Below are 70,711 nucleotides of genomic sequence, written 5' to 3' on the forward strand. Positions count from 1 at the left end.
ATTACAAGCTTTCCATTTTTGATAAATTTGAGCTTCTGATGAAATGTGGAGGTAATAGCTCCCACCTCATGGATCCATGGCCTTCCCAATAAACAACTGTAGGCCGGGTGGATATCCATTACTTGGAAAGTAGTCTGAAAATCACTCGGACCTATTCTAACTGGAAGGTCCATTTCACCAATAACTATTTTGTGTGAACCGTCAAAAGCCTTGACGATTACACCGTTATACCTCATAAGCGCTCCTTGATCTGATAGCTTTGACAATGTTGACTTTGGCAACACATTTAACGAAGACCCGGTGTCAACAAGCACATTGGACAAAGCATCATATTTGCAATTCATCGAGATATGCAAAGCCAAATTATGATTCCTACCCTCCTTAGGGAGTTCTTCATCACAAAATCTGAGATTGTTGCAAGAAGTGATGTTAGCCACAATATGATCGAATTGACCCACCGTAACATCATGTTCCACGAACGCTTGCTCTAGAACTCTTTGCAGTGCTTCTCTGTGCGCTTATGAATTCATAAGCAGAGATAGTACTGAAATTTTTAAGGGGGTTTGGAGCAGCTCCTCCATCACATTAAATTCATTCTTTTTTATCAACACAAGTACCTCATCATCATCGTTAGCCTTCAAATCGCTGGATTCACCAGACTTACCCTTTGAAGCACCAATTGGATCTACAGCAGGCACTTCCACCTTCTTACCAACAACTAATTCTTCTTTATCCTTTGGGAACACCGGCCCAAACACTCGACCAGTGCGGGTCACCTTGGTAACATCAGGAATGCTCACTACAGAGCTAGTCGTAGGCAATGGGACCTCTTGAAAATCTTTAATCATTGTAGAATTATACTGATACGGTACAACTTTATCAAATGAATACGGGACTGGGCCCGCTAACCGTATAACTAACGATGATACTGATCTATTGTTGACATTATTACGGTTGTTGTTGTCGTACTGAATTACCAATCGCTCTGGTTGTTTGAAAATGGGCACTATGAAATTTACATCGTCATCCACATGACGAGATTGAACAATTTGGATCATGACTTCATCCATCAGTCGTTGGATGTCCCTTTTCATAACTTCGCAACCCCTCGGGTTAATACTACAGATAACACAATTGTCATGGTCATGTTCACAATCACTTACCAAACAAATATCCTTATGCATCTGCACCAAGGATCTTCGGATAAAACGCACATCAAAAACCTTAAACTCGCCAGGATAACCATCCACCATATTCACAGAAGAATTCCCATGAGCGAGCAATGGATTTGCTTTCACATTCGGCGCGCGGTCCTCAAAGGATACCATTCTAGTATTCATCAGCTTTTGAACCTCATACTTGAGTGGATAGCAGTTCTCTATATCATGTTCGGGTGCTCCTTGATGAAAAGCACAACAGAGCTCAGGCTTATACCACCATAGAAGTGGTTCTGGAATTTGTGGCGGGTTTCTTGGTTGAAGTAGGCTCTTGAGAACCAACGATAGATACAGTTCTGCATATGACATAGGAATTGGGTCAAAAGAGACCTTTTTCCTCTCGAAATTTTGTTGATGATGATTGTTGTTGGTATTGTTGTTGTAGGTGTTTGCTCGTTGTTGCGATAGTTATTGTTGACGTTGTGGTTGTTGAACTGGTACTGATTGATTATTAGAAAATACTGGAATGACTGAAGATACTTGATGATGGTGTTGACGATATGGTTGATTCCTTCTGATCTGAGGCCTCCTCTGCCTCCCACTAGAAATCACATTGGCTTCGTTGTCCTTTTTCTTCCCAAAATTGCTACCATATCTCTTACTTGACGATGCTTCATCTTTCGACAAACGTCCTTCTCGGAATCCTTCATCAAGCCTCACCCCTATGTTTACCATTTCGGTGAAGTCATTGGGGGAACTAGCAATCATTCGTTCATAATAAAATGAACTTGGAGTTTTTAGAAAGATCTTTGTCATCTCTTTTTCCTCCAAGGGATGAGTAATCTGGGCAGCCAATAACCTCCATCTTTGCGCATACTCTTTAAATGTCTCCTTATCTCTCGGAGAAATAGACCTCAGTTGGTCTCTATCAGGCGCCATGTCCATGTTATACTTATACTGCTTGACAAAAGCTTTTCCCAAGTCATTGAAAGTGTGAATGCTTGCACTATCCAATCCCATGTACCATCTAAGCACAACACCGGTCAAACTGTCTTGGAAGTAGTGAATCAACAGTTGATCGTTATCAGTCTGGGTAGACATCTTGTGAGCATACATCACTAGATGACTGAGTGGACAAGTGTTCCCTTTCTACTTTTCAAAGTCAGGCACTTTAAACTTCACCGAGATCTTGACGTTGGGCACTAAACACAACTCAGCGGCACTTTTCCCTAACAAATCCTTACCTCTTAGTGTCTTCAATTCTTTGTGTAGCTCAAGAAACTGATCTTTCATTTCATCCATTTTCTCGTAGACATCCGGACCCTCAGACGGCTCAGAGTGATAAATGGTGTCCTCTACATGAGGTAAGGTGTGCACAACGGAAGGTGGCACAGACATGACCGGGCTAGATGCCGACATGGAAGCAAAAGTAGGCGCAAACCCTTCAGGCATAAAGTTGGGTGGAATTCCCCACGGGAATCCGGAAGGCATAGTGGGCGCGAAATAGGCGGTAGCAGCAGGCATGGTAGAGGTAGCCACCTTTAAAATAACAGTCCTTTGATGAGGAGTTGCAGGTGTTGGAGAAGCTTGGCTCTGAGCATCCAACACTGACTCCATCATAGCAGTCATGCGGGCGATCTCGTCCTTCAGCTCTCTGTTCTCTTTCTCCAAATGTTCCATTATCTTTAGATGATTGGCGTGGGTATTGTACCGATGAGTCAGCTTGGCTGAAGCACAGAAGAAACACCAATGAGACATCTGGCAAAAGAGAAACCTGCTTATGCAAATGATGCATGAAATGCAATGCTTGTTTATTTATTTTTATTTTCAAGGAACTTACTATATCATTTGCAAATATATATATATATATATATATATATATATATATATATATATATATATATATATATATATATATTATATATATATATATATATATATATATATATATATATATATATATATATGTATATATATATATATATATATATATATATATATATATATATATCAATAATTACAACAATCTTATATGACCAAATATCTCTTTTTATTTATATAATTGGAAGGATTGCACTGAGTACAATTTTAGAAACCAAATGAAAAATACAAGAAAAAAGGAGACTAGTCATCCTAAGGATCCCTAACAACAATGTCAGAAGATCTGGCTGAAGGCGCGTACTTCCTTCGAATTTCGGTCTCAAAAGAAGTCTTCATCTGAGTCTTCTCGAGGACAAGGTGATCAACAATCTTCTTCCAAGCAACGAAAGGCTGAGGCATGCTAGAAGATGAAACCTTCGGCTCTCTCTGTCTCTTTGTGACTCGGTCTTCAAGTAGCTCAATGAGTGCATCTTTGTCCTTAGACTCCAATTGCAACTCTTCATGCTTCTTGCTTAAAGCATGGAAACGCTCTTCCCACATATCTCTCTCTTGCTTCACCTTGGCGAGCGCGTCTTCCAACTCCTCTACATCTTGGTTAGGGAGAGTTAATGTCTCAACTACAACCATAGACATAGGTCTTTCACAAGGATAAGACATCTTCAACTCCAAAGCTCTCTTCTTCACCTAAAGAGTGTAGGCTTCCAAAGCTACACAATTGCACAGACCAAGCTCGGATCTTCCTTTCCTATGCACATTATGCCAAGCATGCACAATCTTTTGCTTCAAATGTTGGGGATCTTTACCCTCTTGATAGAAAAGACCTTCAAACAAAGTGTTATTAGGTTTGTCTCTCAAGGGGAACCTAAGTTGATGACGAGCCAAAGCAGGATTGTAGTTAATTCCTCCTTGTGTACCAATGAGAGGTACATTGGAGAATTCACCACAACTATCAACAATGTCAGAACTGCTCAAAGAGGGATCATACCAAACTATATCATCATTAGTGAGAGACATAAGTCTCTGAGACCACCGTAGACATTGTTTGTTATCCACAAAAGCAGGTGTCTGAGGCAAGTGCGAAATAAACCACTTGTACAGAAGAGGAATGTAATAGACAATAGTTCCACCACCCTTGGAATTCCTTAGATGCAAAGATAAATACATATCACCCAACAAAGTAGGCACAAGCTTCCCAATCATGAAAAGTCTAATGGCGTTAACATCAACAAAACCGTCAATGTTAGGGAACAAAGCTAATCCATAGATGAGCAACACAAAGATAGCTTCAAAAGCATCCACACTACCGGCTTGAGAAAAGGCAATAGCTTCCTTGATGAGGAAATCAGATGGAAACCCAAACAATCCTCCTTTCTTCACCCAATGAGCCTATATCTCAGACTTCTTCAAGTGAAGAGCTTCAACAATAAGATGAGATCGGGGAATCTCTTCCAATCCACTAAAAGGTACCTTGCTAGAAACAGGTATTCCCAAGATATGGGCATACTCCTCCAACGTAGGCACAAGCTGATAATCAGGAAAAATGAAGCAATTATAGAGAGGATCATAGAACTTCACTAACGCACTCAAAATTCCTTCAACCACATCAGCAGACAAGATAGATAGAAGCTTCCCATGACGTTGTTTGAAGTCCAAGGGATCTAATGTAAGAACAAAGGTGGTTCTACAATATATCTCTAAGATTTTGATGATGACAAAGGATGAAACAAAAATGGTACTCTAATGATACATCAGATAGAAAATTACATCAGATATAAAATATTAGATGATCAGATGCCACTCAGAAAGGATGTGTCCAGAAGGTTCTGATTCTGATCAACGCAGATACCAGCGCAACATTAAGAAGTCAAAAGCTCCGATAAAAGACTACTAAATCCAGACTCTGATACTAAAGAAGTCTATAGCATTGAGAAGCTCTGATGGGATTATACATAATCATCCTCTGAAGACAAACTCTGATATATCAAGACTCTGACGTAGACTCACCAGTCCAGAACGCGTAACCTAAAAGAATCTTAATATGGAAAGAAAGTATTTCAAGAAGGGAATAATGAGGCGTGCAAAACTGTTTTAGAAAGAAACAAGGAGAGTAATGACATTAATCATTCTTCAATGACCAAGATTCTATCATCACTCCAATGGTCCTTCACAATGACTATATAAAGGACAAAATACTTCACAAGAGAAGACACCTGAGACACACAAGAAATCTCATTTATCCTCTCTCATTTTTCACGAGCTACTGCTCTTACGTGAAAAGCTATTGTTCTTATAATTCTATAATATTTGCTTTTTGTTTGAAGCATTTTACATTACAATTTATACTCTTGCTTGAACTACTTCCTCAAGTGACTCTGCACAGTCTGAATACTTGAGAGGGCTAAGAGATTATTCTCTTAGACGTTTGGTTGTGTAATCTTTCAAGATTAGTGGACTAAGTCCTTTTTGAAGGCGAAATCACCTTGGCCGGGTGGACTGGAGTAGCTTTGAATTTCAAGCGAACAGGTATAAAATTCTGTGTCATTTCCTTTTTATTTTGTTTGTGTCTGATTTTTGAAAAAAAAAATTTTATTTCCAAAATAATTCAAACCCCCTTTCTTGTTTTTCTCAACCTTCAATTGGTATCAGAGCTTCGGCTCTGTTATTGATTTTCTAATCAAACACTTAACAATATAGAGAGATCCAGCGTGAGAAAAACTATGGCGAACACCAATGAAAGAGATAGTTACAATGCTAAACCTCCAATATTTGATGGAGAAAAATTTGATTATTGGAAAGACAGAATTGAAGGTTTCTTTCTGGGCTACGATGCTGATCTATGAGATATTGTCACAATTGGCTACACACCACCTGTGACAGACGCTGGCGTTGCTATTCCCAGAAGCAGAATGTCAGATGATCAGAAGCATGAATTCAAAAACCATCACAAGCCAGAACGATACTACTCAATGCTATTTCCTACAATGAATATGAAAAGATCACCAACAGGGAAACAACTAAAGAAATACTTGACTCCCTAAGGATGACTCGCGAAGGAAATTCTCAAGTCAAAGAAACAAAGGCTCTGGCTCTAATCCAGAAATATGAAGCCTTCAAAATGGAGGATGATGAAGCTATAGAGGTAATGTTTTCTAGATTTCAAACTTTAATCGCAGTACTCAAAATGCTGGATAAAGGATACACAACTGCGGATCATGTCAAAAAGATTGTTAGAAGCTTGCCAAAGAAATGGAGACCCATGGTCACAACTTTAAAGTTATCAAAAGATCTAAACAATATCAGCCTTGAGGAACTCGTCAGTTCACTCAGAAGCCACGAGATAGAACTGGAGGAGGATGAACCTCAAAAGAAGATCAAGTCTGTAGCACTAAAGTCCATATCCGAAAGACGCAAACCAGATAGAAACAAAGCCTTCCAGGCAGAAGAAGAAAATGATGACTCTAAGAAGGAAGAAGAATTATCCCTTTTAACCAGAAGAGTAAAACAACTCTGGAGAAAAAGGAATAATAACTTCAGAATACCAAGACCCAAGGGGGATCGATCAGAATCAACTTCCAGAGGTAAGTCAAACAAAGATATAACATTCTATGAATGTAAGGAAACATGTCATTACAGAATTGAATATCCCAAGTTGAATAAAGAAGGCTCTAGAAGAGAGAATTTCAAGAAAAATTCATTCAGAACTAAAAAGGGACTGATGGCCACCTGGGACGATAGTGGATCTGATTCCTCAGAATCAAACTCTAAAGAACAAGCAAATGTTGCACTCATGGCTACCACCTCTTGAAATACATCAGATGGAGAATCTGAATTTGAAGAGGTATTTTCTGATCTTTCTCGCTCTGACCTTGAATCATGCCTTTCTGAAACTCTAAACTCATATTAGAAACTTAAACAAAAATTTAAAGTTGTAAAAGAGGTTCTTGAAGAAACCATCGGAGAATGTGGTAAACTTGAGATGACAGTTTCAGAACTAAAAGATGAAAACCGAACTTTGATATTAGAAAGAGACTCCACAAATAAATAATGTTTAAAACTTGAAGAATCGTTATCTCAAGCTCCACAAACTTCAAACACAGTAATTTATGAATATGAAAAATCTTTTCAAAAGTTTCTGAAAAATGGGATAGAGAGAAGCAGAATGACATCCATGATTTATGGAGTAAGTCATAATAATAAAAGAGGAATAGGGTATGACCCCAAGGAAGATAAATCTTCCACAAATGACAAACCTAAATCTCCATTTTCTTATCACTACACACATACACAAGCACAACGTTTTGATAATGCTATAAAACCCAAAGTTCTAAGAAACTCTGGGAAAACTAATCATAAAGGACCCAAAAGATTTTGGGTACCAAGGGATAAGATTGTTTATGTTGCAGATATCTTATGCAGCAGAGTTAAGACACCAGACATGGTACCTAGACACTGGATGCTTGTGACACATGACGGGAAGAAAGTATATGTTCCAAAGCCTGGAACTTAAAGATGTTGGCTTCGTAGGTTTCGGAGGAAATCAGAAAGGAAGGATCAGAGGCTGCGAAACTATTGGTAATGGAACTCTTCCCTCTATATCTGATGTTCTATATGTAGAAAGATTAATGCATAACATGTTATCAATAAGTCAATTAAGTGATAACGGCTATGATGTAAGAGGAAAAACAATATTTACAAAATAAATCTTTCAGACTTAAAAGAACAAAATGTAAAATGTCTGATGTTTGTTCATGAAGAGCAATGGGTATGGCATAGACGCTTGGGCCACATTAGCATGAGAAAACTCTCTCGGCTAAATAAACTCGAGTTAGTCAGAGGTCTACCCAAGATGAAGTATTCTTCAGATGATCTATGTGAGGCATGTCGGAAAGGGAAATTTTCCAAAACATCTTTTAAAAAGAAAAATATTGTTTCAACCTCTAAGCCTCTGGAACTTCTTCACATTGACCTGTTTGGACCTGTTAAAACAACATCAGTCAATGGAAAGAAATATGGACTAGTTATTGTTGATGATTTTAGTCGCTGGACATGGGTAAAACTCATAAAGCACAAGAATGAGTCTCACTCTGTATTCACTAGCTTCTGTTCCAAAGTGCAAAACGAATTTGACTCCAAAATCATCAGAGTCAGAAGTGATCATGGTGGAGAATTTGAAAATAAATTTTTTGAAGAACTATTCGATTCTAATGGAATATCCCATTATTTCTCCTGTCCTAAAACTCCACATCAAAATGGGGTTGTAGAAAGGAAGAATAGGACACTCCAAGAGATGGCCAGAACCATGATCAATGAAACAAATTTGGCTTAGCACTTTTGGGATGAAGCACTCAATACAACGTGTTATATTCAGAATAGAATCTCTATAAGACCTATTCTGGAGAAGACTCCCTATGAACTATGTAAGGGAAGAAAACCCAACATTTCTTATTTTCATCCTTTTGGATGCTCTTGCTTTATTCTGAATACTAAAGAACATCTGAACAAGTTTGATTCAAAAGCACAAAAAGGTATTATGTTAGGATACTCATAACGCTCTAAAGGCTACAGAGCATACAACACAGAAACCAAAATTATGGAAGAATCAATTCAGTTAAATTTGATGATAACCTTGACCCTGAAAAGTCAAAGCTAGTTGAGAAACTTGCAGATCTGGAGATTACTCTTGCAGGTTCTGACGAAAAGACCCAAGCACTAGAAGTACTTGATAAAAAAAGTCTAGATTCAACTAAAGCCTCAACTGTCCAAAAGAAATCAAGAAGCCTCCCCAATATCTATGAAGAATTGATTCTAGGAAACAAGGATGAACCTGTCCGAACTAGGTCAACATTCAAGATACCTGAAGAAATCCCTCTAGGACTAGTATCTCTGATTCAGCCTACTTCTTGTGATGAGGCACTTCAAGATAACAATTGGGTTCTAGCTATGAAATAAGAGCTAGATCAATTCTCAAAGAATGACGTATGGGATCTTATTCCAAAGCCTAAAGGAACTCACATTATTGGAACCAGATGGGTGTTCAGAAACAAACTAAACGAAAAAGGAGAAGTTATCAGAAATAAAGCTCGACTGGTGGCACAAGGGTACAGTCAACAAGAAGGAATTGGCTATAACGAAACCTTTGCCCCAGTCGCCATGTTAGAATCTATTCGTTTACTTGTTTCATTTGCTGTAAATCATTCTATCAAACTATATCAAATGGATGTCAAAAGTGCATTTCATAATGGTTATATATCAGAAGAAGTGTATGTCAATCAACCTCCAGGTTTTGAAAACTCCAAATGTCCAGAACATGTTTTTAAACTTAAAAAATCATTATATGATTTAAAACAAGCTCATAGAGCTTGGTATGAAAGACTAAACAATTTTCTTCTGGAACATGACTTTATTAGAGGAAAAGTTGACTCTACACTCTTCTGCAAAAACATTAGTAATGACCTCATGATATGCCAGATATATGTTGATGACATTATTTTTGGTTCAGCTAACCCTTATGTATGTCAAGAATTCTCTGAGCTAATGCAGGCATAATTTGAAATGAGCTTAATGCAAGAACTAAAGTTCTTTCTAGGAATTCAAATCAATCAAGCTTCAGAAGCTACCTACGTTCATCAAAGTAAATACATAAAATACATTTTGAAGAAATTCTAAATGCCAGAATGCAAACCTGCTAAGACACATATGCATCCAACTTGCATTCTGGAAAAAGAAGAAGTTAGCCAGAAGGTTTGTCAAAAGCTCTATCGTGGTATGATAGGCTCTCTTCTCTATTTGACTTCTACACGTTCGGATATTCTGTTTAGTGTATGTCTCTATGCCATATTCCAATCAGATCCTAGAGAATCTCATTTAACAGCTGTTAAAAGAATATTCAGGTATCTGAAAGAAACCCCTAACATGGGCCTGATGTATGAGAAAACATCAGGAATTGACTTTCTGGTTACTGTGACGTAGATTACGCAGGGGACAGAATGGAACACAAAAGTACATCTGGGAACTGTCACTTCTTGGGAAAGAATCTGATATCTGTCGCAACCCGAAAAATACGGTATGTGCGAAAAAACAACCGGCGAGAAAGAAATGACAGAAGAGTCGCCACCGTGCGTTATTTATCCCAAAGGAGGGAAAGGAAACGCTCGAAGTAAACCTGGAGAAAGGAAAGGAAAAGACAAAGTCTCGCAACCAAATCTTGGGTTCGGGAGTCGATTATGCGAAGGGAAGGTATTAGCACCCCTACGCATCCGTAGTACTCTATGGGATCCACTCTTGTTGTTCTTGTCTAAAGGGTGTATGTTTATCTAATGTACTATTTACTAAAAGGGTCAAGAGAAAAATGACTCGCACGGATATCGCATCCACTGCATACGTATCTCATCTGGAATGAGAATCAGAGTCTTCGTAGCTCGGGTACCTAAGGGGTAAGGATAAGTGTGCTCGCTAAGACATTGCGTCTTATGCCTACGTATCTCATCGGGAATGAGAATCAGAGCAAAACGTAGTTCAGCTAACTACGGGAATAAGGGTCTCGATTGCAACTAGGGCAAGAGAAAGGGAATGTCTCGATCGCAACGAGGGCGAGAGAAAGGATCGCAACAAGGGCGAAAGCAAACAAGGATTAGTTGTTAGTTGTTAGTCAAACTCGGCAAGACATCGCATCTTGTGCCTACGTATCTCATCTGAACATGAGAATCAGAGTTGCCGTAGTTCGGCTCACGCACGCCGAAACAAACAACACACAAGCAGGCAAACATGGAGCCTGAATGCCAATCACTGGACTTACATCAGCATCCGAACCAAAACACACACAAAAAGGCAAACGTGGAGCCCGAACGCCAATCACTGGACTTACATCGGCATCCGAACCAAAACACACACAAAAAGGCAAACGTGGAGCCCGAACGCCAATCACTGGACTTACATCGGCATCCGAACCAAAACACACGCACACTGGAACTCGAATGCCACTCGATGGACTTACATCAGCTTCCAAGCACACAACAACCAAACAAGTTAATAGGGAGTCAGGAACTCGAGCCTATAACTGTCAAGCACACACACAAAAAGAAAGAAAAGTGTGCCCGGAGAGATCTCGCACGATCTCCTGCCTACGTACCTCATCTGGTATGAGAATCAGGGCAACGTAGTTCCCCTGGCGAGGGAAAAAGGACTAGCCTAACCAGATAACAGAAGGAGACACAGCTAGGGAGACTACGACTCGAGCCTAGATGTTATCATGCAAAATCACCCCTAAGTTAAGGTTTCTAGCTAACTTGCACAGGAAGCAAGCCTATCCTAAACATGACTTGCACAGGAAGCAAGCCACATCTAACCTAACTTGCACAGGAAGCAAGCTAAAGCAAACCTATCTTGCACAGGAAGCAAGTCAAACAAACACACAAACACAAGTAGCACACACTATATGCAAGCAATGGGCTCAATCAAGGTTAGGTTTTAGTCGAGGGGTCATATCAACCTCAACAAACAAACCAATGTGACTGGGTAGTGTTAGCTCTTAACCTTGCCATTGAGGGGCTAAGGTGAAGCAGATGAAAGGTGAGTGAAGATAGGACTTCACAGCTCTTATCCCTGGCCTGGGAGAGCTTAAGACAAGAATGTGTGGGTTCAGAAAGGGGGAACCCTTCTACACATTTGAAACTGACTCAACTGTACAATTGTACAAGATCTTGGGTTTGTATCTGCAATGCATCAACACAGTGGTGTGAGCAAAGCAGATGACACACAGAATAGCAGGGGATAGGTTGCATATCCCTTGGGTTCTGCCAATTGCCTCTTCACTTAGGAGGTCTTTGACTCTATACAAGGACAAATGTAAACAGTCACAAACATTGCCTCTTAAGGAGGACTTCAGACAGTTGCCTGGCCAAGTAACAGGCCAGGTCTTCCAGACTACATGAAGTAAAGAAGTTATACCTCAATGCAAATTGCTATTAAGCAAAGCAAAGCAAAGTTCACAAGGAACTAAAAGCCACTAAAGGTTCCTGAAACCAATCAGACAAAATCAGTACACGACTCAAAGTTAAAGCAGAAAGAGATAGAGATCAACAGTCACACAATCAGTTAAATGTGCAATGCACAAGGCTCAAGGCATGTGAGCCAAGCAACCTATAAGACAAACAAGTTAGTACTGATAATCAATCAAGCATCAATCAATTTGTATTGATCTCTCTAAGGCAACTGCTTCTCATCCTGAAAAAATGAACTCAAACATGAGCAACAGGACCACTAGGACAAGCCTAGGGTCAAAAAGGGATAAGAAAGTCAAAACAGCAAGTGGCAAGTGTCCAAAATCAAATTCAAACAATCAAGAAACAAACTCAATTGGTTCCACAATCATATCATTCATCATCATCATTTCATGAACAAATTAGGTCAAAGCATGGCATATGGAAGCTCATAGAAGTCAACAGCAAGACTTAAGTCAAAACCAATTATAAACATTTCAGAAAATCATCAAATAATTCATGATCAATCAAAATCCATAACATGACATGCATATCAAATTTCAGCTCATTTGAATCAAGGGAAGTTGGTCAATGAAAATCAGAAAGGCAAGACAAGTTTAAGCATGCTCAAAGAAGTCAACCAAACATGTATCAACTTGAAAAAATCATAAATAAGTGATAACATATGAGAAATGAATGGGATCAACACCATGACAAAGCTTAAGATGTCTACTAATCACATATCAAATTTCATGTTCATCCAATAAAGTATGAGAATTTCACAAATGAAATGGGAACATGTGTCACAAAAAGTCAACATATGACTAAACAGGGGAGAAAATCTCAAACAATTAGGAAATGCCACAAATAATTCCAAGAAAATTCACATGTAAACCAGACATCCATAAGTAGGTTCATGCAAAAATTCAAGCCAATTTGAGGTCAAGAGGCATGGTATTGAAAATCATCAAGTTGCACATCAATGGTGTGACACAAATTGTGACACCCTACTTTAAAAAATCATAACTCAACAACCAGAGATGATAAATTCATAATCTCTATACCAAAATCACCATGGATGTGTCTAGTTTATGCACAAAAAAATTCAAGGGCAAAGGTTAAAGCATCATCATTTCACAAATGATTTGGTAAAAAGTACAAAATATGGTCACATGTCACAAACCCTAGCATCATTTAAAAACCAACCATCCAAAAATTCAGGAAAAAATATGATAATAAACTAGAGATCCAGATGAATACAATGCAAAAATTCCCATGAATATTGGACAAACAATGAAGGAGCTATGATTTTTGTAAGTTGATGCATCCAAGTGAAATAATTATTGAAAACAAACATGATTTAATGGTTTAATTGGGCACGATGGCAGTTTAGTAAATATTGGAGCCGGTTAATGGAACGCGGCGTATTGCACATGGGGAGGAAATGTTGTGATTGGCCAGGCTAATGGAATAGTACCCAGCTCATGCAAATCACGTGGAACAAAAATCTGGAAAAATGCAGACTAGGGTTTAACGCATACAGTGTCATCTTCCTCACTTCCAAAATCATGGAAAAATTTATTTGCCCAGAACATGAAATCAAACATGACATTCGAATCAGCAAACAACCCTCATCAACATTCTAACATTCAAATTCATGGAATTGAGCTAACATATGAGAACTAAGCAAAAACAAGTTTGGACATGAAACTTTAAAATCAGATTATTCACTCAATATGCAACCAAACTTAATGACTCAAAGCTCATAATGACCAGCAAGAAAGGATCTACATAAGGCATAGCATGGTTTTACAAATAGTGAGAGTCGAAAATTTACCAAACGTGAAGAACAGTTGAGATTCTGATGTTGTTTGGCTATGCTTCTTCGAAACAGGTGCTCAACAAGTTTCCAGGAAGTGAATGGGAAGAGAATTTGAAGTCCAGGAAGCACGATTCAACTTGAAATTGGATCTGCCATTGGAGGGAGCTTAGCAAAACAGTCCATGAAAGTGGCTGCACAGTTAAGATTCGAGGCAAGCAAATGGTCCAAAGATGTTGGTAGACCAAGGAACAAAGGACCAAAACTCGAGCTCTTTGGAGTTTTTAGCAGAAAAATCAAATGAAGGAAAAATGGTGATTTTGAGAGCACAAGAGTTTTCTGTTAGAATGTGTGGCTGCTAGGGTTTCTTTGAGCAGAAAAAGTGATATATGTATGTTGTTTTAAGTTGCTAAGCATGATTAAGCAAGGTGGTAATTGGAATTTGGAAAAATGAAGGTGTTTTGCTAATTTGTCAATTTTCACTCAAATGGCAAGGTCTGTGGTTACAGTTGCGAAAGTGGCCTTGTACACACTCCAAATATGATTTCTTAGCAATTTCAATTGGCAAAATATATTGGAAAGGCTTAAATTGCAAAATCACTTTTTCACCTCACTTGAAATAATTCGTCACTTCAAAAAGTGCCATTTTGATTGGTGAGTTTTTGGTAAATTGTGATGACATATTTGGAAAGAGGGCATCAAATGTGACTTGTAGCAAAAAACCCCACCCAATTTGGCCAAATGGTTTGGAAGATATGCCACTTTGAAGTTCAAAAATTTTTGAGAATGATTTGATCATAACTTGCCAACCATTCATGGGAATTGAGTGTTCTTGGACTTTTTGAAAATGGGAGAACAAGATCTTCAACTTTCATGTTGGGCAAAAATTCATTTGAAGCTTGTATCATGATGTAATTTTGAGGATCAAGACTTTCCATTTTTGGCAAATTCCAATTACAGGTCAACTTTCTATTTTTGGAAATTTCTTGTTTGACTTCAAATTCTTCCATGATGATGTTTGACATGTTATATGAGGCCTATATGGACATGAATGAACCCCTTCAAACCATTTCCCACCTTGAAATTCATAAAATCAGGCACAGTTGACCACAGTTGACCATGGTTGACTTTTTAGGGTTTCTGGTGAACTGAGCCATGACTGATGACTTCTGGGCACCCAATCTTTGACCAAAACACTTCAAAAGGACCCCTAGGTCATGTGAACATGTTGGACCAACCCTAGGGCCTTGCCTCAAAGGAAAATGCACTGACTTGCTTGATTGACTGATCTCCTGACCAGTTTGACCTAATTCTTCTGAATGGCTTGCACTTGGGCAAAAGGGACAATGCAATGTTATGCAGTGGACTATGTTAATGTTCTGACCTAATATGAGAATGTATGAAATGTAGGGTGCAAATTTGAGGTGCTACAGCTGCCCCTATTCAATCAGCTGGGAACCCGAATGGATGAGAGCAACGACTGTCAGACTTTCAGGGTAAACAGGGATTGAATACCAAGAACCGTAGAAATTTGCACTCTACTGGGAAAATAATTAACAACTCCCGTCAGGATCGGCGAAGAAACAGTCTTGAAAGAAAAATCCGTCTGGAACGAAAAAAGAAATCGGCCTGAATACCGAAACAGAAACGTCGACCTGGGTACCAAAATAAATGGTAACGCAGGGATAACCATGGCCTGAGCGCCGCTCGTCAGTCTGAATACTGAGCCTCGGAATATGAGAGATTTGATGTCGATCTGAAACATCGGAAATTGGCCTGGACGCCACATTCGGTCTGGATACCGCCTCGGTCTGAACACCGGAAAATTGGCCTAAATGCCATAAGTACATCGACCTGATCGTCGGAAACTTCTTCGATCTGAAAATCGGAAATTGGCCTGAACGCCACTTCGGTCTGGATACCGGGAAAACTGGCCTGAATGCCACTTCGGTCTGGATACCGGGAACTCTGGCCTGAATGCCATTTCGGTCTGGATACCGGGAACTCTGGCCTGAATGCCACTTTGGTCTGAATACCGTCTCGGTCTGAACACCGGAAAATTGGCCTGAATGCCATAAGTACATCGACCTGATCGTCGGAAACTTCTTCGATCTGGAAATCAGAAATTGGCCTGAACGCCACTTCGGTCTGAATACCGCCTCGGTCTGAACACCGGAAAACTGGTCTGAATACCACCTCGGTCTGAATACCGGAATACTGGTCTGAATACCACCTCGGTCTGAATACCGGAAAACTGGTCTGAATACCATAAGTTCTTCGACCTGATTGTCGGAAACTTCTTCGATCTGAAAATCGGGAACTGGCCTGAACGCCACTTTGGTCTGGATATCGGGAAAACTGGCCTGAATGCCACTTCGGTCTGGATACCGGGAACTGGCCTGAACGCCACTTCGGTCTGGATACCGGGAAAACTGGCCTGAATGCCACTTCGGTCTGGATACCGGGAACTGGCCTGAACGCCACTTCGGTCTGGATACCGGGAACTGGCCTGAACGCCACTTTGGTCTGAATACCGTCTCGGTCTGAACACCGGAAAATTGGCCTGAATGCCATAAGTACATCGACCTGATCGTCGGAAACTTCTTCGATCTGGAAATCGGAAATTGGCCTGAACGCCACTTCGGTCTGAATACCGCCTCGGTCTGAACACCGGAAAACTGGTCTGAATACCACCTCGGTCTGAATACCGGAATACTGGTCTGAATACCACCTCGGTCTGAATACCGGAAAACTGGTCTGAATACCATAAGTTCTTCGACCTGATTGTCGGAAACTTCTTCGATCTGAAAATCGGGAACTGGCCTGAACGCCACTTTGGTCTGGATACCGGGAAAACTGGCCTGAATGCCACTTCGGTCTGGATACCGGGAACTGGCCTGAACGCCACTTCGGTCTGGATACCGGGAACTGGCCTGAACGCCACTTCGGTCTGGATACCGGGAAAACTGGCCTGAATGCCACTTCGGTCTGGATACCGGGAACTGGCCTGAACGCCACTTCGGTCTGGATACCGGGAACTGGCCTGAACGCCACTTTGGTCTGAATACCGTCTCGGTCTGAACACCGGAAAATTGGCCTGAATGCCATAAGTACATCGACCTGATCGTCGGAAACTTCTTCGATCTGGAAATCGGAAATTGGCCTGAACGCCACTTCGGTCTGAATACCGCCTCGGTCTGAACACCGGAAAACTGGTCTGAATACCACCTCGGTCTGAATACCGGAATACTGGTCTGAATACCACCTCGGTCTGAATACCACCTCGGTCTGAATACCGGAAAACTGGTCTGAATACCATAAGTTCTTCGACCTGATTGTCGGAAACTTCTTCGATCTGAAAATCGGGAACTCGCCTGAACGCCACTTTGGTCTGGATACCGGGAAAACTGGCCTGAATGCCACTTCGGTCTGGATACCGGGAAATGGCCTGAACGCCACTTCGGTCTGGATACCGGGAACTGGCCTGAACGCCACTTCGGTCTGGATACCGTGAACTGGCCTGAATGCCACTTCGGTCTGGATACCGGGAAAACTGGTCTGAATACCATAAGTTCTTCGTCCTGATTGTTGAGAACTTCTTCGATCTGGAAATCGGAAACTGGCCTGAATGCCACTTCGGTCTGGATACCAGGAAAACTGGCCTGAATGCCACTTCGGTCTGGATACCGGGAAAACTGTCCTGAATGCCACTTCGGTCTGGATACCGCCTCGGTCTGAACACCGGAAAATTCTTCATGTCTATCAGCATCGGCGAAAATAACAAAACAGTGATAAATGAGCCGGTACGCATGCCAAAGACCCATGCTGGGGATAACAATCGAAAGATTGACCAAAGAGTGCATGAGATATATTATCTATAGCCGTCAAAACGTAGATAATACACTCGCATGGAAGATTATCCATAACCGGGTTGCAGGTTGTTAAATGAATAATCGACCGAAAAGAAAGGCATCAGGGTACCAGGACTAGGCATGCAAAAGATGACCAATCAAAAGAGGATAAAGTTGCTAACTCGGAGCAAATACCCAAAAGAAAGGGGAAGACCCAATGGGGACAATACTGCTTGATCAAGGCAAGTATCCAAAGGGGACAAGACTACCAATACCATAAAGAGGGGATTACATCTACCGGTTTGTAGGTAGAAAACCACGGAAAAGTAACCAGTCATCAATAGGATGAGCACAAAGGGTTAACTCCAACAAGGGGAGGAAAGTGGGATTTTACGACTACCAGCTAGTAGGTAGAAAACCACGACGATAGGACTTACAACTACCGGTTTGCAGGTAGAAGCCAACAAACAGAATGAACCACAAAGGTTACCTCTGCTAGGGGGTGAAAGTGGGATTTTACAACTACCGGCTCGTAGGTAGAAAACCACGACGATAGGACTTACAACTACCGGTTTGTAGGTAGAGGCCCCAAATTCCGCTGAGGATGAGATGAATGAGTGCCGGTTAGTGAGCGACTATTCATTTATGCCCCAGGGAAACACGGGAGACAGCCAACAGGAAGCCAATTTAGGATCGATCCAAAAAGGCAGACTGAAACAGGACTCATCCTAATGAGGAAAGAACTCAATAGGGAAAACTCATCCCGTTAGGGAGGGAACAGAAACAACCATCATCCACGAGGATATAACTAAGTGGGGAGCGCAGAAAGAAATGGTAGACACTTTCTGCTTAAGGGGTAGACTCTACATGGAGAGATCAGACACACCCACTTCTGCTAAAGGAATGGACCCAAGCTTGCAAGATGTTGCGAACTTCGAGGAGTAACACTGCTGGGGATACCCACTCAACTAAGGAATCACTTGTTGGGAAAACACCAACCTCTCAACCATGCTGAGGAACCCAACTCTGAAGCCGATCCAATGGCGCGATGCTAAACTCTTTCCAACAACCCAATCTCGGCTGGTCACCACGGCCTAGGGCTAATGGACATGTTTGCAATGTTGATGCATGAGTTTTTTTTGTTTTACACAATGCCCCATGATCATGGAAATGCTATGCACTAATGATGCAATATGCTATGCTTATCTAAATGATGAATGCATAAACACACGTCTCCTCCAGAGACAAACACCGGGGAACTCTAGGAACTGTGCTGAGGATCTTATAATCACGTCAACTTCCACCCTGCTGGGGAAAGACAAGCCTTGCTGAGGATGCACTCCATCGAACCCGAACTGCTTGGAGATTACCCTGCTAGGGGAGGCAACCCATTCTTATCTCTACTGGGGATGATTTTCTCCGAACCCGATCCGCTTGGGGACCTCGCTGAGGGAAAACCATCAACACAAACCCTACTGGGAAGGCAGTAACCTTTAGGCTCGCTGAGGAGACACTGATCTCAAATCTGTTAGGGAGGTAACCCTCTCACATCCACTGGGGAAATACAGCTTATTGGACACGGAACACCTGTCGAGTCGCCGAACAGTGGCATCCATCGTCCACCCACAGTGTCGGCTCTCCCTCTTTTACGAACTCCCAGACGCTTCTGGACTTTCTGCTCCATCATCTTGTATTCCCAGTCTCGTCCGTACTCTACGGAGATCGAACTCCTGGTATTCATACAAACTTTCCAATCATCAGACTTTGAAGAGTCTTCTTGATTAACTTTCCAGGACTGTCGTCGTAATCCTGTCACGGGCTTTTCACCGTTCAACTATCTCTTGCCCCTGATCAGGCTCTGCAGCAGGGATCGTTAGATAAAAGCGTGCCCCAGGTATGCCCCAGGTGTTCCGATATTTCAACGCCTAAGTCACTCAAACTTCCGAATAAGATTTCCAGATTTCAACCTCATAAGCATGCATCGGAAGGGACCTCTATGTTTCAAAATGCAACTATTCTTATCAAAACGAATGGATGTTTTCGTAATCAAAACGGTAATGAAAACAAAAACAAAATTATTTGACTGAACACGCACTTTATTGACTGGAATAAAAGATGGCTCACAACCGAGCAACACACAGGAAGCAAACCCTGGAAAGAGGTGATTGCACATAAAAGGAAAAAATCTATCCTAATGGCAACGTGAAACTGTGATCTTATCGGGTTCCAACTCAGTTACACCTCATATGTCCTCGCACTTTCTGTCTTCTGAACAAGACGCTTCCGATCGATCTCTGTCGGGGATTATCCAAGTCATATCTCAAGCACAAACGATCATGTCAGACGCAGTTGTTCGTTTCAATCCCTCTTTTGCCTGGGCCGCCCTTTCGGGTTTCAGTCCACCGGGATACCCTTTTTTGCCCAAGTCGCCCTTGTGGGGTTTTTGACTTGCCGGGTGTACAGTTTTTTTCTTTTATTATCCCTAACTTTTGCCCGAACCTTTTCTCTCTTTTTTTTGGTTCGCCGGGATGCCCTTTTTTGCCTGGACTCTTTTATTCTTTTTGTCCAGCGGGTCTCTTTTTCACGAAGTATCTTTTAACTGCGTCCGCATTCACAGGGGATGGAAAATCCTCATCATCCGTGGTCGTCAGCGACAAGGCTCTGTCAGAGGAAACCCCTTTTTTTGACCACGAACGGACATTCATAATTGTTTATCCACTTGCCCCACGATCGTCTTGAGAAGGAAGGATCCTTTTCAACACCACATCTCTTCCATGCTACCCACGAGGTCGCACTTCTCGGTCAACAACACGCTTCATTTACTGGGTACAACTGCCCCATGACAAGTAACTGTCAGCCTCTTTTCCCAACCAGGCTCAACGCGTTATACCGAGTTCTCATCCACTCGCCCTTTTCTAACTTATCATCCATCCGGACTCTTTACAATGAAATCTAGCCTCCAGCAGGTAATATCACTTCTATCCTATACCGCATGAGGAAGGCGTTGCCCCAGTAGATGCACGTACCAAAGTATGACACTCAGGATACCAACTTCGTACTCAGCCACTATCATTGGTGCGTTCACATGTTATCGGGGAAGCACTAGCTCACTCTCTTTAAACTCTCCCCATCAGACATCAAAACCCGTTCGGATTCGGGGTCAGGCCCCTCCTCCGGGATCGGTCACTCTCAATCTTTCGATTCGAGTACCTCGAGATGTCCTCATCAGGGACTTCAGACTTCCTTGGTTGACAATCATCAATGGGCTGTTGGGCGAGATAACCATACAATACCCTCCTCTTGGTTGCTTTCTAGGAGGTATACTGAATATCGTATTCAGTCGACATCACTTGCCCTCTCACAACCCGTCCGTTCGATGCTAGCTCCTCAAGCACATACTTGATCAGATCCATTTTGGACATCCACAAGGTGGTATGAACCAGCATACACTGTCTCAATGGGCGAGCAGCCTATGCCAAAGTACATCAAGTTTTCTCGAGCAGTGAGTGTATTGTTTCACAGTCGATAAACTTTTTGCTTAGGTAAATTGCGTGCTCTTTTCGACAAGACTAGTCATACTGATTCAATACGCACCTCATAGACCCCTTAAGGGCTGTCAGGTACCAGATTAGCAGTCGTTTCTTCCCCAGAAGGTATCAGAATCAAAGGTTCCTGCTACTCCTTCTTTTTTCTTTTTCTTTTTTTTTTTTTTTTTTTTGTTTTTTTTTTTTGCAGGATCAACCTTGATTCCTCTTTCGTTCGCAACATGCCTCGGCAACTTGCTGGACAGCACTCCATAAGTGCGCTAATTCGAACTCAACAGTATGAGTTATCTCTACCTGTCAAACAACTTGATCCACCGGATGCCCCTCCTCTGCTTGGGACTTTGCCATCATGTCATCAACATGGCATTTGCTTTCACGATGAATCATATCACGAAACAAAGTCACCCTAGACTTCTGATACTTGGCACCGGCCTTCTCGATACTGAGCGACATCACCTTATAACCAGAAGGTGCCCCTTGTGTGATGGACATGGTTTACGTCATATCATCTGGCAACAGTTCAATCTGGTCTCGGCCAAGAAGCCATCCATGAAGATAAACTGAGCATTATAATCAATCCAATACCTCGTTGTGACGTACCGGGAATTCATCTTTCAGATTAGCTCAGCTCACATCTCGACAGTCCACACACATTCTCATCTTTCAGCACCGGTTTCCGCTTCCCTGGAGGACAGTCTTCTCTCCATGGTAACTCGTGCCTCCACAACATTGGTATCCTTCCTTGGTGTATCTAGATACAACCAGGCGCACATATACCATCCTGTTCTTGACTTGCCTCTGAAGCGGCCTCAATATTCGCTTTCTGACCTCGGCGGTGCTTGGAGCAACAATTCTGAGCACTCCTCATGCGGTTGAATCACCTTCTCCTCTGGTTTCAACGACCCGGCTAATTCCAACAGATCACAATCTTCCTCGCCTCCTCCTTCGGCATGATAGGTCGAATTGTCGAAGTCATACAAAGGGGTAACCAAATTGTTATCGATGAGATCAGGAGGGTAATCACTTTTGAGGTTGGAACGAGACAAGTTCAAAAGAAAAACGGAAAACATTGCCATTTTTTATTTTTATTTTTTTTTTAAATTGTAAAAAAAATGAAAAACAGGGAACACCGCTTTTAATCACAAAAACATCCATTTATTACCGATGCAAAACGTTGCAAAATGAAACACATGAGATGGCCCTTACAATGGACCAGTACGTTTCGGGCAAAACGTATGGCTTTCATGCAAACAACAATTAAAACACAGAAATACTACACTTCCGGATGAGTGACAGTGATGCTTTTGGAGGCCTTCCAGTTGCCTGGTACGCACGACTTTATCCACAGCTCGAGCTCGCGGTCGCTGTCGATCTCTTCACTCACTGAACAAGCATGATCAGAATCCAACATTCCTGCGCTGACAAAGATGTATGGTGGACGACGTCCTCTGTTTGGTCTAGACGACTCTTGATCTGGATAACCAATCCCGAACATGTCTGCCTTTACCACTATGTCGATGATCCTGCCCCAACCTCGGGCCTCTTTGTTCTTCACCACTTCCAGAGCTTGTTTATAAGAAGAAATGGACAGCTTCTTCTCTTTCTCAGCAACAAAGGCATTCTCCACCGGGACGGTCTCAACGGCCAGACTGGGCGCTTTACATCTTACATCGTCCATTTCTACTTTCTTCATCTTTTGGGTCATGTCCTTCATCAATACGCACCCCTCTGTGGTGACGGTCGCACAACAAAAATCAACAACAGGGAACGCTCCATCCTTCACCAAAGGTTTTGAGACCACGGACATTGGAACCTTTAACTGATTCTCCTCAGTCGCCCTTATTCCTTTCTTGTCTTTTTTCACCATCTTCACCTTGACCGGACCCTGCCATTGTACGGGGTCGGCCTCGCCATCCATTATCTGTGCCAAGCTGATGGTCTTGGAGTCCACCATGTCCTGGACGACATGCTTGAAAGCTTTACAACCCTCAACACTGTGCCCGGGTGCCTCAGAATGGAATTCACAACTGGCATTCTCATCATAGTGTGCAGGCCTCTTCTGTTGTGCTATGGGAATCAAAATCCTTGGCTGGACTAACCCCAAATCCCTCAATCTCCTGAACAGAAGGGTGTAGGTCACAGGTGGCTCCTCAAACTGACGATCTTCCTTCTTTCTCTTCACCTGGCTCCTAGCTCTCGGTGCCTTCTGTTGAGGTGGTGGTTGTTGCGGGGGTACAGGTGAGTTACCCACAAGAGTGGTTACAGCAACAGCATAAGGATGATAACGATCCTTACTGCGTTCTTTCTTTGCTGGCACACCACTTGACTTAACCTCCTTTTTGAGCGGACCACTGTCAGAGAGTTTCTTTGCTACCGAGCCAGAGGGATTTGTTACATCGGATGATGGAGCCTTTCCCTGAACTTTCTCCTTGATCATCCAACTCTCAATCCTTTCCAATCTCTCAGACATGGCTTTCTGTCCCAAGGCAAGCCCTTGCACAATACTGAACAATCCCCTCATCATCTCTTTCAGTTCAAGGATATCGGCGTTGGGAAGATCCATCAGCTTGGATTTGTTGAGTCTGACTGTATGTCTGAATGGAAGAGCTATGCGCACCGGTTAACACCTACAAAACAGCAAATGGGTTAGTATGACTCACGCATGCAATGTCTATCCGTACCAGGAATATTCCTTGGATTTTGGTTTCACAGAGACAGATAATTTTTCATCAATAACATTCTGACATCTGGATATCTCTCAACCAGAATCTTAATCAAAAAGTGGACCCTGAGTACGGATAGACACGAGTTAAATGCAGATGAATGCGATGCAAATGCATGAATGCAAGTCACTGCGCCACCAAGTCATCTGAAGACCCATTCTCTGAACTAGTCACAGTCATCGGGACTAAGTCACCATAAATCCGACTTGGGGAGTTCCGAAATAAACGGAACTGGAGATTACATCACTATCATCACAGGAACATCCACTGAACGGATGACAATCAGATCCTCTGAACAGGTGCTTTCAAATTCAACCCGGGGATCCGAAATAAACGGAACCCATTGATAAACCACGGACAGAACTCCGGCGTCCCAGAAATAAATGTCCATAAATTTGGCTGAACCAAAGTCACCATCACAGCACCACTGGCAGAAACCGTATCTGTAGAGATCAAACCTTCCCCTCACTGACAGGTTCTAAGAACAGAAGTTTGTCAGCTTCAGCCCTTCAGTCAAAAATAATACGTTTACCACTGAAGGTTTGGTATTATTTCGGGATAAAAGACCTCTACTGACTCCCCTCAACAGGACATCCTAAAGCAAGTTCCCAGTCTCGGGGTCCTCGGATTGAGCAGCGAGAATGCGCCCACCAGAGCTAACATAATCACGTCTCGGAGGAGAGGCCTCGACTGAGTTCTCGGGAAATGGTCACCAGAGTCGACGATTTCTAGAGGAATATCTGTCGTTATGGAACACCCATAGGACAGAATATATCCAAAAGAAACCTCGTCTGGGTGTGGTTCTTCACGAACGACTTAACGTAGCAACATGCCACGCAAGCCTCATGAACATCCACTCTAAAATCTATGTGTACACTCAAGCCTGGGTAATGGGCTTACCTCTCATAGAACACCCCACCCCAACAAACAGATAAACGGCAGCAGATACAGCAAACATATGTACATGAATGCAATAAGGTAAAGCAGGTAAATGCTGAAAATAAATAACTGTACAAAAGAATAAACACCCAATAAACAAGAAACCTACAAAAGCTAGGAGGGACTCGCTTAGGGAAACCGGATCCCCAGCAGAGTCGCCAGCTGTCGCAACTCGAAAAATACGGTATGTGCGAAAAAACAACCGGCGAGAAAGAAATGACAGAAGAGTCGCCACCGTGCGTTATTTATCCCAAAGGAGGGAAAGGAAACGCTCGAAGTAAACCTGGAGAAAGGAAAGGAAAAGACAAAGTCTCGCAACCAAATCTTGGGTTCGGGAGTCGATTATGCGAAGGGAAGGTATTAGCACCCCTACGCATCCGTAGTACTCTACGGGATCCACTCTTGTTGTTCTTGTCTAAAGGGTGTATGTTTATCTAATGTACTATTTACTAAAAGGGTCAAGAGAAAAATGACTCGCACGGATATCGCATCCACTGCATACGTATCTCATCTGGAATGAGAATCAGAGTCTTCGTAGCTCGGGTACCTAAGGGGTAAGGATAAGTGTGCTCGCTAAGACATTGCGTCTTATGCCTACGTATCTCATCGGGAATGAGAATCAGAGCAAAACGTAGTTCAGCTAACTACGGGAATAAGGGTCTCGATTGCAACTAGGGCAAGAGAAAGGGAATGTCTCGATCGCAACGAGGGCGAGAGAAAGGATCGCAACAAGGGCGAAAGCAAACAAGGATTAGTTGTTAGTTGTTAGTCAAACTCGGCAAGACATCGCATCTTGTGCCTACGTATCTCATCTGAACATGAGAATCAGAGTTGCCGTAGTTCGGCTCACGCACGCCGAAACAAACAACACACAAGCAGGCAAACATGGAGCCTGAATGCCAATCACTGGACTTACATCAGCATCCGAACCAAAACACACACAAAAAGGCAAACGTGGAGCCCGAACGCCAATCACTGGACTTACATCGGCATCCGAACCAAAACACACACAAAAAGGCAAACGTGGAGCCCGAACGCCAATCACTGGACTTACATCGGCATCCGAACCAAAACACACGCACACTGGAACCCGAATGCCACTCGATGGACTTAAATCAGCTTCCAAGCACACAACAACCAAACAAGTTAATAGGGAGTCAGGAACTCGAGCCTATAACTGTCAAGCACACACACAAAAAGAAAGAAAAGTGTGCCCGGAGAGATCTCGCACGATCTCCTGCCTACGTACCTCATCTGGTATGAGAATCAGGGCAACGTAGTTCCCCTGGCGAGGGAAAAAGGACTAGCCTAACCAGATAACAGAAGGAGACACAACTAGGGAGACTACGACTCGAGCCTAGATGTTATCATGCAAAATCACCCCTAAGTTAGGGTTTCTAGCTAACTTGCACAGGAAGCAAGCCTATCCTAAACATGACTTGCACAGGAAGCAAGCCACATCTAACCTAACTTGCACAGGAAGCAAGCTAAAGCAAACATATCTTACACAGGAAGCAAGTCAAACAAACACACAAACACAAGTAGCACACACTATATGCAAGCAATGGGCTCAATCAAGGTTAGGTTTTAGTCGAGGGGTCATATCAACCTCAACAAACAAACCAATGTGACTGGGTAGTGTTAGCTCTTAACCTTGCCATTGAGGGGCTAAGGTGAAGCATATGAAAGGTGAGTGAAGATAGGACTTCACAGCTCTTATCCCTGGCCTGGGAGAGCTTAAGACAAGAATGTGTGGGTTCAGAAAGGGGGAACCCTTCTACACATTTGAAACTGACTCAACTGTACAATTGTACAAGATCTTGGGTTTGTATCTGCAATGCATCAACACAGTGGTGTGAGCAAAGCAGATGACACACAGAATAGCAGGGGATAGGTTGCATATCCCTTGGGTTCTGCCAATTGCCTCTTCACTTAGGAGGTCTTTGACTCTATACAAGGACAAATGTAAACAGTCACAAACATTGCCTCTTAAGGAGGACTTCAGACAGTTGCCTGGCCAAGTAACAGGCCAGGTCTTCCAGACTACATGAAGTAAAGAAGTTATACCTCAATGCAAATTGCTATTAAGCAAAGCAAAGCAAAGTTCACAAGGAACTAAAAGCCACTAAAGGTTCCTGAAACCAGTCAGACAAAATCAGTACACGACTCAAAGTTAAAGCAGAAAGAGATAGAGATCAATAGTCACACAATCAGTTAAATGTGCAATGCACAAGGCTCAAGGCATGTGAGCCAAGCAACCTATAAGACAAACAAGTTAGTACTGATAATCAATCAAGCATCAATCAATTTGTATTGATCTCTCTAAGGCAACTGCTTCTCATCCTGAAAAAATGAACTCAAACATGAGCAACAGGACCACTAGGACAAGCCTAGGGTCAAAAAGGGATAAGAAAGTCAAAACAGCAAGTGGCAAGTGTCCAAAATCAAATTCAAACAATCAAGAAACAAACTCAATTGGTTCCACAATCATATCATTCATCATCATCATTTCATGAACAAATTAGGTCAAAGCATGGCATATGGAAGCTCATAGAAGTCAACAGCAAGACTTAAGTCAAAACCAATCATAAACATTTCAGAAAATCATCAAATAATTCATGATCAATCAAAATCCATAACATGACATGCATATCAAATTTCAGCTCATTTGGATCAAGGGAAGTTGGTCAATGAAAATCAGAAAGGCAAGACAAGTTTAAGCATGCTCAAAGAAGTCAACCAAACATGTATCAACTTGAAAAAATCATAAATAAGTGATAACATATGAGAAATGAATGGGATCAACACCATGACAAAGCTTAAGATTTCTACTAATCACATATCAAATTTCATGTTCATCCAATAAAGTATGAGAATTTCACAAATGAAATGGGAACATGTGTCACAAAAAGTCAACATATGACTAAACAGGGGATAAAATCTCAAACAATTAGGAAATGCCACAAATAATTCCAAGAAAATTCACATGTAAACTAGACATCCATAAGTAGGTTCATGCAAAAATTCAAGCCAATTTGAGGTCAAGAGGCATGGTATTGAAAATCATCAAGTTGCACATCAATGGTGTGACACAAATTGTCACACCCTACTTCAAAAAATCATAACTCAACAACCAGAGATGATAAATTCATAATCTTTATACCAAAATCACCATGGATGTGTCTAGTTTATGCACAAAAACATTCAAGGGCAAAGGATAAAGCATCATCATTTCACAAATGATTTGGTAAAAAGTACAAAATATGGTCACATGTCACAAACCCTAGCATCATTTAAAAACCAACCATCCAAAAATTCAGGAAAAAATATAATAATAAACTACAGATCCAGATGAATACAATGCAAAAATTCCCATGAATATTGGACAAACAATGAAGGAGCTATGATTTTTGTAAGTTGGTGCATCCAAGTGAAATAATTATTGAAAACAAACATGATTTAATGGTTTAATTGGGCACGATGGCAGTTTAGTAAATATTGGAGCCGGTTAATGAAACGCGGCGTATTGCACATGGGGAGGAAATGTTGTGATTGGCCAGGCTAATGGAACAGTACCCAGCTCATGCAAATCACGTGGAACAAAAATCTGGAAAAATGCAGACTAGGGTTTAACGCATACAGTGTCATCTTCCTCACTTCCAAAATCGTGGAAAAATTTATTTGCCCAGAACATGAAATCAAACATGACATTCGAATCAGCAAACAACCCTCATCAACATTCTAACATTCAAATTCATGGAATCGAGCTAACATATGAGAACTAAGCAAAAACAAGTTTGGACATGAAACTTTAAAATCAGATTATTCACTCAATATGCAACCAAACTTAATGACTCAAAGCTCATAATGACCAGCAAGAAAGGATCTACATAAGGCATAGCATGGTTTTACAAATAGTGAGAGTCGAAAATTTACCAAAAGTGAAGAACAGTTGAGATTCTGATGTTGTTTGGCTATGCTTCTTCGAAACAGGTGCTCAACAAGTTTCCAGGAAGTGAATGGGAAGAGAATTTGAAGTCCAGGAAGCACGATTCAACTTGAAATTAGATCTGCCATTGGAGGGAGCTTAGCAAAACAGTCCATGAAAGTGGCTGCACAGTTAAGATTCGAGGCAAGCAAATGGTCCAAAGATGTTGGTAGACCAAGGAACAAAGGACCAAAACTCGAGCTCTTTGGAGTTTTTAGCAGAAAAATCAAATGAAGGAAAAATGGTGATTTTGAGAGCACAAGAGTTTTCTGTTAGAATGTGTGGCTGCTAGGGTTTCTTTGAGCAGAAAAAGTGATATATGTATGCTGTTTTAAGTTGCTAAGCATGATTAAGCAAGGTGGTAATTGGAATTTGGAAAAATGAAGGTGTTTTGCTAATTTGTCAATTTTCACTCAAATGGCAAGGTCTGTGGTTACAGTTGCGAAAGTGGCCTTGTACACACTCCAAATATGATTTCTTAGCAATTTCAATTGGCAAAATATATTGGAAAGGCTTAAATTGCAAAATCACTTTTTCACCTCACTTGAAATAATTCAAGTCACTTCAAAAAGTGCCATTTTGATTGGTGAGTTTTTGGTAAATTGTGATGACATATTTGGAAAGAGGGCATCAAATGTGACTTGTAGCAAAAAACCCCACCCAATTTGGCCAAATGGTTTGGAAGATATGCCACTTTGAAGTTCAAAAATTTTTGAGAATGATTTGATCATAACTTGCCAACCATTCATGGGAATTGAGTGTTCTTGGACTTTTTGAAAATGGGAGAACAAGATCTTCAACTTTCATGTTGGGAAAAAATTCATTTGAAGCTTGTATCATGATGTAATTTTGAGGATCAAGACTTTCCATTTTTGGCAAATTCCAATTACAGGTCAACTTTCTATTTTTGGAAATTTCTTGTTTGACTTCAAATTCTTCCATGATGATGTTTGACATGTTATATGAGGCCTATATGGACATGAATGAACCCCTTCAAACCATTTCCCACCTTGAAATTCATAAAATCAGGCACAGTTGACCACAGTTGACCATGGTTGACTTTTTAGGGTTTCTGGTGAACTGAGCCATGACTGATGACTTCTGGGCACCCAATCTTTGACCAAAACACTTCAAAAGGACCCCTAGGTCATGTGAACATGTTGGACCAACCCTAGGGCCTTGCCTCAAAGGAAAATGCACTGACTTGCTTGATTGACTGATCTCCTGACTAGTTTGACCTAATTCTTCTGAATGGCTTGCACTTGGGCAAAAGGGACAATGCAATGTTATGCAGTGGACTATGTTAATGTTCTGACCTAATATGAGAATGTATGAAATGTAGGGTGCAAATTTGAGGTGCTACAATATCCTGGGCCAGCAAAAGGCAATCAACCATAACTCTGTCCACTGCAGAAGCAGAATATATTTCAGCATCACTATGCACTACTCAGATGCTCTAGATGAAGAATTAACTAGAAGATCTTCAGATCTTTGAGAGTAACATTCCTATCTTCTGTGACAATACTGCCGCCATCTGTTTAGTAAGAATCCTATTTTGCATTCCAGAGCTAAGCACATAGAAATAAAACATCATTTCATTAGAGACTATGTTCAGAAAGGGGTAATAACATTAAAATTTATTGATACAGTCCATCAATGGGCTGATATTTTTACCAAACCCCTGGCTGAAGATAGATTATCTTTTATCTTGAAAAATCTAAACATTCAAAATTGTTCATAATGAAATGTGCCTCTGAAATAGCAAAATAAGACTCTGAACTAAACACCTGGATTTTGTATCTGACTCTGATGCTACTACCAGTTAGAAGTCATCTGAGTTAGAAATCTTCAGGATCCAACCCTTTGGTATTCCTGCAGGTCAGATAAAGTAACACGTGGTACATCTTGCGTCTGACCTTGGAACTTCTAGACAACTGTCTAGTAGAAATCAAGAGACAAACTCTTGATATCTCCTCGAGCATTGTGCTGATTTGAGGATTAGACCTCCATCATGGGTTGTAATCATTCTCCTCCAAACGTGCGTACTTGGTTAAACATGCTGCATTCAATTTCTTAACTGTTAAACTCACTTTCTATTATCATTTTGCATGCACCCTAAATGTGTATATATTCATTTCACAAACTACACTTGCACACTTTCACACTCATGACCTCACAAAACCCTCTCTCTCAGTTCTTCATCTCCTTCAAAGGATTTCTACAGTCTTCATCAAGTTCTTCAAACATTCATCATCACCCTCAATTGTTCTTCATGGATTCTCAGCAACAATCAGTTTACAACTTCTTCCAACAGATGAACTCAATAGAGCAAGCACCCAGTTCTAGCCAACAAACTACTGCAACCACCAGCGTCGTCTTAACTCCAATCTACAGGGAACCCCACATCCTTGATCGTGAGCCCCACATTCATCTAGCAACTCCCTTTGATAAGCTTGAAGTTCTATGTGAAACTTTAGTTGATTTCGAAAACATGAAGCATAATGGCGTCGACCTCACTAAAGAACTGAAAATGCAAGGGTGGGGAACCTACTTTCAACGCCTCTATGGCCCTGTGTACACGGATCTGGTGAAGGAGTTCTGGCGTTTCGCAGACTCAGATGATCACTACATTGTCTCATACGTTCTGGGAGTCAAGACAGTCATCACTAAAAAATCAATTGCCTCCCTTCTGAACATGGAGAAGACAGGAGGAAGACGCATCTACAACATAAACCCTAGAGCAAAGTACTTGTCCCAGGAAATAAACCCTACCATCTTCCAACAGAGTGCTGAAGGCAAGCATTCCAAGAACAAGGAACTACATCAAAACCTCCGGGTATGGCTGAAGATCATATTAGGCACCATCCATCATCGTCCTTCTTGAAACTCTTCTGACTACATCAACACAGATCAGAAGTGCATCTTGTACTGCATTTACAAGGGTCTGAAACTCTGTCTACCTGCACTCCTCTTCAAGTACCTCAGAGATTCAGTTAAAGACACCATAAACAACATGAAGACAAGGAACTACATCCGTATGGGGAGACTGATATCTGATGTATTGATCGAGAGTGGCCTCGTGGACCACCTGATTCAGCTCAGACTCATGGAAGATGTCACCATTGACACTGGAAGACCTTTGAATGCTCAGAATCTGAAGAGCATGGGAATCATTGATCAGTTCATAGCCAAACCAACACTTGATACCTCCTGGGAAGCACTCAGAGATCAGAGGGAGATTCCCAACGGACTCTACATGTTCTCCAAGATTGATCCTCCAGAGGTAGTAGCCTACTATCTACAAGACCTTTCCAATCAAGGGGTGGATATCTCTGAATTCACAGTGGACTGGCTACCTGAGCATCCACCAAACTTCAGGAAGAGGATGCGAGAGCCCTTTGAGAAGTCCAAGAAGGCGAAGAAAGCTAAGCTGGGAGAATCCTCTAGATCAAGACCCCCAGTTCCTCTGGTTAGCTCTCCAGGAAAGTCTGTATCTCTCCCTCCCTCTGTCAAAATTAAACCAATTTCTTCTTCTCTTCCCCAAACAACTCCCATATACACCTTTGCTGAAACTCCTCTCTCAACCACAAGATCTTCTAACCCGCCTTCTCTGAAATTCAACCTCGCCACCACAACATTACCAGTTTCAGAAGCAGAAGTGCTGAATGAAACCACCTCACCATCATCATCACCATCTCCTCAATCCCCACCTTACTATGAACTCTCCTCTGATACTGAACCATCTGACCCTCAATCCCCCACTCTGGCTCAACTCCAAGCCCGTGCTCTAGCCTCTCAACAACCATCACATCCTGAACCTGAACCTGAAGTCACTTACCCACCTCTGGAACATCCAAATCCAACCATATTTGAACCACAACCAATCCACTCTGAACCACAACCATCTGAACCAACCCACTATGACATACCACCACCCATCACTTTCGCTGACCCAACAACTCCCACACTTAATCTAAGTGCCCCTATCTCACCCTCCTCACCCTCCCCAGCCTCTGCCACTGATCCTGAAACTACCCTTCCTACCCTTGAAGAAGCAATCCAGGTTATTGCAGAGTCTTCAATTGAGAAGGTCAAGTCTCTAACCATTAACTCTGGTATCAGTGATGATCCCTCTGCTGTAAGGATCCACTGGAACAGAGTGATAAGTTGGATGACCTCTGAAGCCTTCAAGCTGAAAGGCCTCTCTGAACAAGTCTGCAACGACTTCATCAGAGACGCTAGGATCAGACTCCAAGAGCGCCTAGCCAGAGAAGCTAAGGAACGGGCAAGGAAGGAAGCTGAAGAGAAAGTGCGTCAAGAAGAACTTCAGAGAATCAGAGAAGCTGAAGCAAAGGCTATTGCTGATGTTGTTGTTGCTGAGGCTGAGGCAAAAGCTAAAGTCGACGCTAAAGAAGCAGCTCGCATTGCTGAAGAAGTTGCTGCCAAAGCCAATGCTGATGAACTGACTCAGGGGGAGCACTCCAACTCTGGGTTCGTCCATCTGGTCTTCAAGACTCTAGAGGAACTGCAGAAGGAAAAACAGATAGTTCGAGCCAGACTGGATCAACAAGACTCTGTCAACCTTAACATTCAGAACATGTTGTCCCAGCTGCTCCAAAGGATGCCTCCGCCTCCAAACCCTTAGGCACCTACGCTATTTGCTTGTTGCTTTCTATGTTTTCTTGTTTTCTCCTTGCTTTCTGCTTTCTGACATGTGTGCTTATCTGTAAATGCTTCTCTATCAATATCAACTTTTTTTTGCTGCTGTCTTTTTGATTCTGACAAAAAGGGGGAGAACTAAAACAGCTCTGATGAAAACATAACTAATTCCTCTCAAGCACTGCAAACATTTTCAATAAACCATTACTAAATCAATGACTAAACATATGCAGGAAGTAGCTAAAAGCACCAAACCAAGGAAGGTCCGGTAAGAACTTCTGAGCTATCCAAAGATCTAACTCAGGGGGAGCCCATTGTACTATCTGATCTAAGATTTGCTTTAAATGTTTCATCTTTACTCTAAACTATTTTGTCATCATCAAAAAGGGGGAGATTGTAAGAACAAAGTTGGTTCTACAATATATCTCTAAGATTTTGATGATTGTCGCAACCTAAAAAAAGGAATGCGAAAAAAAAAACCGACGAAAAAAGAAATGACAGAAGAGTCGCCACCGTGCGTTATTTATCCCAAGGAGGGAAAGGAAACGCTCGAAGTAAACCTGGAAAAAGGAAAGGAAAAGACAAGGTCTCGCAACCAAATCTTGGGTTCGGGAGTCAATTATGCGAAGGGAAGGTATTAGCACCCCTACGCATCCGTAGTACTCTACGGGATCCACTCTTGTTGTTCTTGTCTAAAGGGTGTGGGTTTATCTAATGTACTATTTACTAAAAGAGGGGTCAAAAGAAAATGACTCGCACGGATATCGCATCCACTGCATACGTATCTCATATGAATATGAGAATCAGAGTCTTTGTAGCTCAGCTACCTATGGGTTAAAGAGGAGTGTGCTCGCTAAGACATCGCGTCTTATGCCTACGTATCTCATCTGGAATGAGAATCATAGCAACCCGTAGTTCGGCTACCCTATTTGTTTGTGTTTTTTAGATGAACGACGTTAATACGCAATCTACCGGATGCTTGACCTTTGGAGACTTACTCGCCTGTAGTAGAAGGAGTTAACGTGTTCTTAGGAGAAGAAAAATCAATGAGTTTGTTTGTGTTTTAGGAATGCTCAGGCAAAAAGGAAGTCCTAGACGAAGGGACCGTGCTACCTTAATTGACATGCAAACGAGAGACTATACGAAGCCTAGCAATCCTATGGGGGAGACGATCACACCATACAAAACAAACATGCATAAAGTAAACACGCCAACACGGGGGCTCAAACATACATGGGTAAGGCTTTAGTCAAGAAGGGTCATATCAACCTCGATAAACAAGCCATGGAAGGGTAATCAAACGGGCTCTTAACCACTGACACTGAACGTCGGGGTGAGCAGATCAAAAGGGTAATGAGGATAAGACCTCATAGCTCTTAACCCTGGACAGGGAGAGCTCATGACAAAAAGTGGGGATTCAGAAAGGTGGAACCCTCTCCACTGACGACCGAGATCTTGGGCTTTTGTTCAGAAGCATCGACACGTAGTGCGAGCATAAAGAACGACACACTGAATAACGGGGGATTGACTACTAATCCCTTTTATCCGTCAATTGCCTCTTCACGGAGGTCTTTAGCACTGGTGCCTCTTCTTGGAGGTCTTTGGGCACAAAAGTAAACACACACAAAACATCGCCTCCTATCGAGGTCTTCCAGCTATGAAAGCGGTAAAATGCGGGAAAGATAAAGGGATCAAGAGATCTACCACACGGATAAAAATCCGAGGTAACAGTAACTAAAGAAATAAGAAACCCGGAGATCTCTCAGGCTAGCACCATCAAAGAAAACAAGTCAGCAAAGCAATCAAAATAAATCTCCAAATGGTATCCCACAAATAAAGTGGAATACCAAGCAAGCTATCTCTTCAAGAGTCATGTGAGCCCTCACAAAAACTCAACAAACAAGTTAGAATAACAAGATGGGGTGTAATCAAGAGTTGCACCAAACAGAAGGATCATAGCAACCACATGAATCATGCTGTTAAAGTTCACAAAAAGCTCACAAAAAGCAATCAAGGATAGGAGGCCTAAGCCTCTTTTCAAACAAATGCATCAAAAGGGTATCAAAACTCAAAGTCAGGGGGCAAGGATCCATACACCAAGACATGACATACATACTAAAACATGTGCCCGGATGCAATAGAAAACATGTCACAACAAACATAAAACAGATTGGAGAGCAAACAGAAAAAAAAACACTACTGTCATGATCGTTACTGCTTCGCTGCAGGCTCGCCTAGCGATGGGCTAGCGAATGCCTACGGGTTCTGGATTCTCCATTGATAACAGTCAGATTTCAGAAACTCCAAACCCTATGGTATCCATCTCAGAAACGAAGTGATTAAACATTCAAGGTATTGTTCTCCATATTCATACACATCTAAACCCACATGCAAAACCTAACTATACCCATTCTCTCGGATTCAACCATAATACCTCATGCTTCATAAATTTCAGATTGAAAGCGTAAAGTAATGGAAATAAGGCAAACCTGATTGGAGAGATCGAATGAAATTGAATTGCACGGCTGGGTTTGCAGAACAATCTTAGGGCTTATATGAGATGGAATGGGTTATTTGCATATGAGTTCCCTTCAGTCTCTGGAGGCTGCTCTGAATTAGTTCTCACTCTCTAGCTCTTCTAGGGTTTTTCCACTGAATTTTTAGAATTTATAACCTGATTTTCGTGGCTTTGTGGGCTCAAATGAGAGAGGTCCAAGTCCAAGATTTTCTGTTATATTTTTTTATTTTTAAAACGCGTGGGCTTCGCCTAGAAAGGATGACAGTTCAGACTCTGGTGGCTCGCTAGGCGAACCATTCTGCTCGCCTAGCGAGCATGACAGTTCAAGTCATCTTTCCAAATTTGTAACCTGTGCGCTGCACCTTTGTTCCTTCAAGAGTAATATGTCGAATGATGGATATGCCTCATTTGAGCATGTTGGAAGTAACTCAAGTCATCCTCTAGCCATTCGACTCTCAGTAGACCAAAGTTGACTTTCGATTTCACAATTGAATTTTGAACTGTACTGAGCCTGTTAAGCTTGATCTTTTGAAGAAAACCTCTGAAAATGAAACCAATTGACTTGGATGATATCCAAGCTTCTTGGAAGATAAACTCTTGGAGCTAATTCTGATTGACATGATGAAATGCAATATGAAATGTTAAATGACCTAAAATGAATGCATGAATGAGGGGGGCAAATTTGAGGTGCTACAGCTGCCCCTATTCAATCAACTGTGAACCTGAACGGATGAAAGCAGCGGCTATCAGACTTTCAAGGTAAATAGGGATTGAATACTAAAAGAACCGGAGAATTTTCACTTTGTGGGTGATGCATCAAAGAAAGCGAGGCCATTTACCGATGGCGGCTTCAAAACAGAATTTGATATTTACCGATATCAAGGGAAGCGAGGCCATTTACCGATGGCGGCTTCAAAACAGAATTTGATATTTACCGATATCAAAGAAAGCAAGGCCATTTACCGATGGCGGCTTCACTGGGGAGGAAAAAGATGTGTACAAGTGAAACAAGACCAGACATTTACCGATGACTGGGAAGGAACTCGATGTTTACCGACATCGAACAATGATGTTTAAAAGTGAAATAAGACCAGACATTTACCGATGACTAGGAAGGAACTCGATGTTTACCGACGTCGAACAATGATGTTTAAAAGTGAAACAAGACCAGACATTTACCGATGACTGGGAAGGAACCCGATGTTTACCGACATCGAACAATGATGTTTACCGACACCTTATGAAACGAAACCATTTACCGATGGCGAAAATGAAACACTCGATATTTATGGATAGCGAATCTGCTGGGGAATCTTAAACGACAAAACCATTTACCAATGGTTAACAAGCGGCTGATGTTTACCGACATCGAATCAATGATGTTCACCGACACCAAAAGGGAAAGGACACACACGGGTGTTGAAAGAACGATTTTTGTAGACGCCACGAGAGACATGCCATTTACTGATGGCCAACGATTGGGATTCGACGTTTACCGACATCGAAAGATGATGTTCGCCGACACCAAAGAAAAGCACAGACATTTACGGGGATCAACACGACACTTACCGGTATCGCAAGGATGATATTTACATATGTCAAAATAAGGCAGACACTTGTCGGGGACTAAATCGGGAGGGAATCAAGCTTTCCTTTCACGGACTGGCGAGAAAATAAATCTCACTGGGATTATCGATTCTGAATGTTGCCAAGAGCAACTGCTGCAGATGTGCTATACAGATGTTGAAAAACGATCTGTCTCTGCCGGAGACAAGATCCAATCTGGTTTAATACATGTATGCATATGTTTGAGTTTTTCATGGCGTAATGCTCCATACTGAATTGAAATGCTACGCAATTTGAGAATGCGAATGCAAATGATGATTACTGCATGCAAGATGCAAAGGGAGGAAAACGCCTGTTGGGAAAGCAAATGATCACTTTACTGAGCACACAATTTCTGATTCGATCTTCCAACTCTATGGGGACATACAACAATTCTGCTGAGGATACTTACTGATCTGACATTCTCGGAACGGTAGAGAAACCAACTCAACTGGGGAGTCACTTGTTGGGAAAACACCAACCTCTCGACCATGCTGGGGAAACAAATTCTGAACTCGACTTAGACGACCCAACTTCTTACACGACTGGACAGTGTTGAAACAAACAGGGTCTTCCTTCGAACAAACTTTGGCTCATCTGCTTTAGCCGTCAATCAAAGGTGGTAACCTACAAAACGGACGGACATACATGCCCTAGGGGATCGTACGGACAAAATATACTCAAGTGTATTCAACATTCAGAATGATTTTCAGATATTTTATCGTTCTGCACGTCATTGTCTAGCCTTCATGTTTTTAGATGCAATGTTTATCAAAAATTCGGACGTTTTTTTACAAACAAAACAGTAGAAATAAAAAACAAGAGAGCAATTTGACTGAATAACGACTTTTATTGATTGAAAGTGGCCTATAAAGGCAAATTCATCAGGAAGCAATTCCTAGGAAGAGGTAATTGCTCCAAAAGAGAAAATAAACTATCCTATTGGCAATGTGAACACGGCATTCCACTATTTTCCAATTCTGTTATGACTCATAGATCTTCAATTTCCCTCACATTCTTCGCTTTCTGAGAAGAGTGATTGGACCGATCATATCCTTCAAGATAGTAGACGCTGAAACGCGATGGAGTACAGATAACTCAGACTGTAGTCTTCGCTTTAATCCCTCTTTTGCCTGGACCGCCTTGTCAGGTTTTCAATCCACCAGGATACCCATTTTTGCCTAAGCCGCCTTTGTAGGTTTTCGATTTACCGGGTGTACATATTTTTTTTAATTCTTTATCCCTAACTTTTGCCTGAACCTTTTTCTTTTCTTTTTCTCTTGGTTCGCCGGGATGCCCTTTTTTGCCTGGACTTTCTTTTTTGTCCAGCGGGTCAGTTTATGCGAAGTAATTTTTGACTACATCTGAATTCACAGGAGACGGAAAATCTTCACCATCCATAGTTGTAAGCATCAAGGCTCCACCAGAAAAGACCTTTTTAACAACATGCGGACCTTCATAATTCGGAGTCCACTTGCCCCTGTTATCTGTACCGGGAGGAAGGATCCTCTTCAAAACTAAGTCACCTATCTGATAGCTTCGAGGACGCACTTTCTGATCAAAGGCCTTCTTCATCCTTCTCTGATATAGTTGTCCATGGCACACAGCTGCTAATTGCTTTTCCTCAATTAAATTTAACTCATCAAACCTGGCTTGAACCCACTCAGCCTCGTCAAGTTTTACATCCATCATCACCCTCAAAGAAGGGATTTCAACTTCTACTGGCAAGACTGCCTCCATGCCATACACAAGTGAAAACGGAGTTGCCCCGGTTGACGTACGCACTGAGGTACGATACCCATGCAAAGCGAAAGGCAACATCTCATGCCAATCCTTGTACGTCACAACCATCTTTTGCACAATCTTCTTAATGTTCTTGTTCGCCGCCTCTACAGCACCATTCATCTTTGGTCTGTAGGGAGTAGAATTGTGGTGTTCGATCTTAAAGTCTTTGCAAAGCTCTTTCATCATCTTGTTATTGAGATTTGAACCATTATCAGTGATGATTCTCTCAGGAACCCCATAACGACAGATAATTTCTTTCTTAATGAATCGAGCGACCACTTATCTAGTAACACTGGCATAGGAAGCTGCTTCCACCCACTTTGTAAAGTAATCAATCGCGACTAGGATGAAGCGATGTCCATTAGAAGCAGTAGGTTCAATCTTTCCAATCATATCGATGCCCCACATCGCGAATGGCCAAGGAGAATTCATAATATTCAGAGGGTTTGGTGGCACATGCACTTTATCTGCATAGATCTTACATTTGTGGCACTTCCGAGCGTATTTGAAACAATCAGATTCCATGGTTATCCAGTAATAACCGGCTCTTAACAACTTCTTGGCCATTGCATGACCACCAGCATGGGTACCGAAAGATCCCTCGTGTACTTCCTGCATTAACATGTCTGCTTCGTGTCTAACCACGCATCTGAGCAGAACCATGTCAAAGTTCCTCTTGTACAACACATCATCCTTGTTCAAGTAAAAGTTTCCAGCTAGCCTTCTCAGTGTCTTCTTGTCATTCTTTGACGCTCCTTCAGGATACTCTTGGCTTTTGAGGAAATTCTTAATATCATAAAACCACGGCTTCTCATCAATAATAGACTCGACTGCAAACACATACGCAGGCCTCTCGAGTCGATTCACAGCAATGTGTGGCACATGATTTTGCCAATGAACTTTAATCATGGAAGACAATATGGCTAAGGCATCAGCCACTTGATTTTCATCTCGGGGTACATGATACAACTTTACTGTCTTGAAGAAAGTCAGGATCCTTCTGGTGTAATCTCTATAAGGAATCAAATGCGGCTGATGAGTATTCCAGTCTCCATTGACTTGGTTAATCACTAGAGCAAAATCTCCATAAATGTCCATAGTTTTGATCCTTAGATCGATGGCTTCTTCAATCCCCATGATACAGGCCTCGTACTCATCTTCGTTGTTGGTTACTTCAAAAGTCAATCTGGCGGAAAAAGGTATGTGTGCACCTTTAGGATTAATGAGTACTGCCCCAACACCATTTCCATTCACATTTACCACCCCATCAAACATCAGTGTCCACTTGTCATCGGGATCCGGTCCTTCCTCGACAAGAGGCTCTTCACAATCTTTCATCTTTAAGTACATGATATCTTCATCGGGGAATTCAAACATCATCGGCTGATAGTCATCAATTGGTTACTCGACAAGGTAATCAGACAGAATACTACCCTTGATGGCCTTTTGCGACGTGTACTGGATATCATACTCTGTCAAAATCATCTGCCAACGAGCCACTCGTCCAGTAAGAGCTGGCTTTTCAAAGATATACTTTACTGGGTCCATCTTAGAAATCAACAAGGAAGTATGGTTCAACATATATTGTCTTAGTCGGCGAGCAGCCCATGCCAAAGCGCAGCAAGTTTTCTCGAGCAGCGAATATCTTGTTTCATAGTCGGTAAACTTTTTGCTAAGGTAGTATATTGCATGCTCTTTTCTACCAGACTCGTCATGCTGTCCCAATACACACCCCATCGAATTCTCTGTTACTGAAAGGTACATTATCAGAGGCCTCCGATACACACTCTTGTTGTTCTTGTCTAAAGGGTGTGGGTTTATCTAATGTACTATTTACTAACAGAGGGGTCAAAAGAAAATGACTCGCACGGATGTCGCATCCACTGCATACGTGCTCATCTGAATATGAGAATCAGAGTCTTCGTAGCTTGGCTACTTATGGGTTAAAGAGGAGTGTGCTCGCTAAGACATCGCGTCTCATGCCTACGTACCTCATCTGGAATGAGAATCAAAGCAAGCCGTAGTTCGGCTAACTACGGGTTTGTTTTGGACGAACGACGTTACTACGCAATCTACCGAATGCTCGACCTTTGGAGACTTACTCGCCTGTAGTAGAAGGAGTTAACGTGTTCTTAGGAGAAGAAAAATCAATGAGTTTGTGGTGTTTTAGGAATGCTCACGCAAAAAGGAAGTAATGAACCGTGCTACCTTAATTGACATGCAAACGAGAGACTATACGAAGCCTAGCAATCCTATGGGGAGACGATCACACCATACAAAACAAACATACATAAATTAAACATGCCAACAAGGGGGCTCAAACATACATGGGTAGGGCTTTAGTCAAGAGGGGTCATATCAACCTCGACAAACAAGCCATGGAAAGGTAATCAAATGGGCTCTTAACCACTGACATTGAACGTCAGGGTGAGCAGATCAAAAGGGTAATGAGGATAAGACCTCATAGCTCTCAACCCTGGACAGGGTGAGCTCATGACAAAGAGTGGGGATTCAGAAAGGTGAAACCCTCTCCACTGACTGACCGGACAAAAGATCTTGGGCTTTTGTTCTGAAGCATCGACTCGTAGTGCGAGCATAAAGAACTACACACTGAATAACAGGGGATTGACTACTAATCCCTTTTATCTGTCAATTGCCTCTTCACGGAGGTATTTTAGCACTAGTGCCTCTTCTTGGAGGTCTTTGGGCACAAAAGTAAACAAACAAAAGATAACATTGCCTCCTGTTGAGGTCTTCCAGCTAAGAAAGTGGTAAAATAAGGGAAAGATGTAAAAGGGATCAAGAGATCTACCACACGGATAAAGATCCGAAGTAACAATAACTAAAGAGACAAGAAACCCAGAGATCTCTCAGGATGGCACCATCAAAGAAAGCAAGTCAGTACAGGTAATCGGAATAAATCTCCAAATGGTATCCCATAAATAAAGTGGAATGCCAAGCAAGCTATCCTTTTAGGAGTCATGTGAGCCCTTACAAAAACTCAACAAACAGGTTAGAATAACAAGACGGGGTGCAATCAAGAGTCGCACCAAAAAAAAGAAACATGACAACAAAGCGTTAGGTAAACACAAAACGGATTAAAGAACAAAGGCAGCTACTGTCGCGATCGCTACTACATTGCTTAGTGAAGCTTCGATGCAGGCTCGCCTAGCGAAGGTGCTACATATTCGTGCATAGCTAAACCCACATGTGAAACCTAACGATACCCACTCTTCCAAATTCACCCATAATACCTCATACATTCAGAAAATTCAAATTGAAAGCATAGAGTAATGGAAATAGGGCAAACCTGATCGTAGAGATCGAATGAAATTGAATTGCCCGGTTGGGTTTGCAGAGAAATCTTAGGGTTTATATGAGATTGAATAGGTTCTTTGAAGATGAGTTCCCTTCAATGTTCGGAGGCTGCTCTGAATTATGTTAGCTCTTCTCTCTTTGTTCTGCCAGGTATCGAATAGGGTTTGGCTCAATGAAATTTTCAGAATTTATAACCTGATTTTCGTGGCTTTGTGGGCTCAAATGAGAGAGTCCAAGTCCAAAATCCTTTATGTTATATTTTTTTATTTTCAAAATACGTAGGCTTCGCCTAGCGACGAATGTGCTCGCCTAGCGAGCGTGACAGTTCAGGTTTGCCTAGCGAACCACGCTGCTCGCCTAGCGAGCATGACAGCTCAGGCACAGATTTCTTCTCCTTCAAGATTAGCATTTTGAATGATAAATAGGCCCCATTTGAATGATGTTGGAAGTAACTCAAGTCATTCCCTTGTGTTGACTGATCACCCAGATAGAACCCACAAAGTGTCTTGGATGATATTCAAGCTTCTTGGAGCTAATCCTGATTGACATGATGAAATGCAATATGAAATGTTAAATGACCTAAAAATGAATGTATGAATGAGGGGGGCAAATTTGAGGTGCTACATAAGGTAGTATATTGCATGCTCTTTTCTACCAGACTCGTCATGCTGTCCCAATACACACACCATCAAATTCTCTGTTACTGAAAGGTACATTATCAAAGACCTCCAAGGAACTGGAGGTATAAGAATTGGAGGTTTCTACAAATATTCTTTTATCTTATCAAAAGCCTTTTGACAATCATCGTTCCACCTGATTGATTGATCTTTTCTTAGCAATTTAAATATCGGTTCGCACGTAGCTGTTAGGTGAGATATGAACCGCGCAATGTAGTTCAGCCTCCCTAAAAACCCACGAACCTGCTTTTCCGTTCTTGGTTCAGGCATTTCTTGAATAGCTTTTACTTTCGCTGGATCAACCTCAATCCCTTTCTTACTGACAATGAAACCTAACAGCTTTCCAGATCTCACTCCAAATGTACACTTGTTTGGATTCAGCCTCAATTTGAACCTTCTCAATCTTTCAAACAACTTTTGCAAGTTTACCAAGTGCTCATCTTCTGTCTGAGACTTCGCAATCATATCATCCACGTACACTTCAATTTCTTTGTGCATCATGTCATGAAAGAGAGTCGTCATAGCTTTTTGGTAGGTAGCACCGACGTTCTTCAACCCAAATGGCATTACCTTATAACAGAACGTGCCCCAAGGTGTAATGAATGTCGTCTTCTCCATGTCTTCTTCCGCCATCTTGATCTGATTATAGCCAGAAAATCCATCCATGAAAGAGAAAACCGAGGACTGAGCAGTGTTATCGACCAATACATCAATGTGAGGTAATGGGAAGTCATCTTTCGGACTGGCTCTGTTTAAATCTCGGTAATCGACACACATCCTGACTTTAACATCCTTCTTCGGCACGGGTACGATGTTGGCCACCCAATGGGGATAATTGGTAATTGCTAGAAAACCTGCATCCAACTATTTCTGAACCTCCTCTTTGATCTAGACAGCCATATCAGGACTAGTTCTACGAAGCTTCTGCTTTACCGAAGGACAATCTTCTCTGAGAGGTAGCCTGTGCACCACGATATCTGTATCCAAACCAGGCATATCTTGATACGACCATGCGAATATGTCCACATATTCTTGCAGCATTTCAATCAGCCCTCTCTTGACCTTTTCCTCTAAAGCAGCCCCTATCTTGATCTCTTTCTTTGCGTCCTCAGTACCAAGGTTAATGACTTCCAACTCTTCCTGATGAGGTTGAATGACCCTTTCCTCCTGTTTCAATAGTCTGGTCAATTCTTTCAGGAGTTCACAATCTTCTTCACTCTCCTCTTCAGCTTGGTAAATGGGATTATCAAAGTCATATTGAGCCATAACATAACTGTTTTTAATGGAATCCGCAAGATCAATTCTGCACGAACGATGTTTCATGCTTTATTTTAGAAAAGAGTTCAAGAAAGTCGCAGAGAAAAAAACATTGTCATTTTTATGGTTTTGAAAATGAAAGTAAAAACAGAAAGGCAGCGAGCATAAATTTGATTGCAAAACGTCCTTTATTGAAAATTCAAAACATGATGTGGCCCTATAGTGAACCACACTTAAGTAGGCTTTTTAGCTTGAAGCCCACACAAGTGGTTCTATAAATAGAACCCTTGGGTAGAAGCATTGTCATTCAGACTCAACTCAAGTGAAGACTTGGAATTTCGTTTCCCTCTCTCTCTCACTCAAAGCCTTCATTCGTACCAGCTAGCACTGAGATTGAAGGAACCCGTTCGTGTGGACTGAGTAGAGACGTTGTCATCGTTCAACGTTCGTGATCGCTCCGTGGATTTGTATCCAAGGTTTTGATCGTTACAAGAAATCTGCACCAAAGGTTTGAATCGCCATAAGAGGTAACGATTCTATCACTGATCATGCCCATTCATAAGGATCACTAAATGGAGAAATTTTTAAATTCCGCTGCGCCTTGGATGGCAATTCTCCTTCAGTGGTATCAGAGCCACTTACAAAACCATGAATCTGATAACTGTTTTTGTTCTGTATTAATATGATTAAAGACAGAATGAATCAAAGATTAAATTGAGATCGATCAAGTTACATATATATGATATATGTAATCCTGATGCAAAATACATTATATATGATATAGTGTTCTCGTTTCATTCATTCAAACACTCAATGATTGTTTTCCTTTGAGAGATCAATGGTCGTTTGCTTCTTGATCCGACATTAGTATGGTGAAGCAATGACGTGTTGATCAATCATACTGAATTAACAATCGAGATGTGTTTGACGGTCTGAAATTGGTGCATCAGGGTTAGTGACGGCACAAGGGTTGTGTTGTCAGAGAGTTATGTGATTGGGGTTATGACTGCACAAGAGTTGTGCTTTCTAAACACTTTTTCAAACAGTGTTAACCGGTTAACGCATTTGGTTAACCGGTTAACACAAGACGGTATACAGTTTTCCAAGAGATTTTCAAACAGTGTTAACCGGTTAACACATTTGGTTAACCGGTTAACGCAGGGCAGAAAATAATTTTTGAACAGATTTCTAACAGTGTTAACCGGTTAACGCATTTGGTTAACCGGTTAACGCAAGGCAAAGTTCACCCGTTCGGCTAAATCAGTGCTTTAAAGTATCAAGTGTTGATGCGAAAAACGACGTCGATTTTAAATGAATTGTTCATTAAAAATTTCGTCCAGGGGCGCTGCCCCCTTAACCCCCGTCCGCTGAACGGGCAGCGGAACACCCGTTCCCGCTGACCGGGCAGCGGACCCCCGGCTAACTTTGCGTAGTGTGATCGGTCGTCGAAATTTAATTTGGTTTTAATTAATTAAAAGAATTAATAATAATAATAAAGTTTTTATTATTGTCTTGTGGTGATCGGTTATGGCCTTAGTTTTCCTTTATTTTGTTTTGGGTTTTAAAATACGACTTGTGTGTCGTGCCTCTCTCTTAATCTTCCAAATGTAACTTCTTTTCTCATCTCACTCCCTCGTATGTAAAACGAGTTTTTTTATGTAATGTAATGATATGAAGAAAGCAAAGAAGTCAATGCCAAAGGAGGACAACCTTGAAGATCTTGCTTGGAGAAGCTTAGATTGTTGTTAGGTTAGCTTAGGTTCTCTCATTGGCTTGGGAGAACAATTGCGCTAGGGGCCATAACTGTTTCATTATGTATGTACGTATGTTGATGCATGTGAATGTATGTTGATGCATGTGAGAGACGGTTTATATGATAAACAAGCCGGTGAGATCAGAAAAATTGCAATTCCCTCAAATTAAATATTAAGTTTATACTTTCCAAGTTTTAACACTCATCAAGACTAGTAATGGATAATGTAGATTTCGCCTACGCGAAGTGCATGTTCTATATTAGTAAGGTGCGATGGGATAATTGTAATATCCAATTGTTAAAACAATGGGTCAAACTTAACTAAACTAATTATAATAACATTATATATGTTTAGAAGCAAGAGTTGGGAATGATCCATATGATGGATTGGAATAAGGAGTTATTCACCCAACTGAAATTTTCGAGAGTTGTATGAGATACAATTGGAAGGAGTTCCTACCTAAATACCCTAGTTTTGTGTAATCCGCCTACGCGGACTTAGAACGAAGTGAAATATGGATCTCGACCCACTAGAAAATCTTCCAACGGGATTTTCCGAATCAAATGATGAGGGTCATTTGTTTTGAGTAAAATAGTGGGAGCATATTTAATTAAAGGCCTAATTAAATATGTCAATGATACTTATATTTTCATTAATCCTTGTGTAGATTACCATGACAACAAACACCTCTAACAACATCTTGCGATCAACCCTTGACAAGGAAAAATTGTCTGGGACAAATTTTCTGGATTGGTACCGAAACCTGAGGATTGTCCTCAAACATGATAAAGGGAAAGGAAAGGAAGTTGCCAAACCCAAACCCATTATTGTTGCTTTAAAGCCTAGTGGAGGCATAGAAAAAGAAGGCACCTGCTTCCATTGCGGTAAGACCGGACACTGGAAGAGGAACTGCCCAAAGTACCTGGAAGATAGGAAGAATGGAGTAGAGACTCCAACTTCAGGTATTTTTGTTATTGAAATTAATTTATCTACTTCTGCATCATGGGTATTAGATACTGGATGCGGTTCTCACATTTGTACAAATGTGCAAGGACTAAAAGGGAGTAGAAAATTGGCAAAAGGTGAAGTCTACCTACGAGTTGGTAATGGAGCAAAGGTTGCTGCCTTAGCCGTAGGAACTTATGAATTGACTTTACCTAGTGGTTTAATAATTCAGTTAGAGAATTGTTATTATGTACCTGCAATTAGCAGGAATATTATTTATGTTTCTTGTTTGGACAAGTCTGGTTTTTCATTCATAATAAAGAACAATTGTTGCTCAATTTATTTGAATGATATATTCTATGCTACTGCACAAATGAACAATGGACTATATGTCCTTGATCTTGAAATGCCTATTTATAACATTAATACTAAAAGGATGAAACCTAATAAGTTAAATCCAACTTACCTCTGGCATTGTCGATTAGGCCACATAAATGAGAAACGCATTTCCAGACTCCATAAAGATGGACTCTTGGACTCTTTTGATTATGAATCATATGAGACATGCAGATCTTGTTTAATTGGAAAGATGACAAAGTCTCCATTCACAGGAAAGGGTGTAAGAGCTAATGATCTTTTGGCCCTCATACATACTGATGTATGTGGACCACTGAACATACCAGCCAGAGGAGGTTTTCCATACTTCATCATATTTACTGATGATTTCAGTAGATATGGTTATGTGTATTTAATGAAACACAAATTAGAGTCCTTTGAAAGGTTCAAGGAATTCAAGAATGAAGTACAAAACCAACTAGGTAAGAATATTAAAACTCTTCGATCAGATCGAGGTGGTGAGTATTTAAGCCTAGAGTTTGATGACCATCTAAAAGAGTGTGGGATCCTATCCCAACTTACTCCTCCTGGAACACCCCAATGGAATGGTGTATCTGAGAGGAGAAATCGAACCCTGTTAGACATGGTCTGATCCATGATGAGTCACGTCGATCTTCCAAACTCCTTTTGGGGACATGCGCTATTGACAGCAACTTACACACTTAACCGTGTTCCATCCAAAAAGGTTGAGAAGACACCATATGAGATATGGAGTGGTAAGAAACCACATATGTCTTAAATGAAGATTTGGGGTTGCGAAGTTTATGTGAAACGACAAATTTCAACTAAGCTTGAGCCCAAATCTGACAAATGCTTATTTGTGGGGTATCCTGAAGAAACAAGAGGGTATTATTTCTACAATCCTTCTGAGGGAAAAGTGTTTGTCGCTCGAACTGGAGTTTTCATAGAAAAGGATTTTATTTCCAAAGGACAGTGGGAGGAAAGTAGAACTTGAAGAAATTCAAGAATCACAAAGCATCGATACACCTATGGAGGAATTAGAGCAGGAAACACAAGTAGTTGTGGAAGAGCAACCTGCTCAAGTAGAACAAGACCAGCGTAGGTCAGGCAGGATACGTCACCTACCTGAGAGATATGGACATCTCATAACAGATCAAGGTGATGTATTACTCATGGATCAAGATGAGTCTGTGACCTACCAAGAGGCCATAACTGGTCCCGAGTCTGAGAAGTGGCTAGAAGCCATGAAATCTGAAATGGATTCCATGTACACAAACCAAGTTTGGACCTTGGTAGAGCCTCCTGTAGGGGTTAACCCTATAGGATGCAAGTGGGTCTTCAAAAAGAAGACTGGCATGGATGGAAAGGTACATACCTATAAGGCAAGACTGGTTGCAAAAGGATATAAACAAATTCATGGGGTTGACTATGATGAAACCTTTTCACTAGTTGCAATGCTTAAATCTGTTCGGATTTTACTTGCTATCGCTGCATATCATGATTATGAAATGTGGTAGATGGATGTCAAAACTGCTTTCCTTAATAGGAATCTTCTTGAGGATGTGTACATGACACAGCCTGAAGGATTTGACATACCAGAAGAAGCCCAAAAGATATGTAAGCTACAAAGATCAATCTATGGATTGAAGCAAGCTTCCAGAAGCTGGAATCTTCGTTTTGATGAAACGGTAAAACAATATGGATTCATCAAGAACGAAAATGAGCCTTGTGTCTACAAGAAGATTAGTGGGAGCATGATCGTTTTCCTGGTATTATATGTAGATGACATATTACTCATTGGAAACGATGTCCCTACCCTACAAAAAGTAAACACTTGGTTGGGGAAATTCTTTTCTATGAAGGACCTAGGTGAAGCAGCCTATATATTAGGAATCAGAATCTATAGAGATAGATCACAAAAACTGCTTGGCCTAAGTCAGAGTACATACATAGATAAAGTGCTGAGACGCTTTAATATGCATGATTCCAAGAAAGGATTCATACCTATGCAACATGGCATGTGTCTATCAAAAACACAATCCCCTTCAACTAAGGAAGAAAGGGATCGCATGAATAAGATTCCATATGCATCTGCAATAGGATCTATCATGTATGCCATGTTATGTACTCGACTAGATGTCTTGTATGCTTTAAGTGCAACGAGTAGGTACCAATCTAATCCTAGTGATGCCCATTGGGTAGTTGTCAAGAATATCCTTAAGTACTTGAGAAGGACTAAGGACTCATTCTTGATATATGGAGGTCAGGAAGATTTGGCTGTAATTGGTTACACCGATGCTAGCTTCCAGACAGATAAGGATGACTTTAGATCGCAATCTGGTTATGTGTTTTGCTTAAACGGTGGCGCTGTGAGCTGGAAAAGTTCAAAGCAAGATACAGTTGCTGATTCTACAACCGAGGCCGAGTATATTGCTGCCTCAAGTGCAGCAAAGGAAGCTGTTTGGATCAAAAAGTTCATTAGTGAACTTGGCATAGTCCCTAGCATTGTGGATCCCATTGGTCTCTATTGTGATAACAACGGTGCTATCGCACAAGCTAAGGAGCCTAGATCTCACCAACGATCCAAACACATACTTAGGCGTTATCATCTCATTCGAGAGATAATAGATAAAGGAGATGTGAAAATATGTAGAGTACCTACACTTGACAATATTGCTGACCCACTAACGAAGCCTCTTACGCAGTAGAAGCATGATGGCCATACTAGATCAATGGGCATTAGGGGTATGCCTGATTGGCTATAGTGCTAGTGGGAGATTGTTGGTGTAAGCCCTAGAGGCCAATACTTTTGGTACTTCTATCGAATTATTTATTAATAACAAAAAGGCTTTTTCTTTATTATGTTTGTTTAATAAAGTCCCTAGAATAGATAGTCCGTTTAATGTATCAAGTGTGACTTGATCATGAGAGCACATTAAACATAGGGACACTATTCTTAAAGTATCCGTAGTCGAGCTTTATTGTGAAGTGGGATAACATTAAAGCATTAATACTATTATGTTTGTAGATTGATGATCACATCTCATGGATCATGGATAAAGAGTTATCAAGTCTTAAACATAGGTATGAATATTAAGAGTAATATTTATACCGGATTGACCTGCTATGAGAATACTATATAGAAAGTTATGCAAAGTGTCATAAGTTATTCTCATGGTGATAATGGTGTATACCACTCTTCGACCTGAAACCACTACGGATCCTAGATGTAGAGTCGAGTGCTTTATTGTTGATCCAACATTATCCGTAACTGGATAACCATAAAGACAGTTGATGGGTACTCCGCAAAGCATGCTGAGGGACATGAGTGACCTAGATGGAATTTGCCCATCCTGCATAACAGGATAAATGTCTATGGGTCCAATATTGAACTGGACAAGGATGACACGGTCTATACCTTGTGTTCAATATAGACATAAGGGCAAAGGGGTAATTATACATATAATTATTATCACATAAGGTTTTGTCAGATCACATGACATTTTCGTGACTTGGGTAGCAGTGATGTGTTGCTAGATACCGCTCACTGTTTATTATGTTAAATGCGTGATTTAATATAATTGCCAACGTCGCGAAAACCTACGGGGTCACACACAAGGACGGATTGATGAGAAATAGAGTAACTAAGGAACACCATAAGGTATGGTGCACGTAAGTGGGAAACGAAATATGGTAAGGTACCAAATACTTAAGTGATTTTGGCATATTATGAGATATGGGCCAAAATACACTTAAGTGGGCTTTTTAGCTTGAATCCCACACAAGTGGTTCTATAAATAGAACCCTTGGGTAGAAGCATTGTCATTCAGACTCAACTCAAGTGAAGACTTGGAATTTCGTTTCCCTCTCTCTCTCACTCAAAGCCTTCATTCGTACCAGCTAGCACTGAGATTGAAGGAACCCGTTCGTGTGGACTGAGTAGAGACGTTGTCATCGTTCAACGTTCGTGATCGCTCCGTGGATTTGTATCCAAGGTTTTCATCATTACAAGAAATCTGCACTAAAGGTTTGAATCGCCATAAGAGGTAACGATTCTATCACTGATCATGCCCATTCGTAAGGATCACTAAATGGAGAAATTTTTAAATTCTGCTGCGCCTTGGATGGCAATTCTCCTTCAGAAGGTGCCCCATGGTGTTATGAAAGTGGTTTTCTCCATATCTTCTTGAGCCATGCGGATCTGGTTATAACCGGAGAAACCATCCATAAAGGAGAAAACAAAGAACTGAGCGGTATTATCTACTAGCACGTCAATGTGTGGCAGTGGAAAGTCATCTTTGGGACTTGCTCTAGTTAGATTTCTATAATCTATGCACATTCTTACTTTGCCATCCTTCTTAGGTACAAGCACAATGTTAACTATCCATTGAGGATAATTGGAGACCGCTAGGAAGCCGGTGTTGAGCTGCTTTTGTACCTCCTCCTTGATTTTCATAGCCATGTCGGGACGGGTGCTTCGTAGTTTTTGCTTTACTGGAGGGCATTCTTCTTTAAGGGGTAGATGATGGACCACAATGTCAGTATCGAGGCCGGGAATATCTTGGTATGACCATGCAAACACATCTTTGTATTCCTTTAAGAGCTCAATTAATTTTGTCTTCACCTCGTCTTGTAGAGCGGAGCCGACTCAGACTTCTTTCGCTTCCTCATCTATCCCAAGGTTAATCACTTCCACTGATTCTTCGTGCGGCTGGATGACTTTTTCCTCCTGCTTGAGCAGCCTTGCCAATTCTTCTGGGAGTTCGGCCTCTTTCTCACACTCTTCATCAGCTTGATTAATCGGGTTGTCAAAGTCGTATGGGACTGTAGCAGAATTGTCATTGGTGGTTGTCGAGGATGATCTGCATGATTTAAGGTCCACGCTTTTATTGGTATGAAAGAAAGGATGATTTGAAAAGAAATTTTAAAAAAATGCTATTTAAAAAAGGTGAAAAAAATAAATGAAAGGCAAGGATCTCAAAATTGATCGCGAACATGAACCATTTTTTCATTAATGAATAATAAGGAAATTTGATGAGGCCCTACAAATGATTCCCCCATGCCTTGGGCTTGACATGGGTTCTTTTGATAAAAAGGAAGGGAAACAACATTGGGAATTACATTTCAATCAAGGTCACTTTAGGTATTTCAAACTCGGTCCATTTGGTGGCACCATTTCCATCAGTCTTTGTGAAGATCAACCCATCATCTTCTTCTTCTTCTTCTTCTACGGCATAAATACGGTTGTCATCCAGGTAACCAGCACTTGAGAAGTTTTCGGATAGCGGGAGCACTGATCCCCTTGTAGCTATCGGTGCGGGCTTCTTCAAATTCTGGGAGTTGTATCCCAAACCGATGCGGTCCTTGTTGGCAGGAAGTTCAAGCAATCTTCCCCATCCTTGGCGGTGTCCATCCTTTATGATTGTCATGGCGTCTTTAAGAGATGCCATTGGAGATTCGGCATCTTTTGATTCATCCCTTGCTGGGCAAACCATTTCAACATTGATAACTTCAAATGATTGGAATGGGACTTCCCTTATCTCCCCTTCTCCTTCAACGTATTGGAAAGATGCGAGGTGACTTACCACAATGTCCTCCTCACCCTCGACAACAACTAGCTTATCATCAACTAAGAATTTCAATTTTTGGTGGAGCGTCGAAGTGACTGCACCAGCTGAATGGATCCAAGGCCTCCCAAGCAGACAACTGTAGGCTGGATAGATATCCATTACGAAGAAAGTGATAGGGAAAATATGGGGACCAATCTTCATAGGCAAATTCACCTCACCGATTACAGTCCTTCTAGTCCCATCAAATGCTCTTACTATAAGCTCACTCGGCTTCATTACGAGTCCTTCAACATTTAGTTTAGCAAAGGAGCTCTTAGGCATCACATTGAGGGAAGACCCAGTGTCTACCAAAACTCTTGATAGGAATGTGTCCACACACTCAATAGAAATATGGAGAGCCTTGTTATGATTCCTCCCCTCGGAGGGAAGCTCTTTATCACTGAAACCCAAGCTTAAGCTAGTGGCGATATTGTTAACTACTCCTTCAACTGACAAACAGATATCTCTTGCGGTACGTGAGTTGTCCTCAGAAATTTTGCCAAAGCATCCCTATGGGCCTCCGAGCACATTAATAAAGACAACATTGAGATTTTCGAGGGTGTCTGGTTAAGCTGATCAACTACTCGATAATCGGTTTTCTTGATAATGCGGAAGAACTCGTCTACTTCATTGGAAGGTGCGGGGTCTTGTCTTTGCTGAGCGCCATCAATTTGTTTGCCTTTGTCCGAAGTTGAAGGATTGATAGTTCCAATTGGAGTGACTGTCGGCGCAAATATCCTTCCACTTCTCGTGATTCCGCTAGTGTCGGTGATATTGATCATTGGATCACTAGACTTTAACGGTTCTTCTTGAATTTTCTAACCATGAATGTAGACTGAGGTGTCATACATCCATGGGACTGCCTTGGTGTCAACATATGGGAATGGTGTGGGAACTGTTATTACGATTGGAGTAACAGGATTTGCCGACAGAGTTAACTGAGAGAAGTCATATGGAATTTGCAGAGGAGGGACTTTGTCGTATGGTATCTCGAGGGTAGACACATCTTCCTTTGTGGATGGGTAGTCTACCACCAAGATCCCTTGGTTCATTAATTGTTCTATGACAGACTTCAATGTTCTACATTATTACGGGTTAATCAGACAGTGTTCACAGTCATTACCCCATATGGGAAAGGTATTATTCTTCATTAAAGCATTCTTGATCTTGATGAGTGGTGTTTTTAACTCGTCCACACAGGACATCAATCTCCTTCCATTGTCAGCTTCCATCATGTTCACTGATGCATTGTTGTGAGGGGGCATCGGGTTATTATTTACATTCGGCCCCTTGGGGGAAAATGTGATTGCCTTAGAGTCAATAAGATCTTGAACCTTGTACTTTAATGCTTTATAATTCTCGATCGAATGCCCAGGAGCGCTAGAATGAAATTCACTGCGGGCATTTGCATCATAAGCGGGAGGAAGAACCGCTGGTGGGGGTCCTATCTCCCTTAGTTGTATAAGTAATCCCCTCAATAAATATGGTAGAATTTGGCTATAAGGCATGGGAACTGGGTCAAATCTTCTCTCGGGCCTTCGCATCCTTTGTTGTTATTGATATTGTGGTTGTTGACGTTGCGGTTTTTGTTGATACCGTTGTTGTTGTTGAGTTTGAACAGGAATTGCAAATGGTTGTTGTTGACTCGGTTGGACGGGAGCTATGGCAGCTACTTGTGGATAAGTGGGATTTCTTGTTCGAATGATGGAGGCAGCATTGGTCTCGCCTTCTCGTTTTTTACCGTAGGGAGCAAAAGGTTTCTTCGATGCACTAGAAGCACTGGCAGAGTTCTGAATCTTTCCCATCTTGATCATATTTTCTATCCTTTCACCGGCTAAGACCAGGTCGGAAAAGCCCGAAGAGGTGCTCCCTACCATTCTATCAAGGTATGGACCTTGCAGGTTTCCCATAAACATGTCTACCAGTTCTCTTTCTAGCAATGGGGGTTATACCCTAACAGCTAATTCCCTCCACCGTTGGGCATACTCTTTGAAGGACTCTTCAGACCTCTGAGTCAGATTTTGCAACTGCGTACGATTAGGTGCCATATCAGTGTTGTACTGATAGTGCTTGAGGAATGCCTCGGCCATTTCCCTCCAGGTGTGAATATGGTTGCCCTCGAGTTGCATGTACCAATCCAAAGATGCCCCACTTAGGGAATCCTGGAAAAAATGCATTAAAAGTTGATCATCGCTGGAATAGGCAGCCATCTTTCTGCAATATGCCCTAATGTGCGTTCTAGGGTCGCTATTTCCCTTATATTTTTCAAAGTCTGGAACTTTGAACTTGGCCGGAATGATGATCCCAAGTACTAAACACATTTCTTCCGCATCAAGGCCCACAATGTCAGTGCTCCCCATTGCTTTGAGCTTTTCCTCGATAGCCTTTACCTTCCCCTCGACCTTGTTGGTTACCGAACCGAAGGCGTCATCCTGAGAAGAATCCCTTGGGTTGAAGAATGCATCGAGTTGGTCGTCTGTCTCAAAAATATGAGGACGAGGATTGTCGTTTGGAACACCGTCGGGTGCATTAACGTTAATTGGAGGATCAACTTGAGGAACTGGAGTCGGAATCTCGACCGCTAGAGGGGTAGGAGGATTGGTAGTACTGGCATGTTGGTTCATTTCTTCTTGCATTTTTGCCATAACCTCTTGGCCCCTTGCGACTGCTTCAATAGTCTCCATCAACTGCCGCATTTGGGACCGCATTTGGGATACTTCTTCCTGAAGGACAACTTGGTTCTCTTGAAGTTGCTCCATGACAGCTTGTCGACGTCCTCGTGTATCGTACCGAAAAGTCAGCTTTGGAGAGTGGTTCTGGAAGGAAAAAAGGGGTGGATGGATGAGTTTTTTATGTTTTTGTGTTTCAAAAGATGCATATGATGCATGAAAAAAAAATTGTTAAAGCAAAGCTCTTTTTAGTTATTCATGTTTATTCATTGCAAAAACTACTTGACGATTCACGTTCATAATCATGAATAAAGGAAAACACAATAGAGAAAAATCACAACTTTCATTCATCCTTTGAAGGGAAAATAGACATCAATACATAGAAGTTTGTAAAATACAAGTAATGGAAGCAAATAAACCAACTAGATATCCACCCTAAAAGTGACCCCTTGAGACTTGCGGAGAGCCTCAATGTCGGTGATGAGTTCGGCCATTGTTCTTTTGCAGAACTTGACGAAGTGGTAGACCTCCTTGGGGGTATTATCTGGGCACATGATCAGATCTGCCTCCTTCAACTTGTCGAGAAAGTCTTGAAGGGCATAGTTGGTTAATACTGTCATGTTGGTGTACTTGTCCCTCCATTCTTCGTAAAGGGCTTGGAGATTATGGATGATTTCGTCTCTTTGAACAATGGCAGCTTCGAATCCATGGTAACGCTCCTCCCAATGTCTACAGTTGTTTTGCAATTCTACATAGGCTTGGTTATAGATTCCCCTCTTCAAGTTCTTGATTTGCTCGCAAGCTCGTCCAACGTTGAACTGCTCACGCATGAAGCTTCGGTGAATCTTTTCTTTCTCTAGTTGCTCCTTGGCTAGAAAATCCTTATACTCTTTTAGAGTGGTCCTTAGTTTAAGAATCTGGGCCTCGTAATCTTCCCTCGTCTCGACAGTATTTTCAAGGTCCTTGATGATTCGGGATGCTCGATCCAACTCCTCGTTGCGGAAGTCTAGCTCAGAATTAGCTCCTTGTAAAGCTCCACCAACCCAAACTCTTTGTCCTTCGGCTAATCGGAGCCTTTTCTTGCTATCTTCAAATTTTTCACAGACTTGCTTACCCTTATCCTCCAAGACGTGGTTACGTTCCTTGGCGCGATTGAGTTCGACTCGTAGTTGAGTGCTTTCCAACTCGAGCTCTTTGATTTGGCTGGTAAATTTGTCCATGTCCTCTTGTAGGATAGGCTCGGGCTCGGGCATCAATGGGAATGAAGAAGGATCAAACAGAAATGGCATCTTAACCACCCTATCCCTCTCTTTTACCCACACATAGTAGGGTTCCTTGGCCAGGATATTTTTCTTGCCCCATTCATGGTCAATACGGACTATGCTTGTCCAAGCTTTTCTCACTCTTTTTACATTTGAATCAAGCGGATCCACGGTATTGATGACAAATGGAATGAAATCTCTTTCCTCGGGGGGACTTGTCATGGCGTACCCTAGTTATCTCTTGAGTATAGCAGGGTTGTAGTTGACGCAACCTTGTGTTCCTATCAAGGGTACGTTAGAGAACTCTCCACATCTTGCGATGACATCGTTTATATCCCATTCCCTCTTGTACCATAGAATTGAGTTGGCAGAGAGAGATGCGAACCTTTGCGGCCATGTCACTTTGTTTTCGGCGAAAGGTCCACTTTGAGGCATGCGGGCCCTCATCCAAAGATGTAGCATAGGAGCGCAACAAAGGTAAGTACCTCCCTTCATCTCATGCCTTGTATGGAAGGTATGGTAGAAATCGGCAAGTAAAAAAGGCACCGGATTCTTTGTTAAAAAGACTTCAACTGCTAATTGGTCCACGAACTTGTCCAAATTTGGGAAGAGGACAATTCCATGAATCAAAAGTGCCAAGGTTGCACTACAAAAGTCGGGTCTTCCTTCTTTAATCATTTCCCAAGCATGGGCTTCTAGGAACTTTTGAGTTAAGCCTTTGAGGGATCCTTTAACGCCCCAATTGTCCACTAGCTTGTTGGTGTTGATACCCAAAGTGAGTGAGAGTTCGGTCAAACAGAATCCTTCTTCCAATTTCGGGAAAGGGTTGTATTCCTTGATTGGTCGATTGAGGAGTCTCTCGAGGTCTTCCAAGGTTGGAGAGATTTGGAAGTCGGGGAAAGTGAAGCATCTTAAAGGGACGTCATAGTATTGGGACATTATAGTGATAGCACAATAGTCAACCTTCTCGGTTAGAAGATCTACGATGTTCCCAAAATTGGCTCTAAACTTGTTGTCTTTGAGAGCTACGACCTTTGAACAGGGGACCTTTGATGACTTGATGTCGGGACTCTTGAAGCGGAAAGAAGAAGTGCTTTTCCTTATTGAAGTATCCATGATTGTGTCGGAAAATAGTCTTGTAATTCTGCGTCCGAACAAACAAAAATTTTAAGAGCTTTGCTTATTATTTTGATGATGAATGAATGTATGAATGAATGATTGGTTTATTATTTCCACAGGATTTTAGGCATGGGTTCATGGTTTTGGACCATCGTGACGAAGCATGGAGTTAATAATGACTGCTTAGTAAACCAAGGTTCTCGCTTTGTGTGATCTAAGGGTTTTGGAAAATTGGGTGTAAGACACTACCCCTAGAGTCATGGACTTCCTTGACTGTCAGTCGCTTATGTCAATTTACTTGCCAGGCGACTGCTCCATCAAAGTCATCTACTATAGGTGAGATCTTCGTATCGACCCTTACGAGGAAGGCACCTCGGTGGCCTATACTATGTGACTATCGGTCTAGGCTAGCCATAGTTTTAAAAGTTCTAAAAGGGTTCTTATGGTCATTGACTCTAGCAAAAGAAAAGATGCTTACCCCGAAAGCACGACGGTCATCAATCCCCTTAAGAGAATCTAACACTAGGTGAGGTTTTCATACGACCCTAACAAGGAAGGAACCTCGCGGATCAATACTACTCAACCTCTCCTATCTCAAGCAAACTCTCAGACTCGGGTGGGGAGTCCTTCACGCAAGGTTTTTTCCTTTGCAATCATTATTGCTTCCAAAAATTCTTCGTCACAGAGTCAGGGTTTCGGACCAACAGGTAAACAAAGAAAATATGCACAGGTTAGCAAACAAAGCAATATATACAGAAAAAATAGATAACACATAAATCTTCACGTACGTAAAAGAGGAAACAACCCAAACTAGGCTAGACTTGCTTAGGGAATTTTGGTCCCCAGCAGACTCGCCAGCTTCCGCTACCAGGATTTCACGATAACGAAACTGGGACTAAAGAGATGCCAAAGGGAGGCAAAGTCAGAAGAGTCGCCACCGAATTTTATTTAGTTTACCTCTATCGGGGAGGAGAGGGGAAATAGTCGATAAAACCCTCAGAAAAGAGACGCGCACGGGAAGCGCTAAAAGAGAATAAGGAATCGGTCTCGAAACTGAGATTTGGGTTCAGAAGTCGGTTACGTAAGGGGAAGGTATTAGCACCCCTTACGTCCATGCCACTCATGGGAACCATTTGGGTTATTTTACATACATGGGATTTATCTATTATTGTTTTATTTTCAAAATAATGTGTGAAAAGAAGGGGGTGTTTTTGTTATTATAATGCTCGCCAAGGATTGTGGCCCTTGTGCCTACGTATCACTCATTCGGGGATGAGGAATCAGAGCTCCGTAGTTCGGAGTACAAAATGTTTATGTGTTGATTGATTTTACCTTTGAAAAAAGGGTTTTCGGGATGATGCCCTAAGGCAAAAAAAATGAGTTTGATGAGTTGTATTATTTTTACCTTGAATAAGGGTTTTATGAAATGAGTGTTTGTGATTATATTGTACTAAAGTCTATGGGTGGAGGTGATTATTCTAGACAACAAGCCAAGCGTCTTGCGTCCAAAATAATCAGAGTAAGGGTAGGAATGCTCCATTCTCACTCATTCTCCACCACTTAAGGCTCATGGAGCACAATAATAATCGTAATTATTAAGTATTTTTGAATTCGGCTAGAAAATGTCACTTGACGTTGAATCAACGGTTTATTTTATTTTGCTTATGAAATTTGGCTTATACAACATGAATGCAAAGTAACCAACAGGAAATTAAAGAGTCTTATTGTAAGGTAGTCCAAGAGAAAGTCTTTTGTGTGCAAAAGTGACCTAAGTTAAACAAAGGATAATGGTCTTACAAACATGTCCCTCTAAGGTGGTGTCATGATGCCATTCTTACAACATGAATGTAAGTTACAAATAAAATCCAACATTTACAAAGTATCACAAAGATAAGGGAAAGACCTCCAAGCAAGGGTCCTAAAATGAAATCCTCTAAGTCCAAGTTGATTAAGAGTAGAATGAATATTTTTGTCTTATCATTTTATCATGTTTTTGTTGTTTTTAATGTTTGATGATAATAAAATAGATAACAAGTAAATAAACATGCATGATGAATTTGTACAATGATGATGATGAGTACTTTAATGTAAATTACAAGGTAATAACATAAAAGTAAATTACAAGATAAAGAAACAATATCACAATAATAATGGTTAGTGAATATAAATGATATAAAACAAATATAAGTCAATAATACCAAAATCACAATAACAAAGGTTAATGATAAACAAAATTAATGAAGTACAATTAGTGGTTAGTAACATGTACAAAAATGAATATTTTTAAGACTATTTTCTTAGGCCAAAAAGACTTAAAATATGACACATTAAGGGATAGCTTATCATTGATGCAAAGTATTGAAGATGATTAAAAAATCAACTAACAATAGATTTGTAACAAAGAAAGTTATGCAACCTTAAGTCCATCTATTAATATTTTTAAAAAAATGATTTGTTCTCTTTCTTTTGTTTTTATTCCTCTTTTATTTAACAAGATAATAAGGTAGTAAATAAATTAGTATAATGTAAATGATATAGTTAGATAACAATAAACATAAACATAAAATACTTGAAATAAAGTGAACAATAAAATAAGTTGCAAAAAAATAAAGTGCAATAATATAAATGTTAGAAGTTAGTAGTTAGTGAACATAAACGTAAAGTAAATGAAATAAAATGAACAATAAAGTAAATTGCAAAAAAAAAGTGCAATAATGTAAATGTTAGGAGTTAGTAATTAGTAGTTAGTAACAATAAGCAAATGGATTAGCAAGCTAATGTAAAGACATGGTTTCATCTATGCATCAAATGACCCAAATATGGTTAAAATAGAGGCAATCTATCAATGCATCAAAGTATCATGAATGATCTATTGATCAACCATAGATAGGTTTGAAACATTGAAGATTTAATCAACTCTAAACAACCATGGTCATGATCTAATAGACCTCATCAACCAAACAAATACAACAACAAGTCCATAATAAAAGAAAATGATAACACACACAAAGCAACAGTGAAAAAGATAGTAAGAGTAAAAAATCTTTAAAAAAGGTGAGTAAACCAAAGTCAATCATTTTTTGCAAGCTTGAATCTAAATCATCTCAAAAGACCAACCAAAAACAAGCAACCATTTTTAATCAAAAAAAGAGACAAAAAGTTAAAAAGTTAAAGTTAAAATCATTACCCACAAAAATGTGAAAAAAGCTAGGTAGAAATGGTGTTGAGCTTGAATGTGAAGCAAGGGGTTTGGGATGAAAATATTTGTGGTGAAAGCTTAGTAAAGGGGTTGGGTTATTAGTGTTATAGAGTGAGAAATTTTGAGGAAAAAATTTGAAATGGAAAAAAAGTTGGTGGTGGTGACTTTTGGGAGAGAAAGGTTTTTTTTGTTTTGATTTAGGTTTGGAGAAGAGGGGTTGAATGATATTTTTTCAGAATTTTTAGGGGCTAGAAAGCATGAAAAATGAAGGGAAATAGTGCATCTATTTATAGGGAAAGCAAGTGGGAAACTGGGGGGAACCAAATACCTTTTGTGCAAAAAAAAAGCTTATTTTTGGTGTCTGCGCAGGGCAAATCGATTTACCTAGTTGGGTAAATCGATTTCCCTATTTTTTTTTATTTTTTTTTTAATTTTTTTTTTAAAAAAAATCATGCCTTGAGCCCATGAAATATGTCTTTGGTTATGAAAGTTCAATGAAAATATGATGATGAAATAATGAAAGCATACATGTGCAGTAGGACCATTGATCAGATGAAAGTTGTATCGGAGTAGGGTGAATTTTGGGGTATGACAGTGCTCATGCACCATGCTTTCATCATTTTTCCAAAACTAGAAAGAAAAAAGAGTGTGCAAATATCACATGGATTTGGCTATACATACAGTTGTTTATGCTCAGAATTAACACACACTGCGCCAGCTTTGAATCTTTATTGAAAATCCTTCACACTAAGAGGATAACCCTGATAAATTCATTTGAATTTGAGCTTGAATCTCCACTGTTTTGGAATTCAATTCTCCAGGAATCCATTGCTTCTAAGCCTTTACATTCCTCTCCTGCAAGCAATTGAAGTGAAGCCAAGTATGATTCAGATCAAGATCTAGCAAGCTCAGACCTCCATTGAAGGTAATTTGCAGAAATTTTAAACTCTTCGATTCTCCTTGATTCTTGCGCAATTCCATTTATTCTTGTGTTGTCTGAAGTCCTACCAATGTAGGAAAGGAGTTTGAGTTGCTTTGAGGCCAAATCGAAGTAACTCAGATCATGAACCTCATTTTTCAATTCCACATATCTCTCAATATAATTGGAATTGGAAGAATTTGAGGTGATATTCGTGCTCAGTGATGTTTTCTCTTTAAAATCATGTCCCTGTTTTGAATTTTGGTGATGGTTCATGTTGACCAGTCCGGTGAAGCTCACCGGAGAAGACAACCGGAGCTCTGGCTCCGGTGATGAGGTGTCTTGAGTCTGAACCGTGTGATCCATGTTCCACGTTTTAATCTTAGTCGTGCCTTGTGATTACTCATGTTACAAAGCTGTTGTCTAAGGCGTTGGTGGAACGCGCGTTTTGGATCATCAAATCTGCCACCTCAATTAATGAGGCAGATCTGATGGTCCACGTATTTTTGAATTTTCTGATTTTTAGTTTAATTCCATTTTCTTCAATAATTCATAATAAATTTAATATTGATCCAAAAAATATGGGACTTTCACCAAAAAAAATTCAAATATTTTTCTCTTTCATATTCTGAATTAAAATTATTGTTTGGATCATTATTAATATTTTTCATGAATTAATTGATTTTTCATCTATTTTTAATTGTTTAAAAAGATTTTTAAGTGTCCAAAAATTATGAAATTTTTCTCCAAGGTCCTTTGACCTTGTTTGACCTATGATAAATCTCATGGCCATTTATTTGGTGTTTTTATGAGATTTTAGGATTTGGACAAAAAATATTTAAATTTAATGCATTATTTTACTATTTTTAATTGAATAAATGTCATTTTAATTGTGTTGACCATTTGTATTGACTTAATTGAGTTTCTTATTTGTTGTTGGGCCTTGGTCAAGGTTGATTTGACTTTGTCAAGTTAATATTATTGGATTTAGGGGATTGATGGAATATACATTCCATCTCCCAAAATGAATGAATAATATTAATTTGGTAAAAGTTCTCCTTTGACCAATTTGTGATCTCATTCATCCCTTTCCCTCTTCATCTAATTCCCTTTCTTCATTCATTCATTTTCAATTGGCCAATGACATCTCAAAGTCTTAATGCTAGTTGATTAAAAGATTAACATGAGTATGGATGAGATTAGGCCACACCTTTGCATATTTTTTGTGTGTGGTATGTTTAATGAGCATAGTTCTTAATAATATGTCTCCAACATGCATTAACACCAAAAATTTATTGTCCGGCCTCAAATAGTTGTGACTTCTACATAAGTCCAATTACGATTACTTAACATAGCGCTAAATTTGTGACATAAAAGGCATAAGCATTCTAGTTAGTGAGATTGTAAGTCTCATCTCTTCCATGGTATTGTTTGGAAACTTGGCCTTCTTTCCTTCCTTTGGAAGATGTTTTGGTTCAAGGATCCATGCTTGTGGCAAGTGGGTTGAGTGTTCTCCAAAGAATGTCTTAAAATCAAAAAGCAAAACAACACTGACTATTAACTTTTACTTTCAAGCTTTTACTTTTAATGCAATTTTTTTTGTATTCTATTATCATTTGTCATTATACATATCATTCTAATTGTTTATGTTTATGTAATTTTCACTTTGTCCACTTGGACCATATTGTGTGATATACTTTGCTGCTTTGCTTGTTTGTGTGGTCTTTGACCATTAATGTACATGATAATAATAAAAACCCTAAAAGACTTTTGAGTGGACTGTTGGTTTGATCTTGCCCAATTGGACTTAGAACTTAGGCAACATTCCTTTGCTAATGGACTTGGTCAATGCCAATTTGTTGAAGAACCAAGAACTTGCAATTTGAATTCATCTGATACATCTTTGAAGATCTCTCCAGTTTCATCTGCAAAATTGATCATTGTTAAGTTGTTATGTTGAACCTGTGACTTGTGGAATTCATCTGCTACATGGGCTACTTTGAAGAAGATCATGAAGTGGATAAGCTTGGATGATGTCATCTTTATTTGATGCATTTGCTCTTCAAGATTGATATAATTGTGCATTTGTGTATTGCTTGATTCTAAAAGTCCAAGAGAATTATAGGTTTCTATTGACATACTTGTCTATTGGATTGCTCCCATTTGGTCAGATCTTTTCAACTTTAAACTTTTAAATTTATGCATAGGGTAGTCTCTTCATCTTCTCCCCATTTATTTAATTTCAAAATCTCTCCCTCCATTTTCAAAACCTTCTTTGTGTGAATTACTCTTGTTCTAAACTTTAACCACTTTTGCAAAAGATAGAAACTTTGGTCTTATGTCATTGCCTTTTCAAAATTATTTTCTTAAATCAACTTGTAAATAAATCTAATCATACTTGACTTAAACTTTCAAAAAGTCAAAAAAGAACTAACCCATTCAAAACATTTTAGGCTTTATGTCTTTTCAAACTTAAATTTTGTTAAAACCAACACACTCATTTTGAAATTTCTAGCACGAACTACGAGGTTTTGATCCCTCATTCATATGTTGGTACGTAGGCACAAGTCCGAAGGTCTTGTCAAACACAAAAATGTAATTAAAGAATTCTTTTCTCATCCCCTCATTCAATTTGTTTGTAAACATCACTTTATACCAAGTACATATGCACACAAAAAGGGCTCCCTAGGAGTATCTAGGACACTTTGGGTGTTAACACCTTCCCTTTGTGTAACCAGCCCCCTTACTTGTGATCTCTGACTTTTATTAGTTTTTGTTTGAAAACTTCTTACTATTTGGGTTTTGTTCGTACTTTTTCCCTTTTCCCTTGGAAACAATAAAAGCGTGGTGGCGACTCTTGTTAATTGATCTCTAACTTGTCAATAGCTTGATTATCATGAATTTCCCGCTACACCATGTATTTTCCCATCATTAATAGCCTAATGTGGCATGATTTTCAATAAGTCATGATGTAGAACATTTTTCTCTATAAATATAGTCCATATAAATTATTTAAATCGCATGTGATCAATCAAACAAAGTATTCCATGTCCTTAATTTTTATTTTTTTTACTTTCTTTTATTGTATGTATTTTTTAAGCTATTTGTTTAAGTTCTCGTGTGTACATACTTAATGTTCTTTTATAGTAGTAAAAGAACTCATAATTTAGGAACAAAATTTCTTCTTAACCGTAATTGTTTGAAGAAGATGAGAACTACTTAAAAATTTATTAATCGAATTTTCAATTAAACTTTAATAATTGCACAACAGTATTGTATGATAAGCATAATTTGACCACAATAATTTTTGAAGACATTTAGGGTGACCAAATTAGACCAAAAAATATCCAATTTTCTAAAGTCTCATATTATTTCTCAAATTAATTGTTATCTTTCATTTATCGTCACCTTTCAAATTTGTGGACATAATACTTACAATTGTTGTTTATCTTTTAAATTTGTGGACATAATATTTTTGTATTACGATTTGCCCAACTGATACTATCTAACTTTTCAAATATTCTAGTGTATTATTTTTTGTGTTGATAAATTTAAAGGTAAAACAATTGAATGCAGAATTATTAAAATAAAATTATTTTATTATATTGTATATTAATAATTAATAAATATTTTAAAATATATTTTTTACCCAAAACATTAATGTCTTACCTCTGGTTCGAATTGTTTTATTTAATCCTAATCTTAAACTTGTGTTTTTACTGGTGATTTAAATTAGAAAAAAGAATAAATAAAAATGAGAGAATGATATTTTTACTAAAATATCGCTTATTAAATATTGCGAATAATAAAAATAATATTAAGATATAATTAATCATCAAATTCTTAATTTAATTTAATATTCTACTTTAATCTCTTAACTATAAAACGTTACAAGTTAGTCTCTTAACTTCATTTTCGTTATCCTATTTGATTCATTCCGTCAATTTCTAACAAAAAAAAAATATTAAATTCTACTGACTTGACATGATAGTAAAACCTTAGTACAAATTTGAATCATTATACGTACATAAAATTTGATATATTGTATAAACTACGGGAGTTTTGTTTTTGGAGAACCCTAGACGTATCAAATTTTAACTATATATTTTGACTCAAATTTGTACCAAAGATCTTATTGTCACACCATGTCATCAGAATTTAACGTTTTATTGCTAGAAATTGACGGAAGAAACAACATAGAATAACAAAAATGAAGATAAAAGACTAATTTGTAACGTTTTTTAATTAAAAAATTAAAACAGAATATTAAATTAAATTAAAGGACTAAAACATATATTAAATCTAATACTAATTAGAAGATAGAATTGAAAATTTTATATTAAAAATTAAAATAAATCATTTATTTTAAAATATTATTTTATTTTAAATAGATTACTTGTGGGAATATGAAAGTACTAAATTAAAACAATTAAAATTAAAATGCATAATTTTTTAAAAAGTGGAATGCACAATTTTAAACACAATTTTTTTATATTTAATATGCTAACTTGTGTCATTAAAGTATTAAAGCACATGTTAGCTTATTTTCAAATTTTGAGACATGTTAATCCATTTATAAATAAATCAGCCTTTAAAATAATAGACTGCAAACTAGATCTCGCTTCTAAAAAATTACTACTCTCTTTTTTCATTTTTTTTTGACAGTTTTTACAAACTTACTAGTAAGTCCAAAACAAGTCTATGCATAAAATACCCATTCTTAAACATGTTTAAACAAAGTTTGAGATACTGTGTGGACCAAGTAGAAACATACTCCTACTAGATAGATAGGTTAAACAAAACAAAAGGATCTGACACATTGAACTATTTCTTTTCATTATCCACAACAATATGCACTTAAAAGTCAACACATTATTTTGAATTTCCAAGTTCTTCTGTCTGCCCATCCTTCATTTTCTCTTTATACTCTGTCAATTCTCTTTTGTATCTTTCTTTATCCCTTAAGCCAATGTTTTGGTAAATCTGCATCATTACACAAATTATTAACCAGTTTCCATGTAAAAACAAATTATTATTAACATAAAAAAAAACATTCAAATGAAATGACCCTTTTAAAATTACCACTCTTTCTTCAGGACTGAGACAATTCCATGACTGACCAATCATTTTAGTAAACTCCCTTTCTCTGTTTGGGTAAAGTTGTTTGAGTTTGTAATGCTCTTCAGCAAAGAAGAAGTTATAGCCACTCCTATTTGGCTTTGGATAGTTAGGGTCCCACTTTCTTTTTCTTCTTCTCCTCCTCCTACCAGAGCCATAAGATTTGTGATTGAATGGTAAAATGGCAGTGGCACTCCCATGTTGTGAAGGAGAAGAAGCAACCACTTTTTCTGGATGGTAAAGCACACCTCTCAGAACCTCAGAACCCAATTTTACTGATACTATGTAACCACAATCAAATTTCCCTTCTATTGTTCCTTTTCCCAAAACACATGAACTTTCTACGTCCACTGCACACATGACACATAACCAACAGTAAAATTTTCAGCATTGAAAAGTTTCCTAAGTCAAATAGAACTAAAATTCCTAAATCATCTACTTGGATCCACAAGCATGTTTAAACAAATTTCAGCTCACATTAGGTTTTAAAAAACTATCCGCTGCTGCAATAACGATACCATTATTCACCATTTTTATGTTCACACTACACGAAATTGCGAAAACCTTTTTGCAACCGCGGTCGGCGACAGTTTTTTTTTTTGTTTTAAAACCTTATTATAAATTTCAAATCACAATTACTTAAAAATTTAACATCATGAACAACTTTTCACAATAATCCAACTTTTAACTCTCAGCAGCATTACAACAAACACATTCCTGATTCCTTGAATATTGATAATTAACAATTGAATTACCTTCATCTTGAGATTCAGAACTATTGTTTACCATCTTTGGTGAATATTGAACGATAGCTAATTCAGGTTTCCACGAAGGACTGTTTCCAGAAAACGCATCTACAATATACAAACACAGTTGAGTTTTGCGATTCAAAATAAGAATAAACTCATAAATCAATTTCAAAAGAAAAAGTGAAATAGTAGTATAGAACCTGATGAAGGAGTGTAAATAGGACCTTGAAGTTTGAAGAAATGAACTTGTTCGTAATGGTAAAGAAGATTCAAATAGTGTTTTCTTAACACAAAAGAAGCACTTGTAGTAGTAGATGAGAATCTAAACACAGTACCAACTTCTCTCCATTTTTTTTCCTCAACAACTTTTTCATAACCGCTTCTGGTTGTAACCTCCACGTAGAGAACGTGCAAATCCAGTTCCTTACCTCCAATCACCGGAATCCTAAGCAAATTATCGAAAATTTGAAAATGAAAACACGTATACAGTACTTTGATTTCGATTATGCGTAGAGAAATAAAAGAAGAAATAGAGAAATAGAAAGTTACATGAATTTGGTTGCCATGAGAAAGTGAAAGCGACGAAGAGTGTCCCAAAAGAGAGTAGCGTCATTAACGACGTCGTTGTGAGAGGCGAGTGGAGGAGGATAGTGCTTGCCGGAGCTTTCTGTTATCATTGCCGGTGACAGTTACGTCGCCGGAAGTTACTGGTATTTTTGAAATAAAAAAAAAAATGAAGCAGAATAGAATAAAAATGGAAAATAGATGAGAGGAGAGTAGTAAATAGAACAGTAGTATAGTAAAAAGTAGAAAGAAGGAAAAAAGTGAAAATGAAATAAGCTGTAAGTAAGTAATGAGCAATTAAGTAAAAGCTGGGAGAATTAAAGAAGATGGTTTGCGCGTGGGGGGGGACGGTTATGCAGCAGAGTGAAATTGCTTTTTTTTCTGATTTTGTGGATGGTTTGCTTAAGTAAGGTACAGATTTTAAGCACTTTTTTAAATTTTTATTTTATTTATTTCACTACATTAAGCGCTTTTATTTGGTTTTTACGTTGTGGTGATTATTGATTGGTGATAAACGGATGGCGCAGACTGACAGTAAAACAGGTTGGTAGCACGGAAGCAAGCGTTGACATGAACTTTTTTTCTGCTTTATGATTCTGACTTATGATTCAGTCTGCTATGCTCTTCAATGCCGAAAACGTATCATCAGTACTAGTATCACGCTTTAGAGCATTCTAATTCTATGAATTCTTTATTATACGAAAGATAATATTTTTTTTAACTATGTCAAATATTAAATATAAAATACTTTTTTTAAGATAATATTAACAACAAATATTATCCCAATAAATAAAATTGGTTACCTAAATCAATTTTCGTCATAATATTCTATTTCTTGAGAATAATAAATGTGAGTAATGTGATGAAATCTCACATTGATTAGAAATATAAAAACTTAAGGTTTTATGTGAGTATCCTCTCACGAATAATAAATGTGAGTAATGTGATGAAATCTCACATTGATTAGAAATATAAAAACTTAAGGTTTTATGTGAGTATCCTCTCACAAAAATGTGATGTTCTTAAAGACAAGGTCTCAAAGTGAAAAATATTTTTTCGTGTTGACCCCTCGAATTGACCCCAATAGTGGTATCATAAGTCTTTGGTTCGAGTGAAGGAACGGTTCACTTGTATAGAAAGTTCTCCCCACAGGTGGTGAGTAGGAGGTGTCCCGTTGAAGATTGTCAACGGCGGTACAAGTGTATGTGGATGAAAAAAGATTCCGCTTGAGGGGGAGCATTGTGGATAAACTCACACTTGAGGAGGACTGTTGAGAATAACAAGTATGTGTGGATGAAAAACGCTTTCGCTTGAGGGAGATCATTGTAGATAGACTCACATTTGAGAGGGAGTCTTTATTAGTGTGGAGGAGTTCTACATTGGTTAGAAATATGAAGACTTAAGCATTTATAAGTGGGAGAACTCAGAAACATATCACCTTAAAGTTTTGGATGAGTATATGGTGTATCACGTTGAAGAGTGTTGATCACACTGAATCACATCGCGTTTTTTTCTCGAATTTCACATGTTTATTAGGTCTTTATTATCATTTTGCTTGTGTTATGCTCTCTTTTATGTTGTTTTCAGATATTTAGCTCTTTCGGGACCTTTTTAGAAGAAACGAAGCAAAAAGACCAAAAATTAGGGTTTTTCGGCAAATATTGTACACATGGCGTTATGCATGGCGGCCGCTATAGGAGAAGCCATGACTCATCAGCCCTCAACCAGGAGGTAACCGCCATGATCC

At 40.0% G+C, this 70,711-nt stretch overlaps 4 protein-coding genes across 5 annotated transcripts; 1 reads left to right on the top strand and 3 right to left on the bottom strand.

Annotated features, from left to right (window-relative positions):
* The first annotated feature begins 31,987 nt into the window (after window positions 1-31,987).
* Window positions 31,988-33,780, top strand: LOC127078529 (extensin-like). The gene is made up of 3 exons (XM_051018979.1): window positions 31,988-32,944; window positions 33,263-33,372; window positions 33,774-33,780. Exons 1-3 carry the CDS (start codon window positions 31,988-31,990, stop codon window positions 33,778-33,780), a joined length of 1,074 nt encoding a protein of 357 aa, XP_050874936.1.
* Window positions 33,781-52,404: 18,624 nt separating this feature from the next.
* LOC127078530 (uncharacterized) lies at window positions 52,405-55,170 on the bottom strand. Its single transcript, XM_051018980.1, has 6 exons — window positions 54,962-55,170; window positions 54,554-54,817; window positions 54,271-54,445; window positions 53,950-54,183; window positions 52,878-53,875; window positions 52,405-52,618 (listed from the first exon to the last, which is right to left on the bottom strand). Exons 1-6 carry the CDS (start codon window positions 55,168-55,170, stop codon window positions 52,405-52,407), a joined length of 2,094 nt encoding a protein of 697 aa, XP_050874937.1.
* Window positions 55,171-57,530: 2,360 nt separating this feature from the next.
* Window positions 57,531-58,412, bottom strand: LOC127078532 (uncharacterized). The gene has a single exon (XM_051018982.1). It carries the CDS (start codon window positions 58,410-58,412, stop codon window positions 57,531-57,533), a length of 882 nt encoding a protein of 293 aa, XP_050874939.1.
* Window positions 58,413-67,231: 8,819 nt separating this feature from the next.
* Window positions 67,232-69,357, bottom strand: LOC127087012 (high mobility group B protein 9). 2 transcript variants are annotated; one of them, XM_051027849.1, is made up of 5 exons: window positions 68,950-69,357; window positions 68,625-68,845; window positions 68,407-68,505; window positions 67,616-68,001; window positions 67,232-67,516 (listed from the first exon to the last, which is right to left on the bottom strand). In XM_051027849.1, the coding sequence occupies exons 1-5, from the start codon at window positions 69,075-69,077 to the stop codon at window positions 67,406-67,408; spliced, it is 945 nt and encodes a 314-aa protein (XP_050883806.1). In that variant the 5' UTR covers window positions 69,078-69,357; the 3' UTR covers window positions 67,232-67,405. The 2 variants fall into 2 exon arrangements, with proteins under 2 accessions (XP_050883806.1, XP_050883805.1); XM_051027848.1 differs by having other exon boundaries at window positions 68,601-68,845; window positions 68,950-69,355.
* Between the last annotated feature and the right edge of the window lie 1,354 nt (window positions 69,358-70,711).

The sequence above is a fragment of the Lathyrus oleraceus genome, chromosome 5 (assembly GCF_024323335.1).
Source record: "Lathyrus oleraceus cultivar Zhongwan6 chromosome 5, CAAS_Psat_ZW6_1.0, whole genome shotgun sequence".
NCBI classification, from domain to species: Eukaryota; Viridiplantae; Streptophyta; class Magnoliopsida; order Fabales; family Fabaceae; genus Lathyrus; species Lathyrus oleraceus.

Excerpts from the sequence above, each read along its gene's own strand:
- LOC127087012 (XM_051027848.1), bottom strand. The coding sequence starts at position 69,077 with ATGATAACAGAAAGCTCCGGCAAGCACTATCCTCCTCCACTCGCCTCT. Across the intron at positions 68,846-68,949 it reads CTCATGGCAACCAAATTCAT|GATTCCGGTGATTGGAGGTA; the intron begins GTAACTTTCTAT and ends TAATTTGCTTAG. Across the intron at positions 67,517-67,615 it reads TCAGTCCTGAAGAAAGAGTG|ATTTACCAAAACATTGGCTT; the intron begins GTAATTTTAAAA and ends GTAATGATGCAG.
- LOC127078530 (XM_051018980.1), bottom strand. The coding sequence starts at position 55,170 with ATGGGAAAGATTCAGAACTCTGCCAGTGCTTCTAGTGCATCGAAGAAA. Across the intron at positions 54,446-54,553 it reads TTGATGTCCTGTGTGGACGA|AACATTGAAGTCTGTCATAG; the intron begins GTTAAAAACACC and ends GTAATAATGTAG. Across the intron at positions 54,184-54,270 it reads CAAATCCTGTTACTCCAATC|AAAATTCAAGAAGAACCGTT; the intron begins GTAATAACAGTT and ends ATTCATGGTTAG.
- LOC127078532 (XM_051018982.1), bottom strand. The coding sequence starts at position 58,412 with ATGGATACTTCAATAAGGAAAAGCACTTCTTCTTTCCGCTTCAAGAGT.
- LOC127078529 (XM_051018979.1), top strand. The coding sequence starts at position 31,988 with ATGGAAGATGTCACCATTGACACTGGAAGACCTTTGAATGCTCAGAAT. Across the intron at positions 32,945-33,262 it reads CCCTTGAAGAAGCAATCCAG|GCTGAGGCAAAAGCTAAAGT; the intron begins GTTATTGCAGAG and ends GTTGTTGCTGAG.